General features: G+C 45.1%; 1 protein-coding gene across 3 annotated transcripts; it reads left to right on the top strand.

Annotated features, from left to right (window-relative positions):
• Positions 1-938: 938 nt before the first annotated feature.
• Positions 939-25,131, top strand: GPR50 (G protein-coupled receptor 50). 3 transcript variants are annotated; one of them, XM_085546385.1, is made up of 3 exons: positions 939-1,640; positions 1,949-2,005; positions 20,616-25,131. In XM_085546385.1, the coding sequence occupies exons 1-3, from the start codon at positions 1,069-1,071 to the stop codon at positions 20,701-20,703; spliced, it is 717 nt and encodes a 238-aa protein (XP_085402511.1). In that variant the 5' UTR covers positions 939-1,068; the 3' UTR covers positions 20,704-25,131. The 3 variants fall into 3 exon arrangements, with proteins under 3 accessions (XP_085402511.1, XP_015716295.1, XP_032300313.1); XM_015860809.3 differs by lacking the exon at positions 1,949-2,005 and having other exon boundaries at positions 1,401-1,640; XM_032444422.2 differs by lacking the exons at positions 939-1,640; positions 1,949-2,005 and adding an exon at positions 13,396-13,540 and having other exon boundaries at positions 20,616-22,736.
• The last annotated feature ends 35,817 nt before the right edge of the window (positions 25,132-60,948 follow it).

Below are 60,948 nucleotides of genomic sequence, written 5' to 3'. Positions count from 1 at the left end.
ATCATACTACTAAATATGTATGTATGTCCATATGTATTTATATATAACATAAGTGAGGCCAAAGACTTTGGGCATCTTCGATGCTTCCATGGTTGCTCTTGCCCAGGACATTGCCCAACAAGCAGCCCTGCTCTGCAGCTGTGGGAGCAGTGGGTTTATGACACCCTGCATCAGGTCATTCAGCAACTGTCTGCTCATTGGCACCATAAGGCAGGACCCCATGGGGCACACAGCTTGGCAGCTGCCTTGATGGGGGCTGGGGCAGTGTGAGTGGGTTTGATGCTGGCAGGAGATGGTCAGTGTGGTGTGGGTTTGCTGGTACTCTTGAAAACCTCCCAGCTGGCAGAGATGGCATCACACACATCTGCTGAAAGCGCAGCTTTGCCTTTGATTTCAGCCAGAATTCCTTAGGTTCAGCAGCCAGCAAACCTGAGGCACCTGCATTTCAGCCAAGGTCCTTGGAAATCACAGCCCACATCTGAAAACGTCTTAAAGTGGTGAAAACAGCACAGACCAGACCACTTGGAAGTCAAGAGCTGCTGAAAGGACGTGTGTGGGAGCTACGCCGAACTGCAGGTGAGTCCTGGGCATGGACACAAAAGGCTGTGCAGAAAGAAAGATGTTCAGTATAGACTGAAAATATTTGCAAAATTGTGTGGAATTCTGCAAGTCCATGCAAGGGATGGGATAGGATAGGATAGGATAGGATAGGATAGGATAGGATAGGATAGGATAGGATAGGATAGGATAGGATAGGATAGGATAGGATAGGATAGGATAGGATAGGATAGGACGGGCTAGAGAAGAATAGAATAGTTCGGGAAGAAGGAGCCTTTCATGTGTCCAATTGTCTTTCATTTGCTGCCACACACGTAGGTTAAGTCTTTCCGAGCTCACAAAGTCTCAGCACATCACTGAAGGTTCTATCCAAACGCCTCCTGCACACTGCCCCGTTCGGGCCAGCAGCCCCCTCCTTTGCAAGCCCGTCCGACGGCGCGGGGCAGCCGCGGCTCACCGCATCCCCACTAAAACCCGCCTTCTGGCTTTGCTTTCTAAACCGAGCGGAGAATGGATGCGGCCGCGGGACGCACACGTTCGCAGAGCGAACCCGACGGCGGAGCCTCGCTCTCCCATTCACGGCGGGACGGAGCGAAACCGAGTTTCCAACGCAGAGGGTGCGGGGGCCGCCCCGCAGGACACAGACCGCGGCCGGCGGAGCAGCGAGCGGCGGTGCACGGTGCACCCCTCCGCTCCGGACCTCCGGGCGCATCCCACCGCCGCCGCGCGGTGTCGCCGTCGGACAGCGCTGCCGCCTGCCCCGGCCCCGCTCCGGCCCCCCCGCCCCGCCCCGGGCCGGGCAGCGGCACCGCCCGGGGGAGGGGGCGGCGGGAGCCCCCCGAGCCGCGGCGGGGAGGAGCGGGCGGCGGCGGCCGGGGCGGCCCCGGTAGGGCCGGGCGGAGCGCGCATGGAGCGGCCGGGGAGCAACGGGAGCTGCTCGGGATGCCGGCTGGAGGGGGGTCCGGCGGGGCGGGCGGCCAGCGGCTTGGCGGCGGTGCTGATCGTCACCATCGTAGTGGACGTGCTGGGCAACGCGCTGGTCATCATCTCGGTGCTGAGGAACAAGAAGCTCCGCAACGCCGGTGAGCGCGGGCGGGCGGGGGGCGGCGGGCGGAGCGGCACCGTGCCCGGGGCTCCGCCGCCCGGCAGGACGGGGTCCGGCCCCGCACGGCGGCGCTGCCCCTCTGGGCTCGGGGCGGTGCGGGACGGGCGCTGGGCAGCGGGGCTCCCGCCGCTCCCCGCCGGCCCCGAAGTGCCCCGGGCTGCTCGGACTCACTATCTTTTTTTTGTGTTTTTTTTTTCTTTTTTTGTCTTTTCTCCCCCTCCCAACGTCGCTTTTTTTTTTTTTTTCTTTTTTTCTTTTCCTTTTTGTTCTCCAACTTCTTCGAAGTTTTGTCTCCCAGAGACAGCCGCAAATAAAGGAGCCCGTCCTCCGGTCGCGATCCAGGTAAAGCCCTCATCGGTTTCAAGAAGAGAGCCGGGTAGGAGCAGGGGAAGCAGGCGGAGGTAGCGGGACCTCTCAGGTCCAAGTGGCAGCAGAGAAGAGCAGAGCTGCTTCTTCACGGTGCTCTGAGAGTCTGCTTTGAGGCTTTGTGTGTTGGTTTGTGTAATGAGTTAATCTAGGAAAGTGATAGCGGTGGCGATGGGTTTTGAGGGTGTCCTCCTTTTTGCCTTCGAAGTTGTGTTGTGTGAGGATATCGGTACATAAATGGCTCCGAGGGGAGCCGCACACAGGCTGCACGGTGCTGCTGACCGGGTACTGCGGCACCGTGCCTTGTGCTGAGGGTACACTGACTGCTTTTACAGCCAGAGGACATCGAGTGACCTTTACTTTTATGGCTTGTTAAATGGTTTGGATGAAACGTCTCCAGTGTTTATAACAAGAGAAAGTTAAAAGCATTCTGGAGATGCTGATCTCTCTATCTTCTGTAGATGTGGAGTTACTCAATAGAGTTCTGTACAAGTAGGGGCTGTACCAGTAGCGGATGGGACAGCAGCTGATGATTCCTGGTAGCACAGTGTGGCTGCTGGTTGGGGCAGGGTAAGGGGCAGGAGCTCTGCTGCTGAGTCTCTGTGTTTTCACAGGCATAAGGAAAGTGCCCCATGGTATCCACGGTACCTAAACACACATTACGTTTTCCATTGTCTTCAGCTTTGTTTCAAAACGTGAGCAGTGTGAGCTTGTGGGAGGTGGGAAGGACAAACAGCCCCCAGACTGACGGTGGTTTGTTGTCAGCTTGAGAAGCGAGTGGATTGAGAGCTATTAGATGCTTTCATTGCCTTTCACTCTCTTCACCCCTTGAACTTCTGACATCTCATTTCCCTGGAGTAACACTCAGACACTCATGTGTATGGAGCTGCTCATGTAGCCAGGGAGCTTCAGACAGGCTTTGGTGTGTGTTTAATGTGCAGGACACTGAGAAGGCTGAGGCGAAGGTTGTGCATGAGGCAGAGCTCTGCTCCGCTGGTGGGAGAGGTGTCCATGTGCCTTTATGGAGGCAAATGAGGAGGAGTGAACTTTTCTGGCAGCTGGAAGTCCTCACAGTCTGACCTCTAAAACTGGCCAGGAGAAACCTCTGTGCTCTGCTTTCCCTGTGGGAAGGAGGACGTGTCAGACGGGTGGTGATACTCCCTGTGTTGTTGCTAGATGGAGCTGAGCGTAACTTCAGACCCATGTGGGAAATAGCAAGTGCATTACATGGCGTGTGCAGATGCGCAGCCAACAGGGAGCTCCTGCATATCTGAGAGTGCAGGTTGTCATTTGTGAATCCTTCTAGCTTTACAAATGTGAAAACTGCACTAAGAAACAGTCAACGTTTTAAAAGGATGAGCCTGTTCTTTGGGCAGAGGCTGTGGATGTGCACTTCCGTAGCTCTCCTGAACTTTGTGCAAACAGAGGCACGCAGCCAAAGTGTGCATTCTTTGAAAGCCCAGTGCAGCCTGGAGCTTCCCTGCAGAGAGCTGCTCTGCTGCCTTGCGGCTCCTGTTCCTTGGTAGAGATGTCGTCTGTTCAGGGAGCTGAGTGTGGGTGTAACTCCCTCAAGCCCCCTGGGCACTGCTAGTGTTCCATCCCCTTACAATGCACACACCCAGCGCTTGTGTTTGTGCTGGGGGTTTAGTGGGATGCTGTCATACCAGCCCAAGTCAAGTGCCACGCACAAGTCTGCACGCGTTATGTCAGCACAGTTACCTTTGTCAGCCAAATGTATGCTCTCAGAGAAGCCCTCAGATGGGTCTGACAGGCCCTCCTCCCTCAGAGCTGTGCTGACCAGCACTAATTGCGTTTCCATCTCCTGTGCTGCTTGCTCTGCCCTTTGCCTGACTCTGTGGGCTGCAGCCAGGGTTATCAGCCCGCGCTTCCTGGGTCAACCCTTTGCCGCCTGAGAATGTTGGCACGGCGCGAGCGTTTGTGTTTGAGTGGGCTTTTATTTATTGTTCCAGGACCTCCGGAACTTCTGCACTGCCCTGTGACGTGTTTCTCTGCTTTCTTTTACAAAGGTCCTTGTTAGCGATGTGGGGAGCTCCCGTGCACGGCCTCGTTCCTAGTTTTGCAGACCTGAAAGGTGTGCGGCAGGGTTGAATGTGGCGTTGCTCTTTTTGGATGGAGAAGGGCGGTGCTGAAATCTCTTTAAACATCTCCCAATGAACGCTGCCACATTTGGTTTTATTTAGGTGTATTTGTTCAGTTATTTTGGTGCCTGGTTGGTTGTGGTTTGGGGAAGTCGACCTTTTTGAGGCATCATGTTGGACCACGTTCTGTTTTCACATCTCATGCATATGGGAGCTGTGACTGGTTTCCTCCCAGCTCCTGCAGGATTTCCTTGTCCTAGAAAGCTGCTGACTCCATGTAGGTGGTTTGAGAGTACTTCTTTCTTTTTTTTTTTAGCACCACAAACCTTCCAGCATCTGCTGACATAATTTCTCTCTGTACATTGTGGATATCTACTTTAAGGAGCTGCTCATCTGTTCTGCCAGCTTGTGGTGCAGAATCCCACCGTGAGCACTGATCTCTCCTGGCCCGTTTGGATGTGGGGCTCTGTCAGGGAGGTGATTGCAGCTCCCTGTTGGGCTCAGCCTGGGAGAGATGCTGCTGGTCAGCCCTTTTTCTTGCTTCAGTGTGGCTGTAGCAAACAGCAGGCTGTGGGGCAGTACAGTGTTCCCCAATTTGCTCCGTGGGCTCTGGGAGCTGGGGGTGTTGGCCAACAGCAAGGGGAACATGAGGAGGATGGGGAGAGACCCCATGGCGACCCAGCTCCTCAAAGAGAGGCTCCAGGAGAGCCCTGCTGTGGCTCTCAGGACAGGCTTTGTTTGGAGCAGGACGTGCCCGCAGCACAGCATGCATGCCCCAGACAAGCTGTGCTACTTGGTGCTGCAGGTCTTCACACACTACGCTCGGATTAGTTAAAGTGAAGTTCCTCTCATTAGGAAATCTGCATTAGACTCATCTGCAACCCCTGGGGTCTCTGCAAACTGAGCTTTGCCTTCTAGGCTGGGATGCCATGAAGAAAGCTCATTTCCGTGTGGTGTCAGGAAGAGAGAAGGTGGGCACACACACTCTGTTTACTCTTCTTTTTTTCTTTTTTTTTTTTTTCTTTTTTTTCATTTCCTTTCCATTTTGTTTGCTTTTCTTTCTCCTCTCTGGATGGGTAATGTTTAATCCCATCTATACGCCATGGCAGAGCACAGCAGGAGGATGGGGCCATGCCCTGGGCAGGGGGTGAGGAGGGGAATGCTGTGCAGGGTCCTGCACGGTCCCACAATGGTGGCACTGCTTTGTGCTTTCTGATGTTCATCCGTGCTTGTTCCTGAACATTGGAAGTTTGGGTTTAACCAGCACATCGGTGTCTTCTGAGACCGTCCACTCAGTGTCTTCTGCAGAAGCCTCAGGTCTGGGTGTGTTAAATGACCTTAGCACTGTGTTTGGGCTCAGTTCCCTAGTTGCACCAGCTTGAGGGTGACCGGACACCCTGGAGCTCACTGATGGGTGCTGGGCAGCCAGCCCTAATCACCCATGGCTCAGCAGGGCTGTCAGCATGCTGTGCTTACAAGTCTGGGTGAGCACCAAAAGGCCGAGCAATGCTATCTGCTGCAGCCTGCCCGGTCCTCCTGCAGGACAATCAGATGGGAGCCGGGCACCAGCCTGCAGGAGTGTCAGGTAAGTGGTTTCTGTGCAAGGAAACGAGGGAGTCAAACTGTCTTGCCCTACCTAATTGGGACAATTAGCTAAATAGATAATGAGAGGAGCTTTCCTGGTGTGGCTTTACTCTTGGAAACTGTTAATTAAAATCTTAGTAAATCCCAGCCTAGACAAAGCCTCTGTGATTAGTGTGGGAGCAAGAAGTAACTGGTGGGTGAACACCAGCATTGTGTCCCTCAGCACAGGCACTGCCTTCTCCGCCTTCTCTGTGGAGTCTTTAAAATAATAGATTTGCTTTGGAATAAATTATACAGAAATGGAAGTGGAGCAGCGGGCAAGCAACAAGTAGGTCTTACAAGGAGCGAGACTATTTCTGCCTTCTCACGGTGGCATCTGTCCTTCCTTATTTACATTTGGACTGCAGTTCTCTCCTATCCGCTTCCTTTTTTGAGACATTTCTTTTCCCTGGAGCAGGCTGCAGATCTTCTGGTGGATTGTTAACCTTACAAAGCAGTTGGCAGCTGCTGGGGTGCTCACTTTGCATTGATGGGCCAGTCCATTTTCTTACCTTCTGAAGAGATGCTGGTGTCCATTTGCTCTGAGTGTTGAAAGGTGCCCACTTTTCCTTGCACGTGGGCTGAAATCAGACAAGCAGGCTCTGACACTTCTTTTCGGTTAAATATGTGTCATTTCTTGTCAGCAGTGTATCTGGGAAACTTATAAAGTCTTTTTCTCTTCATCCGTGGTTAATTTTGCTTAGGACCTGCTTTGATATGAAGTCAGTGGAGCCAGGCTTTTTTTACTTTAGAAAGTGGAGGAAATACTGCAGATTAATAGGAGATGTTTTATTAACGTCACCATGGGGGAAGCCTGATTCAAGATTTTATCAGTAGAAATTTCAGGCTGCCTGGCAGACTTCCTCCATATGTGAGTGAGTCTGAGTGGAAAGCTTTGCTTGAATATGGCCTTGAACTTGAGATCGCTTGTAAGCTTTATTGAGATCTGAGTGTGCACATATAGATGCTTAGAGTTTAGAAGGAACCACTAGTAAGATATCACCATAGTTAGTGTTTCAATCTGTATATCTGTTCTGAATAACTTTGCTTCAAAAGCTTCTCTTTACGTTTCAACTGATTGTTTATGGCAACCAGCCTGTAAGGCAAAGCACTGAGCAAAAAGTGCCGAGGGTACCAAACACATGGGATTATTGAGACATGGGTAAATCAGTGCCTCACATCGGCTTGTGCTAATGATAGTGCCCATTTAAAGAAAATGGACCTTGTAATTCAAAGTGTTTCAGAACTAATAGTAATAATTACATTCTTAATCACCAGGAGGCAATGTTTTGTTCCCTTGATGCTGAGGAAACCTTAGTGATGCAGGTTTTACACTTCCCTAAGGTGTAAGCCTCTCATTTCTCCAAAGCAATCATGTTGGATATGTGCTGTTGTGTGGGATTATTCCCCTCTACTGAATGGGGAAAATAAAAGGTCGCAAATTTGGCCCTGTGAGTTGTTTTGGGAAGAGTGTGGTTTGACTTATTTCTGCAGTAGGGTTTTCTGTGCTTCCTGTAGAGCTCTTTGGCAGCAAGCATGGAGCTGATGCTTGCTCTCACGTCTTGTATAATGGATGCACTCGGGCCGTTCTGTATGCAATGGGGGCTTTACTGTAGGCAAGACATGCACCTGACCTGGTTAACCAGGGCATCTGCATGGACCGCCAGGCTTCTCCCACTGGTTTGTCTCTGGTGGAGCCTCAAGCTTCAGTCAGCTGTTACCCAGGCAGCATGGCTATGGCTTTGTTGGAGATCCCTGGACTAACAGCAAGTTAGGCTTATGTGATGCAGGCTTCTCTTGGAAGAGACTCAAAATCAGTCTGTTTTGTAAGGGTGTGCTTTTGTTGAATCAGTTGGGTTTTCTGGCCACTGTTTGTGCCTGTGCTCTGGCAGCATCGTCTCGTGTAGGTGCAGTACCTTCCCTCCCTTCCCAGCCTCAGCTACTGCTTCCTCGCCTTATCTCTTCTTCCAGTTACCTTCATTAACTTGTTAAATGAAAGCTTTATGCGTCAACCACTCTGTAAAATTTTCTTGCGTATTTATCTTTTAAAAATGAGTGCTCTCGTTAGAAAAGCGAGCGCGTTGTATTAATATTACATGTGAGTGTGGAGTGCTTGGCTGCATGTCAGGAGGAGCGCTCCCCAGGGCACGCTGGCTCATCGCAGCCCAGTGTGTGTTCTCTGGGAGGCAGCTGCTGCTACTGGCAGTGGGACAGGGGATGGATGACCCCCTAGCTCTGCTCCTGCTCTTCTGAGGGTGCACGTGAGCCCTATCGTCTCCACAGAGTAATCCAACATGGTAAGTGGCTTTCTGAACACTACTCCATTCTGGTGGTACTCAGTGTCTGAGGCATGGTTTATATACAGAGCTGAAACTGCAGGATGCTTAAGCAAAAGGAGAACAATGACAATACAGAAGATTTCTACAGCTTATCCAAGACGCCGTGTATTGCAGCCCTTTGCCTCGGGGCTCTGTGTCATTTCTGGGATGGGCCGTGATTTATTCCTTTCAGAATACTGTGCATATTCATCCCAATTTAGAGAGCAAATTTAAAATGGGGGAGGATGTAATGCTACCTTACGATCAAGCATTTTATGGAGTTGTGATTTTGTGTGGTGCTTCATGCTCTTTCTCCTCCTAAAACCTGAAAATTGGATGGTTCATGCGCTGGATGTGATGAGGGGTTGGAAGAACAGAAAAGGCCCAGAAACAAGAGCTCAACTTGCGATGCTGCCTGCACACTGTTGTTAAATAGCCGTCTTTTAAGGCTGTGCTCCTGATGTTGCTGCTGCAGAAGCAGTGAGATTGGCTGTGCTCCCTCTGGGAATTGCCCGGCTGGGAAAGTCCCTGTGAGAGGGGGGAATTGCCTGGGGACCTCCTGTGCTGAGGGGGGAAGCGATGCAATTGGCATAGCTGCAGCGGTGTCTGGCTGTTCCCTGTCCTTTGGAATATAGAAGGGTCGAGGAAGAAATGAGAGGAGAGGAACAGTAAGAACTGCGGGATGTGGATTTATGACTCTCATAATAGGACTTGTGTTTGCAAATGTTTTTCTGCTTTTCCCAGTAAGGTGCAGCAGCCCAGTTCTATTCTCCCTGAGAGCAAGATCATTTATGCTCTCAGCATGGATGTTATTTCCAATTTTCCACATCCTTTCAGTGTCTTAACAGTCTCTTGTGAGGATAAAGTGTGTTTATTTTGTTTTCCTGATGAAGTTGTGCGGTGTCCTCCCATTAAGGCCTCTGTGATCATGTATCTCTGGGAAATGAGTGCAGATAGGTCATCATTTGTGTGGTATCGTGTGCCTGAGTCTGAGCCTGTGCAATTACCTAAAGATTGAATACCCCGTGAGCTATAGAACCGCAAAAGTTTGTGACTTCTCATCTGGCCTTTATCCAATATCTAGTTTTGTCTTGGATGTGATGTGGGTAATGAAATATATTTTGCATTATGTCATTCTAGTTTCCAAAATATATCTCTGGAGCATTGGTAAACTCTGAATTCTGTTATCCTGGATAGAAAGATTTCTTGGATGCTTCCATAATGACTATTAATGATAATTATAAGCATATCATTCTTAGGCTCTTGAATTTGTATCTGCTGGATGTTTATGTGACTGTTGCAATAGCCACAAGTGTTGATGTAAACAAAAGACCACATCCATGGAAAACAATCTGTGAATAGGCAGGAGACAGCTGTGCTCTCTGGAGCAGGGCTTTGCTCCCCTGCTTTTACATAATATCACCAGAGCTGTTAGCTTCCCAACACATTCTCGCTTTCACAACATGGGCAGAGTATGCTTTGCCTTCCTTCACAACAGAACCCCCAGCGTGTATAACAATCCCAATATCACTTCTTTATTCATCATGCACTTTTGCTGGAGGTCATGCGAAGGAGGAGGTAATGGCAGGAGGTGGAGGCACGTCTGCGGTGTGGGAGGGTCCCACCACCCTTGGGAAAGTTATGGGGTGGAGCAAAGGCCCTGTGAATGCTGGCTGCAGTGGCTCATGTGAAATGCTTCCTGCCCTTCACAGTGTCCCCAGAGCCAGGGCTGAGCCCTCTGCTATTGAGGAGATGGGTGTTGCCTTGTGCCTGGAAGGTGACAAAGGAGGGTGCGATGACCTGCAGAGACCTCCTGCACAGCCTCAGCTACCTTCAGCTTCACCAAGGAATGAAAAGGGTTTGGCATCGCAGCAGAATACTTTGCCCTGCAGTGCTCACTCAGAAGGCAGCTGGCTGGTCGATGTGCTGGCACTGATGTTCCCAGCAGCTACAATGTCCATACAGTGCTTCCAGAATGCAGGACAGGGTGTGCAGGCTTCACACTGGGGTGGCAGGCAGACAGAGCCTGCGTGGACTCTGCCAGCCCTCCCATTTTCATGTTTCTGAATTGTCAAGTTTCTCTTTTGTCTTGGGTGGAACAACACAGACCCAGCTCCAACAAGCAGTCCACCTTCAATGGCCTGATAAATTGTCCTTAATTTTTTGGAATAGGTTAATTTCATTTAGGTAAGGGGAGGCTAAAAGAACAGGCTTCTCAGGGCACTGCCAAATCAGAAGATGAAGTCAGCATCAGATCCATTAGCAAACCAATTTGTCTGTGCTGGCTAGCACTACTTCAGCCTCCTTGTCTTGCTTTTTCTTTCTCGAGTGGCAATTTAGGTAACCCTCAACCTTTCTGCTGTACTGTGGCATTACGCAGTGGTTGTTCCACTTAAATCTGGGTTTGCTGCCCTCCTAACATATGTATTTTTTACAGGTTTAGCTTATTTCTTTATACTATGGAAACCATTTCTTCTGCAAAGGGAGTTTTTCTCCAAGAACTCATGGGACTGAATTCCCACGCAGTTTTCTTCCTTTAGGCTGAAGGATTAAAGATGGGTCAGTTCAACCTGAAACTGGAAGCGATTTCTCACCAGCATTGTTATTACCTCTGATTTTTTCTGGTTTTGAGCATCATTCATACTATAGTTGAGCTAATCCCCGGGCTCCAAAATGAAGCCAGTTTTCCCACAGGCCAGTTCTACATTGTGTATGTATGAATTTGTTCCATGGTCCATAGCTTTGTGAAAGCTGAATGTCCTGCTTTCCTGGAAAACTTGGGTCACCCTATACCTTTTAGATGAGTGTGATCACAAACAATATCCCCGCTCTGCTGGAAACCATTGTTTCCATTGTGTGGAAGCCTGGGTTTTTGTTGGTTTTTTGTTTTAAATGAGTCATCCACCCTGCTATAAAATGGGAATGAAGCTGGCCTTCAGAAACAAAAATGACTGGGTAAAGTGGCTGTATTCAGTGCATCCAGCTTAGAGCATGAATGGTTCCCAAGTGGGAGCAGCAGGTCAGCTCTGGGTACAGCAATCCAAGTTGGAGTTCATTAGGAGCTCCTCTGGTCTGCACGACTGCCATCATCATCCTCTAGTGCTGGCAGAGCAGGGACCTGAAATGCCAAGCAGTGGTTTGCTCAAGACTGCGTGAAGAAGATTGATGCTCCAGACCCATCAGCATCCCTTTCTCCCAGCTGAATGCTCGCAGGTTTTTAAGTGATATTATAACACCAAGTGAATAATGGTGAAATTCATTCTGGCAAGATTTATGACTTTAATATTGGAGGGTTTTAGTTTAGTACCAGATGAATGTATTCCTAGGGTTTTAGCCACCGCCTGGGAGTTAACAGTTATCTTTCAATCTGAAATCTTTGCCAGGGTCTTGTGTCACATCTGCACTAATGACACGTTTCTTTATAAAAGGTTGGATTTCTTCATGTGGTGTTTTGAAACTAAATATGAAAGGGGGAAGGTGGCCCTTAATTTTAATAAGTCCTCATTAGGTTTAGCAGCTGCTGTGAGCTCTGTCTCCCCTTTTCAGCTGCATTTGCCACTTTGACGGTGTGTTTCGGGCTGTCAGGGTCTTAAAGGGTTCTAATAAAGTGCGACACTTTTTTTTCTGTTCCCCACAGCTGTTATTTGTCATTTGATATAAATCTGCCTTGTTACAGTTTCATTCCCGAACAAATGATAAAAGGACAGTATCAGAAGGCAGCGCTGGCATGAGAGCTCCCACTTTGTTCCTAAGGCAGAGGAAGCCATAGTTCTCCTTTTAAAGGCTTTGTTATGTAGCTGAATCTGGGAAAGACTCTGAACTGCTGGGGGAGACCAAAGAAGACTTCTTGCCCTGTTCTGCCCTTTGCTCCTGCCTCATCCCAATTAGCGACAGCACTCCATGCCCTGCACTCTTGATGCTGAGACACTGGCTTCTGGTGCAGACTGTGTGTTTCGTGGTGTGCAGCCGATGTTCTCCCTGTGCTTATCTGCCTGGGCAGTGGCCGTGGTGGCCGGGGCATCCTGCCCTGTGCCTGGCTGCAACCTGCTGCCTGTGCTGAGGCTCTGTCCTTCTGTTACTGATGCTGCACACCCTGATACCTTTGAGCTCTGATGTTGTGCATCATCCTTGCATTCCTTAAAATGCACGCAGATGTTTGACTGAGCTATTTCAGGCTGTTGAGAGCTTCACATGGAGCGCAAGGACAGTCCTGCAGGACTGAAGATGACCTCCTGGCTCTCAGGTGTCAGTTGAGCTGCATAGGTAAGGGCACAGCCGCTGTGGGTGCGTTCACATCCCCACCAGGAACATGCACTCACATCAGCCATGCTGCCAGCTCTGCTCACAAAGCGCAGGGTGTTTGCTGGACTCTGCTCATTTTCTCATTAATGTGCAAAGCTCTCACACGTTTCCGGCAATGTGCCAAGCAAATTTTCTGGCAGAATTTCTGCAAAGCTCTCTGCAGCACGCGCTAAACTCGTCTTAGATCTGCCCGTACTGTCTGTGTTCCTAACAGCTTGATATGGGGGCTCCCTTTGGATAAGGAGGTGGACAGCATGCTGTGAGTTTTTGTTCCCTGCCTTGGGGTTGTGTGTTACACTCCTGCTGGGGACTAGAAATTCCCAACCTTTCTAACCCTGTCCAAACAGCCCCCTCTCAGCAAGGTATTTTTAGTGATATGTGATACTGCAAAAGCCCTCAACACTTCAAAATGAATATATGAAACCTGTGTTTGTATTTGGGTACAAAGATCTCTCGTAGACACCTCTGTATTAAGCCCAGCTTTTGTTTCATACTGATGTAGCTCCTTAGATACTTCATCACTTTGGAGCTTGTTGATAAAGATGCCTCACCGGGGACAGCTAACAACGTGGGATTTCAGCAATGAAAGGCAAAAATATCAGTGAATGCTGCTAAGCGGAGGAAATGGAGGGTTACAAATGATTCTGAAGAGACAGGGAGACAGGAATTTGTATTTTATGCTTGACAAATGACAGCACTTTAAAAATGCTGTTTTTAGACAAGGAAAGCTTAGCAGTAAGGAAGAGGACTTTTCAGAGGTGGCTGAGTGAGTTTTTTCTTTCAAAAAAAATGGGAATCTTGACCATTTTTGTTGCCTTTGGAGAGAATGGCAGATGAAAGAGTGTCCTCTAAAGCTGACAGGAGTTGCGGCACTTAGATGGCAGAAGACAGTGTGAAATGCCAGTGCTCTTCTCTGCTTTATCCTGCCTGGGGGAATTGGCACACTGGCTAGCAGTGCTGCTGCATTCTTCCTTGTTTCTAGGCTTGCTCAACTAGCTCACAATTAAAACCTCTACTTGCAGCATGTGGGATAGGAGGCTGCTTGGATTTGAGTGAGGGCAACGGCCTTCGTCTTCAGTACTCCATCTTGTGGATAATCTTTAGGATGAGAAGCTGTGCCTGCAGGGATGATCAACTGACCTCTGGGGTGGCTTTCAGCTGTATTTCAGGTGGGTTTCTTGACCATACCCCAGCCCTGTGGGCACTGGAGGGGGAGGCAGTCTCCCCAGCATTCAGTGACTGGCTTAAATGTGGGGCAGGCATTTGAAGGGCTGCACATAGTCCTGTCTCTAAGCCTGTGATGGGAGTCATAAGGCGAAAGTTTCAGGGTACCACTTTGAAGTCTTCTGGTTGGGATGTTAAATAGTTTCAGAGAGAAGAAATCCCTGTGATTTATTTCTTGCTGAGAAAACTTCAATAGAGATAAAAAGAGAGAGGGCAGGAGAGTTTAAGGAGGCACTTAAAAGCCCCATGGCTTGATGGTGATTATGCAACTCTAAAGTAGGTCTGCCCCCATCATTACAGACAGGAAAGTAGGACTCAGGGTATTTCTTCATTAGGCAAACTCAGAGTTTCTCTGGTTCATACAAATGGCATTTTTTCCCCCCAGAATCTATTATTCTTTCTAGTGTTTGTTGGTTGGTTTTTGCTGAGGTCAAGATGTTGCTTGTGAAAGAGCAGAATCCAGCAGTGCTCTTGTGCTGGAAGCTGTTGGTAGCAGAGGTGTCTGCTCAGCTCCATTGGCTGTGCGCCATGAATGCAAGATCTTCCATTTACCATGTGTATTTCTGCTGGCACATGTGCCTACTCATTGAAAGACGTTGTTCCAGTAATTTAAGTGTCATAGTCCCATAAAATCTTATCCTTATTTATCAAATTGAATATTAGCCACTGTTAGACTTTCTATTGTGGTGGGTGTTGGAGCACATCCATTTAAGCCACGTCCACGTGTGCTTATGTTAGAACAGGTTTAGTGTGGACTGCCTTTCTCTTTTAGTAACTGAACACACTGCACCTCAGAGATGACTAAATGTCACAAGGCATTGGGGAAAAAAAAAATAGAAGATGTCCTCTTGTAATTCACTGGGGACTCCCCATTCCCAGGAGTTTCTCACATCATCAGTAGCTCTTTGTTGCCCATCCTGGACCCAGACTCAACTCCAGACATAGTCCTGTAAGCCCTGTGGAATATCTAAAGCAAAGAATGCTGATGATCTGGGAAACATTGTTTTTGGACTTGTTTCTGGGAAAAGTAAAAAGGTTCTCTAGGGCTTGCTTTGGTTTTGTTGTTGTTTTTTTTAATTATTATTATTATTATTAATTTGATGTAATTTTTTCCAGTATCCTTATTATTATTAAATCATCTTGAATTGTTTGCAGTGGATTTTGGCCAGTGCAATTGTATCAGAGTCCCTAAAGTGTTCCCAGGTGGAAATAACTCTATTTGCAATGGGATTAGTAGCTAGTTGTGAATGAACAGAAGGTCTAGGAAAGATTTTCTTTCACTTCCTGGTCTCCTCCTTATGTGCACTGCTTCTCTCACAGTTCTCTAGCCGTGGCCAGGTCAGCAAATGATGGGTTTGTCTTTCTCCATCTGTGATGCAGGCAGTGTTACTCCTCTCAGCAGACTGTGAAGGATGGTTGAACAGTAATTGAGGTAGCACAGACTTTTGCTGTGCTGGGAAAGGAAGCAGTTTTCTTTAGAATGACTGAAAATGAGATACGCAAGTCACGCACACAAGCTTTCTTCAGACGTTTAAGCCCATTTTGGCATCTCTGAGCTGAGGATGCTCAGAGCACAGATGCTCTGTTTTATCATATGTACACAGTGTAACTCTGTTCTGTTATCTCGAGGTTTTCATTATTATTCCTCTAATTATTGATCTAGACTTAGTCTTTTTATAAATTAATTTCCTTTTCTCTAGAAATGGCCTTGTTTTTTGTATGACCACTGACTTATTGTCAAGTCAGAGTCTCTGAAACAGTATTTGGGTGTATCTTGGAAAGGTCATCTGGATTTAGTACTACAGCATCTCCTGAGGGCTGAAAGTAACTGGCACCAGAGAGCTGACCCCTTTTTAAAATTCTAGAAGAGGAGGGAATTCAACTCATTTTATTCAGCTGAGACTCATCGTCTGCCTTTCATCTGCAACATACCAAGGGCAAATGCGCTGGTGTTTGCACCGCTTCCAGTGTAATGGTAAGCAGTGTAGGGAAAGATAGGAAATCCTGCAAGCAGGGCTGGTCTTCCATTTCCAGCCCATTTCCACAGACTGATGAGCTCAGATCTTGCTTTGAAGCTGTCTGGCCTTAGCCAAATGAAAGTTGTGAGTCTCTGGAGTGTAAACATTGCAAATGATTGCCCTTCACTGCACTCAATTAGAGCAGCTGAAGGCATGGCTCAGATATGTTTTTGACAGCAATACAGTTAAAGTTCATGACCTAAAAGTGTCTAAAATCCAGTCCTCCGCCTAGCAGTGTAAGCAGTTCCTTTCTCTAGCTAGCAGACAAAATAATACATGGAGCAGAAAAAAATGAATGTGATGGAAGTGTGTGGGAGCTGGTCCTTTTTAGTTCTGTGATTACAGCGGAGTTTTCCCATCCTCCAGGAGCAAAGCTTCTGACCAAGCCCCGGGGCAAGGAGCTTCCTTGCATCCATAGCCATGTGCTGGCAAGGTGGGCTCTGAGGCTTCCAGTCATGGTGCTGAAGGGATGCTGGGCTGCCGTACCCTCTCTCCTCCAAGATATGGTCATGCTGCGAGACATGGCAACACTGAGTGCTCACACCTTTCCTTCTGGGCATGGTAACAGCAAAACACGCGATGGTGAATGCAGAGCTCACTGCTGCTCTCTGATGTCAAAGTTGTGTGGAGAGAGCTCAAAGAACTTTTGCCAGGAAAAAGTTAAATTATCCTGCAGTGTTTTACCTTTGTCTAAGACCTTCGCTGTGTCCTTACATAGGATATTTCCACAGTCTCTAACCTTACATCACAAGCATGCTGCATGCCCCTGGCTGTTCATTACCCTCAGTATCGCTTTATGCAGCACAGTCAGAATTTGAGAGTGGCTGGCAGCCCCACCGCCTTGTCTGCCCGGCTGCAGGAGACCAGGCTTTGTGCCCTCTTCTGGATCCCAGGGGAGCAGTGATGTGGGTAATTGATTAGATGCTTTTTTTTTCTTTCACTTCTTTATTCTTGTCTTGGAACAGGCTTCCTAAGTACCCAAATGAAATTCTCAATTAGAACGTATGGATTAATGAATTAAGCAGCAAGGTTTTTTTCCTGTTGCCTGGACCTCAGGGAGGGTTTCTCAGATTTTCGCTTGGGCTCCCCTGTCAAATACTTTCCATGTCAAAATGTCAGTCTGGACTTTATTTGCCATTTTGTTGCTGTGTGTGTGATGCTCTCAGGGCAAGTTCCCCAAGCAGCCCAGAGCTTGTGTGGAGCAGCAGCACTGAGCACAGGCCCCGCAGGAAGCTGAGCTGATGCTCTCTGAGAGGGCACTCCGTGCCCTGCAGTCATCCTTCACAGCTCCTGATGCTGGAGATGCTCATCAGTGAGGGCTGAAGGTCCAGAAGCCACAATCATCACAGTATTATGATCAGACCGAAATCCAAAACAGTGATATGTGACATGACTGAGAACACTCGCTTCCATCTTCATGTTGCAGAAATAACCAAGTTGTTCTGGAAGGGGTTTCTGTGAACCGCTGCTTTGTGCAGAATCCAACCCCACTCCGTGTCTTCAGAGTGGCGGTCTGTGTAGTGCAAGCAAATGCATGGCAAGTGGCAGGTGAAAACAAACACAGAAAGGAGGCTGTCACAGCTAATAGTCTTATTGTGTGCTGAATAAAGCTTTTAAGACTTTATCTGTCTTGCTTGGGGCAAATGGTGCATTTTGCTTCTGTTTAGCAGTGAGGGTAAGCTTTCAAAGGTTAAATAGAGTAAGTGGTCATCAGAGGCTTGCTTTACAGTTCTAGCCCGCTAAAGTGTTTATGGAACCCTATTATATGTGTATATATATACCTCTGAAGATGATGTGGGTCTCAGTTCCACTTTTTTTCCTTCTGGACATGAGTCATAGAATCCATTCACATTGGAAAAGCCCACTAAGATCAACCAGTCCAACCCCACCATGCACACTACCCGTGACCCTCAGTGCATGATTCATGAACCCCTCTGGTGCCTGTGTCTCCCTCACTTCCCTGGGTAGCCTGCTTTCTGTAAAAGCTGGGAAGAGAAGTATAAAGGTTTAGATGCTTCTTATTGCAAGCAGCAAATAGAGAAGTGTCGCCACAAACACACACACTGCTCGCCCTAGCAAACTTCTAACATTTTGTGTACCTTAGCACAGTTTCTCAACATATGCTCTTGCACCTGCTGCTCTCCTGCTGTCAGTCACTGCCTACAGCTGGGCAGAAGCATGGCACCTGCTCTGCCTGCGGGGCAGAGCCCTATGGCACCTGCATGTGGCCTGCTCCTGGGTCATCTCCTCCCTACAGGGCTGTGACCCCTCTGTTTGCACAGCGATGCTCAGTTAATCTCTGTAGAAGAGTGATGTGTGTTTGTCTGGCAGTCAGGTGGTGGCTGGGCAGCCTGCCATCGGAAACCTTTCTTTGTGCTTGATTGGTCTGCAGAACTTGTTGCAGGACTTCCACGTGTATGAAAGCTAGTGCCAGGCCCTGACAGTAAGTCCTCAGATAACCCGCGTGGTCAGATAGCGTCCATAACAGCTGCACATTAGATGGCTTTGCATTCAGTGCTGAAGTTCACAATGTTTTTAAATAATGAGCAGCTAATTTCCACACGTTGAAGGGGGCCTGTTCTGCTTGGAGGCATGCAGTGTGCCCCCTCATTGGAGTACTCAGTCATTAACAATATACTGGTTGCCAGGATTGGGAAAAATTTCCTGAGGGGAGGTTCTGGTGCTGAGGACCCCCTTTGCCTTTTGCTGAGGAGATGTTAGTGACTGCAGGAATGTGAATTTTGCTGCAGAGTAGTGCTCCTTCTCTGGGTGCCTACGTGAGCTCTAAGCCCAATTACAAGCAGTTCTGAACTTGACATAAGCAGAACTAATTATGTGGGGATCAGGTTCAGTGATTGCATTTTAAAAAGCTCTAAGCGAGGTATGAAATCAGCAAAAAGCACAGTGCTCAGGCAGGGCAGCCCCACAAGTGGTGTGCTGTGTTAGGGCTGTGCATGTGAAATCTGTCCTGCTGAGATTTCAGCCTTTCACCTGACCTGTGCTAATATTTGCTTTAATGTGATGCTTCATGTCAGCTGCCTCAGCTCTGTGCCACTGTTGGGCTGTTCTCAAGTCTGGACTGTTTTCCAGCCGGTGTGAAGTGTGCTCTGCAGCCTGATGGGAGCTGTTGACTGGCACTGATGGTTTTTGTTTGGAACAAACATAGCAATGAGCCAACTGCATTGACAACACGGCTGTGGTTTCCAACAGCCCTTGGGTATGGTTTCCAAATACCAAAACCAGTGACCTAGCTGAACTGAGCTCTCAGAGATTCTCTTCACATATACTATATGAAAAACAAAAAAACACTTTTTTTTTTATTCTTATATTTATTGGTTGAGATAATCTGGTAGAGAGCAGGCTATGAGGGTTTGAAGAGAGGGTGCTGGTGTGATTCGTGGGCTGGGGTGTTGCTAGCAGTATGTACAGGCATAGGTGTTAGCACCTTATATGCGTTAAACGTACTCTCTACCCACACTCTAGTAATGTTTTTCTTCCTGCCACTGCAGACATACCCTGCAGGTAATGATGTTTGGAAAATGGCTTTCCCTAGTGTGCTGTCCTCTCAGCATCGTTGAGTTCCTCTGGAAATGGTGATTTGTCTAGTCATCAGAAAGCTGCACTTTGGCAGATAATCCCTTCCAGCATTACGGCTACTCCTGTCATTCTGCCAGTTCTCTAAAGACCTCACACTTCCTTTCTTAATGTGCTCCTCTGGTCTGACTGGCAAAATCAACAGAAAAGCTTTTTCCCTCCTAAAAATACACCAGATTCAGAAAACAAGCTGTACCTCTGCAGCCATGGGGCAAAACAGCTCTTGGCCGCTTCTACATCTCCTTGGCTTCCTCATGCTGGCTTCTGCTCAGCAGTGCCTGGGCTTGGCAAGCTGCAGGGCCCTGTTGCAGAGGTGATGGTGTGACTTGCACAAGTGCCTTGGCATGGTCTCTGCTCTTGTTTGCATCTGCTCAGCATGGATCCACGGGAGCCTGGCTTCTGGTCCCTTCGGAAGGATTATTTAATTTAGTTTCAGGAACAGTTTCCAAAAGCAGAAGAGTGAATTCCAAACCTCTTGGTGGTGTTAAGGTGTACCTTACTTCTGCAGCCCTTCCCAGCCTTTGGAAGCCACTATGGGAAGTCACGGGTTGCACGGGCCGTTGGCTCTCCATGCAGTGCTGTTGGCAGATGTCTTCCTATGTGGCGTGTTAGTTTCAGTCCAGCAAGGGTTAAATTACTTAATGTCTGCACAGATTCTCTACTCTCCTGGTTTTAAAAGCCTAAGTGGGCAACCTGCAGCACATACACTGCAGAGGTAGTTGACAGCAGCTTATTAATCATATTCCCTGCATAGGCCCAGACCGTGCAGGAGTGATTGACCTTTCCTATTGCTCTGAACAATTTTAAATATTAAAGAAACGGGCAGAAGAACGAGATAAGATAGACACATAAAGGCCGACTGCACTGTCTCCTGGAACACATGCTTCTCAGTATGAGCACTGCGAAGTTGTGTTGAAAACTTAGCTTTTCATTTGCAAATGACCAGAAAAAACCTTTCCCGTGCTACTGCTGTCAGTATAATGAACAAACTGCTGAAAAGTTAACCTGCCTGCCCCAGTTCTTTAGCCCGTAATGAACAGAGCTTCTGTGGATTTGGGGGTTGGACCAGACGGTCTCTAGAGGTCCCTTCCAACCTAATTCATTCTGTGATTCTGTGAAGTGTCACTGTGTGATAATACATGAAGTGTCGCGTTCAATGTAGTATTTAAAGTAATGAAGCTCTCTGCAGGACAGTGCTTGTGTAGCTGTCTGGTGGCTGCTGCCGTGCTGGCCTATTAACAAGGAGAGCAAAGTCTTACGAAACTTAGAGGAACTTTTATATGGTTTCAGACTCCAAACGGTAGGTGGAGTGAAGGCTGTGAGCAGTGAGGCTGAAGAGGAGCTCTGAGCTGGAAGCTGACTGTCAGATCTGTGCTAACTTCTCATGGTCTCTTCTCCTTTTTCGTAGGCAACATCTTTGTCGTCAGCTTGTCTGTCGCAGACTTGGTAGTCGCGGTGTATCCGTATCCTCTAATCTTGAGTGCCATTTTCCATAATGGATGGACTATGGGAAACGTTCACTGCCAGATAAGTGGGTTCCTGATGGGCTTAAGCGTCATTGGGTCGATTTTCAACATCACTGCAATTGCAATCAACCGCTACTGTTACATCTGCCACAGCCTTCGGTATGATAAGCTATTCAACCTGAAGAACACCTGCTGCTATATCTGTCTGACCTGGACGCTCACGGTGGTGGCCATTGTGCCAAACTTCTTTGTTGGCTCCTTGCAGTATGACCCCCGGATTTACTCTTGCACCTTTGCCCAGACGGTGAGTACATCGTACACTATCACAGTGGTGGTCGTCCACTTCATTGTCCCGCTGTCCATCGTAACTTTTTGCTACCTTCGGATCTGGATTTTGGTGATTCAAGTCAAACACCGGGTGAGACAAGACTGCAAGCAGAAGATCAGAGCTGCTGACATCAGGAATTTCTTGACTATGTTCGTGGTTTTTGTCCTTTTTGCTGTGTGCTGGGGACCATTAAACTTTATCGGCCTTGCTGTTTCAATTAATCCTTCCAAAGTGCAGCCACACATTCCAGAGTGGCTTTTTGTCCTAAGCTATTTTATGGCCTATTTTAACAGCTGCCTCAATGCTGTGATCTATGGGCTGCTTAACCAGAATTTCCGAAAGGAGTACAAAAGGATATTGCTGATGCTTCGGACTCCCAGGCTGCTCTTCGTTGATGTGTCCAAGGGTGGGACAGAAGGGCTGAAAAGCAAGCCATCCCCAGCCGTAACAAACAACAACCAAGCTGAAATACACCTATGAGTCAGAAAAGCACTATTTATTCTGGGTTACACTTGTATATATAATATATAAGAGCCTTTCTGCCTGTGTATTTCACAGCTGATGTTGCTGGATCCCAAACAGCTACCCCTTCTCATGCAAGGAAGGAGCCTGCAACCTTTTGTGCCCAACTTATCACCGTGACAGCACGACCTTGAGTAACAGTTTCCAGAAGAGTAACAACTGACCTTTACCTTTTATTTTCCTATACCATCTTTCACTGTGTGCCTAATTAATTGCTTTGGTTGCTTTTGTCACAAGCATGCCAATACCCTTGAAAAGGGAAGCACTCAGAGAGCATGGAAAAATGCATTTGTATTTGAAATGCAACTTGCAAAATTGCCATATATTTCGAACCAGCATTTCCTTCCTCCCTCCGAATTCTGTTCTGTAGCTTAACATAACCCAGGCTACAGCAATCAAAGTGTAAACTGCATGACCTTCTCAGTTAGGTTAGTAACAGTATTCACCAGCCGGCAGACTTAGGAACACATTGACTTCCACTGTGTGTGCTCATTTTCCTTCTTCTTTTGTTTTACAATGTAGTAACTAGGCTGGGCTAGAGATGAGGCAAGCAGAAGCCAGACCTCCTGAGTGTCAGATGTGCTCATTTTAATTGAATCTCTGCAGATATTAAGTACCCTTGTACTCTCCTTCCAGGCCATGAATAAGAGTATAGCACATGACATAATCTAATTGCAGGAAGATACTTGGATCTTGCTTCTAATTTGGGCAGTATCCTGTCATGGCCAGCATCCATTCCAAGTATCTCTCAGAAGTCCCTTCTGCATTAACATCATACAAATGATAAACACAGCAGAGTCCTATCCATTTAATGCATGTGCAGGCTTTTAATAGAAGAAGAAAATGAGGTTCCAGTAATATTTACACTTGCAGATGAAAGCAAAAGGGTAAGAAAGTGTTGGTTTCAGACTCTCCTTTTGCCCACCATATGGCATGAACTTGATGGGGAAAAAAGTGGGGTATTTTCTTCCATTTTATTCATGTACAAAGTAGTGATTAATACACAGGAGTTCAAAGGGGAAAACTTGTTAAGCGTGTTCATGCATCTGTTTTCAGTTAAAGCCTGAACTCTGTTGTCTTTGTTGCTTTAACGATGTTCCGAGTGCTAAGGCCAGCATCACATTAGCAAGAAGCACAGGGGCAGAGATAAGGCTGTTTCTTTAACGGAGTGTGTGTAGGGAGGCTGGTTGCTGTCTTTAAATACGACTTTGTTTTTCCTTAGCTTTACTGCATATTCATCTCCCTGTGGTTTTAAATGGGGGAATCCTGCTTTGAGACATTAAATCAATATAGAACTGCCCTGATGCAACTGTGTCCTCAGGATGGCAGACCTGTCCTGGTGCTGGTCTACTGTGGCACAGCAGGAGCTGTGCAGTGGGTGGGAGCAGGTCTGAACCCCGTGTGTGCAGCAAGGAGAGGGAGAATCCCTGCTCTTCGCCAAGGAGAGTCTTGTTAAGGCACTGACCGTAGACCAAAGCGGGACTGGTTCCCGGGGCTGAGCCTTGAAACACTGAGAGCCAGACTCTGTAGCAGCAGGCTGGTGCCTAGAAATGGAGGTAGGTAGGATTTACAGAAGACCCTGGGCAAACCAAGTGCCTAATCCTTAGCAAAGTTAAGCCATTTGTGCATCACTTGCTGAAAGCGTCTTGTTGCTTGAACATCCCTACTGCTGAATTCTTTGAGGGAAGAAGAGTTTAAAGAAACTAAGCCTCTTTGTAGATCAGGCCAAGAAACACTGTAGAGTGCATTGCTTCAGTGAGGTCTGCTGCAGTGTGAGTGGGTGTCCACGATTTCATGGTGCCTTGGCACTTTGTGACATTTTCAGACTTGAACATCTTCACAGCTTCAGATAATTATTGTTTTAAAATGCACTGCAGCCAGCATCCCATAATAGGAATCAAGCTGAGTTCTGTTTTGGCCTCTTAATCTGCCTGTGCATGGCCAAATAAAGGTATATTGACCCTCAGAAATAATGCGGTCTGGTTGCTTTACAGCAAAGCCAGTCTGGATGAATTCACACCATTCTGTGCAAACAAAGTCGTTTCAAGTCAAACTTGGATAGGAAAAGCACCAAGGCGCCTGGAGCTGCAGGGAGTTTCTCCTGGCGCCCAGGGAGATGTTCGTGTGCTGTGACCAGTCCTCAGCCCAGCATGCAATTGGCCAGCAGTGTTAGTCAGAATCACGTTATCAAGTTATCTAACTGCTCAGTACCGACCCAAACCTAAGGCACTCCTTTAAGGCAGTCATTTGTTTTTACTTTACAGGTTTGCCAAATGTCTCATAGTCCCCCACAACTGGGGCTTCATATTGTGGTTCGTTGTCTTTGCAGCTGAATGTTCAATGCAGGCCACGTGATGTTTTTTCTTTAAGTTTGGATTTGCACTATTTCTTATTCAGGCTCCAAGGTAACAGCCAGCGAGCATTGAACCAAATAGAGTAAGCCAAAGAGCTCCCAGCAGGCAGGTGATGGATCCTCTGCTGGCTCCTCGTAGGATGAGGAGCACCATGGGCATCTTCTGGGGACTCACAGGGTCACTGCTGAAGTGAACTATGCAAAGCGATGGGGCCTCAGCTTCTCTCCTGCCGTAGGTCTGAGCCCTGTGCAGGGCTTGCAGGGACGGGCTGAGTGAGGTGGGTCCCTGCTGCCCCCAGCATGGGGATGGGTGCTGCAATGGGCTCCAGAGCTTTGACAGCACCAGGAGCTCACCCCAGCACAACCCAGTCAGGACACCGAGCTGTCCCAGCAGGAAGGTTCCACCGCCACGGATGGGTTCCTGAGCAAAGTCCTGCCAGAGGTGGTGGTCCTCACTGCCCAGCGGATAAAGCAGGGATTGTGGCTTCAAACAGAAAACACTGTGCCAGTTGCTAGCACTTTGATACAGAGACAGTACTTAGGATAGGATAGAGTAGATTTTTATACTGAGTTATTTTAAGACTGCCCAAGCAGCTCCTTATTTTCATGCTATAAAATGGTTAACAGGGTAGAGAGAGTTTATTTTGTTAACATTTGTTTACAGAAAAACTGAAGTGTTTCTTATACTGGGAAGGAATCCTGAGCAGAGTCTGTTTCCTTCTAAGAATCTAGCTTGAATCCAATTTGAGCGTTCAAGGAGATCCCACATCTTAACCTGTGCTCTGCCAGTTCCACCTGTCGTATACCTGACCTTGAGTTTCAAAAATAAGGCTGACCTCTCCTAGGAAAAGGATTTACACCACTTGCTCTGGATCTGGTGTGGTGGTGTTGAGTAGAGCCTGGCCCCAGGTCCTGAAATTGTCACAGTGGGCATGAACTGCTGGAGAGACAGTATTGTTGTGAAGGAAGACGAATCTCCTGCTACAAAGAAATACTTCGGCATGTTGGTAACAGATGTTGTTTAATCTATTTAAGAGGAATATAACTGGTATATTTATATATGAATATATATTGCATATGCTGTTTCCACTTTATCATTTGATTAAGAAATTTTCAGTATACTTCCTACTGCAATTATTTGTTCATAAAGTAGATTTGTTCCCTTTACCTGTTAAAGCTGTAATAAATTTCCCACTGGACTGTTGTTTTTTTTTTCCCCTTGGCAGTTATTTTTTAATAAATATTTGAAACAACACTTTGGGGTTTGTTGACTACCAGAAAGCAGATTGAGTTGACAAATATAATTGGTTCAAGTAGAGATTGAGTTCAGCCATATGTCATATCCAAGGGTTTTCTTCCACCCACCTCGAGCAGGCAACTCAGTGCACTGCGGTTGTCCTCATCCGAAGGAAACTCTTTGAATTTGTCCTTTAAGGCAAGGATTGGATTGGACTTACTGAAAAGGCTTACAGGTTAGTTCCTGGTGAAAGGAAGCAAGTTTTGGCTGTGGGTTTTGCTGTACTCATACAGTTCTCCAGCCGCTACATCCCATCCACAGGTTGCAGCAGTGATATTTCCATTCTGTCTTGGCTGGAGGTGTTTTGTCAGAGGTCTCAGTGCCTCCCATAACAGGGGTGATGGGAATACAGTCACAGCTGCAGTTGGAGGTCTCTGATTTATTACACAGACAGTGCCTTGCTGCCGTTTCCTGACCAAACACTGTGTGTAATCACCCAGTGGATACTTATGGACAGTATTTACTTAGCTCCAAATGTCAGTTTGACCTCATGGGTATCAGTTACCACTGTTCAAATAGATACATAGGTGTATTTTTTACTTAATCTCCAAGTTTACATATTCAATGTGACTATGAGTGTATTTCAAAGCAGGCCAAACTTCTGATGAAAATAGGTTAGAGAGTTTAAATTCTGCTAATCCATATACTTGTACAGCTCCACTGAGAAGCAAATTTGATCATGAAATGAGTCTACTGAGCTCCATGGAATAGCACTAAGGCTCTTCTCTGAAGTAAAACCACCTGCAGTTACATGGAGACTGAAGCTGGTGCTGTAGCTGCGATTTATGGGGCAATTGCCTGAACTGCCCACAAGCCACAGCGAAACAAGATCAGGTGCAGCTGCAGTGCAGGGGTAGGAAGGGCTGAGATTTTCCATTAAAACAAACCCGCTGAGCAACCATGAAACAGACTTGTTGAAAGAAGAAGTGCTGCTTGTTCCAAGACATCCCAGGGCAGTACTACTGCTTCTTTCGCTGATCTTTTCCAAGAGACATGGCAGTTCATCTACTGCTTCCCCAGTAAGGCTTGCAACACTTGGTGCAACATGCTGGAAGCATTCTATATAAATTGCAGAACCCAAAATGTTTGTCCATGTAGTTACCCTAGAGCATCCTTGTACTGACTCCTGAACCTGCTGTTTCCACCATGAATGAATTAAACTGTCAGAAGTGAGGTGGTGTTATTCGTTTATGTACTTGCCACAAAGTATTAGTAGCTAGGAGATAAGATGCAGCTATAAAAGACAAGAGGTGCCATAACTCAGCACCAGGATAAGATCTCATTCATGGTGACTGTTTAGAAGTCAATATTTGTCCTCATATATTTACTCCCAAGCTTATAATTTATAACATGAAGCCAGGCAATAAAGAGCTGCTGCATATGTATTTAGACTTTTATCAGCAAAATGCAAATTACTGGGCCTAATGCAATATTTCCTACCATAAAAGCCCTGAGATAAGAAAAGCAGAATGGGTTCTTGTAAGAACTGTGTGATGAGGTATGCAAATATTTTCCTTGGTGGTAAGAGCAATAAAATGTGTACCTCTCAAGAACTACGTTTGTGAATGGAAGCTCTGCAATATTGTTAATGGAATTTTCATTTTGTGATGCTTGTTTATGATATCCATTATTCATAGGCTGTAAGTAATGCAGTGCACAGCAGAGATAGAATTTACAGTATGGGGTCAGGTTCCAAAGCAAAAAGGGTTGGTTTGAGTCATTAATTGAAGTATGTTTCTATGTGGTCTCCCAAGCACAGTCTCTAGATAAGGTTTTTAACTCACATAATAACTTCTAGGAAGCCAGGGAAACGTTAATGTCTTTGAAATTACAGGTAATGGATGCACAGCCACCGCTTTCTTAGACTGCCTCTTAAATAGACTGAGCCTTCAAACCGTATTATAAGTCTTTCCAGTTGAAACATCATTCATTCTGTATAGATAATATTTTATAGGCAACACATTTAATAAATTGTGGTTTATTGCAGTTGTAAATTTATTTATGACTTGTAATCGTACGATCTGTTGTAATTGTAAATATTGCCTGCATTGTGCTCTTCTGCTGTGAACAAAACTTCAACATTTCTCTAGAAGTAGGCTGCAAAATTGATCATTTCAACTGTAAGCAGATTCCTTTGCCTTGAGGTTGGGTTTCCACTGTTTTTAGCAAGTGTGCAGGATGGAGGTATTAACCTGGCATTAAAATACGGCTGCCTCTTGGGTGAAAAGTGGCAGCTCTTTTCCTATTAATTAAAAAAACAAGCAAGCAAGCAACAAACAAACAAACAGACAAAAACCAGAGCAGTTTGCAGGAAAGAAATTAAAAGTGGTATCTCTGGTTGGAATGAGAGAGAAATGTGTGTGTGAAGGGACTATGCTTGCTCAGCCTGGGACCTGATCAAGATGGGGAAGCTAATGAGGATGCTAGAAGAAGAAATGATCCTGGGATTAACATGGCGTGGGGCCATGTAGCTGTCCTGGAGCCCACTTGGAGCATACCTGGCAGCAGGCTCCACTGCTCAGGAGGGCCCCGACAGCCATGGCTGGTTCGCCAGGGAGGCCTTGCCCAGGTTTGTCTTTATGAGGATGACTGTGGGCTGTGTCTGGCACTCTGCTTCTACTTCTCCACCTTCCAAGCAATGGCAAGGGCTCATCTGCAGGAGCCCTGGTCAGTGGGCCCCCACCAGCAAGCCAGTCCTGAAGCCCGTGGCATCCAGAAGAGGATCTACTTCTCATTGCATGGAAACATATATAGAGATATACACACCCCTTACATTTTCCAAAAGGAATCAATTTTAATCATAAGTTAGAAAGCATTGATTCTGATTTTTCTTCAGAGCAAATGGAAAATGCAACAGAGGCTGACAATGCATTTCTGCCCTTGGGGAAACACATCACAGTCACTTGTGTATCTCATTTACTTTGACATTCTACTGTTTTAAAATGCTCTGACATAAAAGCACGTGCAGAGTGGTCAGAGGTGAGGTCTTACAGATTCCCTCATACTCCAACAACAGGAAAATCAGTGAACTGTAAGTAACAGAAAAGTCCTTTTTGTGCACGGGGAGGAGAGTTGGCATTTTTATTTTTACTGATGAAACATTGGGTAGTGACACTGGGGAAAGCAGGGCTTTGCACTTTGTGTGATGGTGACTGGGGTACATAGAATGAACTTTCCTTAGCTGCAACATGGTTGTTATTCCTTTACTTATTTTATCATAGAATCATTAAGGTTGAAAGAGATGTCCAAGATCAACTAGTCCAACCACCCCACCCTCCCCTGGCCATATCCTCTGTTCATATCTCTCCCTCAGTGCCACATCTCCGTGTTTCTGGAGCACCTCCAGGTGACTCCATTGCCACCCTGCCAGCTTGTGCCAGTGTCTGACCGCTCTTTCTGAGAAAAATTTTTCCTGATTGTTTGAAGAATTAGTTATGTGCTGGTGGCCTCTTTAAAGAGGCACTGAGCTGGGCTGGAATGACACAGCCAGTGGTATCAGCTGGGATGGTAATTGTATGATCTCTTAATCTTCACATCTCATAGGGTATGGTAATAGGCCTTTCAGTAAGGAATGAATGATACCTCTCTGAAACCCTGCTATAATCTGTGTCAGCAGCATACATTGCTGCAGCAGAAATGCTAAGTCATGGCTTAAACCAGTGATTGAGCACCTGGTGGGAAGGCAGGTCCAGCCCAGGAGAGCTCAGGTGCATGCAATGGAGCTGAGTGACCAGAAGGGGTGGATTCTGGGTCCACCCCTTCCCAGACATCATTTAAGGGTTTGCAGTAGAGCTTGAAAGTATTTTGCTGAGGTTCCTTGTATAGTTGAGGCCTTCTGAAGGTAAGCAGCTTATTTCCTTTATTTCTGTGTCCACAGCTCTTACATTTGAGTAAACTATCACTTGCTGTAGCTGAAGATCTTGCTGCTCTGCTGTTGTTGTGCTTTCTGTTGTGTTAAGTGGTCTAAAGCAGGCTGAGATGGATATGGCATGACCACCTTGTAACAATTTCTGTAGGTCACTCCAGCCTGAATGTGATTTGGTCATACTTCAGATTCCTTATTACACAGCTGTATTGGAAATTCTGTTTGGTTTGAGTCTTTCCATTGAAATGAATACTACGCACAGAATCCTGAGTTCAGAGCTTTCATCTGGGAGAGATTTATTTCTGAGTTAAACAGAAATTAATATTAGCTGTTAAACATTTTGGCTGCTAATTAAATAGACTATTTGTTATACATAAATCATTCATGTTTTCACTTTGCAATCAGATGAAATTTCATTAGGACACTTAAGCAACAGTAAAGGGATAGCAGCAGCTAGTATTTTGGGATATTTACGGGTTTGTGTATTGTGTTATATTATGTTGCTATCTTGTTCTGATTGCTAAATAGTTTAATGATGTGTCTGGTAGAATTTACTTTTGTTTTGGCAGGGACATTAGAATGACAAATAGCCCAGTGAAGAAAAGTAAATTACAGCTGAGCTCAGAGATGGGGTTTGGATATTTGAGCACATAGCTGCTGTAGTCATTACAGGGATATGTAGAAGAAACTAGGTAACCTTATATGCAAGTCCATTTGTCAAACTTATTGCATACCAAGCACACAGATATAAGTTGTGGTTCATTTATATGATCAGTGCTGCAAACCTCCCTTTTCCTGGCCTTTTTTTCTTATCGCTTTTTACTTGTGAGCGATGATGTCTTGTGTGGTTTTTTTTTTTGTTGTTGTTTGTTGGTTTTCTGTGTTTTGTATAAACTTGAAGAGTGGATGCTGCCTAGTAGGTGGGGCAGAGAGGACACTTTGCTGCTTTCACATCTGTTTTGTGACCTTGAAATGAAGTGTGCAGTAGTTTTTTCCCTTTGGTACAGAGGTACAATTAATTACACTGCGAAGGACCAAGGATGAGACAACTAACGTTTCTCTGAGGGAATTGCATGTTGATTAAGCCTTCATTTGCTATATGATTTCTTTCTTTCTCATTAGCCCTGCTGAAGCAGGAACTTTGAAATGAAAATCAAATGTGAGCATCATTCCTGGAAACGCAGAGGGCTGAGTAAATCAGTTGAGACAAGGCTCTGCAGACACTGTCTATTAGTGGCATTGCCAAACCATAGGAGTAGGCATACAGCTTGCTGCACTGCCTGCTCCCCTGGCTTTTCTGCTGATATGCTTTGGGAAGGCGAGGTGCAGTGAAATAATGGGCTCAAAAAAAGAAATCTCATATAGACCACAAATAAATAAACCCTAAATGCCATGCAGCAGAAAACACTGACATGAAATAAAGCCTGATAAAGTTTTGAGATCTAATCTGTCAGCTCATGATTTTCCCCTGAACGTGGCATATGGAAAGTGGAGGTATGTGTACTTGACTACTCTTTGCTACTGATGTTTTATGTTTAACTTGGATGAAGGTTTGATGGAGAGGATAGTTTGTCAACAGCAGCTGTGATGAGGAAGTTATCCTAGCAGGATGCTTGGCTGGGGGTCGGCAGCCAGAAACATCCACGAGTACCCAGATGAGGTCTGTGATCTGCTTTGCCTTGAGAAGAGCAGGTTCCTTTCGTTTCTGGCACTGCAAGGGCTGAGATCAACCAAAAGTCTGGGAAAGTCAGACCAATCTGCATACCGTGCTTAATTTGATTAAATGTTAATTGTTGGTAATGCGTTTGATTTCAGCCAAGCCATTTATAATTTTCCTTATGTTTTGTTGAGTTATTTTAATGCAGCCAGGACTAGACTTTATTCTGGTTTAAGTTGCATTCATACTAATATATACTGTTTACTTCTGGAAATGAGAAATGATTTAATGATGCCAGTAAGACTAGTTAAAAACAACTGATCTGAGATTGTTACAGGAATTGATTTGCAGGTAAAATGAATAATAGCTATAGTGTTTCCTGGGGAAAATGAGTTCAGCTGTCATGGGGCTGGAGCTGGCCTTCAGGAGCAGCAGCCCTTTTTAAGAAGCAATGCTGAGATGCAGTCTCAGACTCTGGAGGTTAGTCTGACAGTACCAATTCTTTCTGGTATTAAAAATTCATTTCTGTGCTTTACAACACTACATCATGTTTGAATTGGGTATCCTGAGATCTAATAGGTGATGCATTGTACCTGATGTTTGTGAACAAACAGCTTGAGCAGCAGCTTCCCTTGCTCTTTGCTGTGTGTGTCTCTCTCCATTACCCTGTCACTGGGACGCAGATCTGTGCTCAGGTGTGGTCCTAGAACACTATTATCCTGAGAAATGTGAGCCTGAGCTGGGAAATGTCTCACCTCAGCACTGTGCTGATTATGGGAATCTTTGTTAGTGCTGATATGACCAATGCCGGGCTACCTTTGACTCTAGCTGAAGTACTGCAATGTTACTGCTATGCAGGCAAAGAATAAAATGAAAATGCTTATTTCTTTTAACAGTAAGTGTAATAATTTCTTCATTTAATTTATTTCTAATTATCAGCTGATTAATCCAGCTATTAAGCCAGGGGAAATAAAGGTGTTCTGTTTTACACTCTCTATTCTGTTAACCATGGAGGATATAAATTAAAAGGGAGAAGTTGCACCAAGAAGTCTGTAAAGCTGCAGGTGAGCAGTGAGGTGTCTCTGGTCATGGGATCCCTGTGCTTGGTCAGTTTAGAGTTCTGCAGTCACTTGTGCCCACAGCACCATTGGGACTGATGGTCTGCTCTGTGAGGTTCACTTCTGCCACAAAGTCCTGTGCGGTCCGGAGCACTGCTTGGGAAAGTCTGAAGAAGATGCTGGTAGCCAGCCAAACCCAGGGCAGTGCTCATCTGATGTTTATTTTTAGGAGCAAAATATGCTTGAGAGCTGAGCCTAGTGATAGGAAATAGGGACTGAGGAGTCTGAAGGCAGGAATGAAGTGTGCTGGGATTCCTGTCCCAGTCTTCTCTTGTTTCCCCTTTTGCCTTGTTGACTGTATCTGGCCAGTTCTGGATTGAGAGGGCGTCTAGAGCCCCAGTGACTCAGTAGATTACTATTGTGGGAGCAGCGCTAAACAATGAGAAGTCCAATTTCCAGATTAAGATTTATTCACCCTAAAATGTAAAGGAGAGCCAAAAAAACTCTTTTTATTACAACATTAAGACTTAGCGTGGGCAAACTGCCATAACAGCAATTACTGTACTTAAGGCTCTCTATTAGTGTCCTTAAGGCTCTCTATTAGACAGAACAAAGGGGTAAAGCCATTTGTTATTTCCTCTACTATCCAAATAATATTGAATGTTACAGGACTTATAAATGGTAAGTCTAGATTCTTCAAAGAGATCAGAAAATCTCAATTATTCATGCTCTCTATTAACATTAATATCTCATGGTGAAAAAGAAACTTTTGTGAGCCTGAGATTTTTCTAAGCCTCCTTCATTTTGTCTCAGTGTAGGGAGAGGAGTTAACTCTGGAAACAGGTGTGTAGACTGACAGAGTGGACTTGCTTTATGTGAAGTTGTTCTGCACAGTTAGAGCTTTGAAAGAGATGATGGGGTGCCATAAACAAATGTAGATAAAGGGGAAAGTCTTTTCACTGAAGGCAGGATGAAATGTGTTAACTTCTACAGTGCAAGTCCACGTGGGTAGGCAAGAAGCTTTCACTGAAGGGATCATGTTCTTCTTGCCCCACAGTGTCACTGAGTATGGCCCTAACTGGGGTTTTGAACAGAGGGCTGGTGGGAAGAGAAACATGCACCAAAACTCTGCCATCCACTGAAACACTGCAGCATTGCTATTAAGCTGAATACTTCTGTTTGTTAACTTCCTTGTTTGTGCTCTTCTCTATGTTGTAGTAAAGAGAAAAAAGAGATAGATACATTTTTGCTAATCCGATTCTAGTCAGGTCTTCAAAAACTGAAGCAAAAAAAAATACCATTGATCCCCTGTCAGAAATTTCCCCCCTCATGCTCTGGTTCAACTTAGATTTTGATGTTATAGAGTTATTAGAGCTGCAGTGCTCACTCTGCTGTAATCAAAGGCCAATTGCTACTTCCATTACAAACCTCAGTTCCTAAGAGTCTTTTAACTTGCTTGTAAAAACAAGTAGATAATTGTTGTCACACTGAACTGAGCAATGCATTAAAGAGAATTAGAACTTCTCAGTCTTTCTCTCTCTGCCTTCCCCTTACCCCAAGGTGGGGAAAGAAAGCACTCCAAAAACTGATGATATTTTGAGCAAGGAAGCTGCCGATGCTAGCAGGAAGAACATGTAAGGGACCACTCTGCTTGTGGAGAATCTTTGTTGTGTGTCTCCCATAACTGCAGCTGGTGAGGTCATGTGCTCTATCATGAGCAGAACAAACTGCATCTTAAAACAGACATGGTGGTGTTTCTTTTCCTACTCCTAGATGACTTTTAATGTCTTTGCTGGTTTCCAATCAAAATGGAAAGCTGCCTGTGTATGACGATATCTTTTATTGCAGTGTTAATCTTAAATAGCTTTTCCCTCTTTCCAATGTGTTTTTCCCACCATTTCAGCACAGCTGCTAAGAACTGAGGTTCTTTTCCAAGGGTTGGAGACATCGTGTGGAAAAACCTCAGTGTTTTATACGGTGACACTTTGAAATGTTGCTTCTCGGTGTTAGAGAAGACACTAAACAAATTTGTGTTTGCATGTAGGCTGCTGCACACTGTCTGATAGTCTATGTTAAACAGGTTAAATGAACTGATGTCAGTTTGCTTCAGCCAATTGAACTATCTAATATGTCTATAATTCTTTAAAAAGATGCTTGTATTTCCATTGATGTCCCTGGAGGTTTACCTGTTTGTAATACTGATTGACTGCAGCAGGAGATATAAACCAAATTTGCTCCAGAGAGTCTGTACTTGTGTTGGTTTTCCATTCATTATCTGCAGATGATAATGCTTCCTTTGCATTTTTATTTTGAGTTGCTACATTTCTTCTATTTGCAAGAGCACAGCAAGGATCAATCCTTCTTGCAAATACATTTAGTATTATTAGTCTTGAATTTAGCTGCAGGTCTTGGGCTCTCTTCCATTGCTAGTACTAATTGATGTCACTTTTCATTTATGAATCCCTTACAGTTTGGATGTGTTTGTATATATCCACTTGTACATAATGCCTGTCTAAAACATCATGTCACTGGTATCTGTGGGAAGCACTGTGATCTCCTGTGAAGCATCTTAATTAGTTTTGCCTTTCATGTTGACATCTTCAATTCTAGGCATGAGTTATTTACTAGACTTGCCTCCTTGTTTGTCAAAACAGAGCAGTTTCTTCAGAGCAGAACATAATGCAATTGCTAATTAAAGCTGACAAGTCAAATTGACACCCATTTCAATTACAGGAGGAAAAAAAAAAATACTAAGAAGTCCATTTTCCTCTTACTGAAATTGACTGAAATTTGGTTATGGGAATCTGAGGAGGCAGACAGAAGACCCTGTTTTGCTATTTCCAGAGGCATGTTTCCATGGGACAAGGGCAGCAATCTCACTACCACAGCCTGACTTCAAAGCTGCTGTGATGCACCTGGCAAGAGATGCCTTGGAGGTGGTGCTGGCTTGGCTGGATGGAATCCCATGAACTGACCTGTCCAGATGTTGGGCAAGTGTTGAGAATGGTAATCATCAGTGCTCTGTAGGAGCTCCTTGGTTTAAGCCATGTAGTTCTTAATCTGCATGAGCCTTGCCTATGCTGATACAGGCAGGCTGGTAATGCAGCCTCTTTCACTGCCTGTTTAGCAGGGGAATAAAACAGGCACTGCCCACAGAATACTGGCTGCTGTCATAGCTGACAGTAGTGTGGGAGCCCTCTTTGTGTAGCAAGGAGTTTGGCTGGTTGATAATTACTACCTTCCCTCCCTTTCTGAGAGGCAGGAGGTGGTGCAGGCACCTAATTATCATATAAACTTAAGGATTTTTACAGTTTTCATCAAGGTTCTGCATCCTTTGCAGTTCATTCTGGTGTTGTGCTGATGGTGTTAATAGGTCAGTAAATACTTAGCATATATTTGGTGGGGTGTATGTGGGTCTGTTGAACTGGGCATATTTATTTGGTGGTAAGACACGTAGATCTTAAAACTTGATGTGGATTGACATCTTATGTTGTGTAATTCTAATGTGTCTGCCCTTATAAATATGAGGCTATGTTAGACTTTAATCATGTCTTAAAAAAAAAGCATTTGTGTCTGGTTATTAGTATCCTGCAACCTTTTTCAGTCTGTATCCACTACTAATGATAGCTTTTAATCTATTTTTTATCATCTCTTGGGAAGACTCCCACTTCCCTTCAAAAGCCCGGTTCTTTCTCATGGCCCATCACTCTTTAAGCCACCTCTGGGACCCATTGCTGTGTCAGCTTCAGTGCCAGCGAGATGCTGGGTGCCAGGGCAGTTCCCTAGTGAACACTCTTCTTGCTCTCCTTCCCATCCTTTTTGCCTGGTGAGTGAAGGCAGCTAGGAGAGAAAGCCATTGCCTCCTGCTTCCTGCAGATCCAACTCTGTCTTACTGGCACGACAGAATATTCCTTGGGAAATACTCATTGCTGTTCTTTAACTACTCGCTCTTGTTATGGCTCAGTTGCCTAAGCTACCTAATGGGATGTATTCAGCAACGTGTTTGAAAGAGGTAGGGTCTGACTGCTCTAAGCTTAGGGGAGCTTCTCAAATGTCTGTCCTATGGAGTTAGAGAGATGAGAAGGCAGGTTTCAGTTGGGATTAATCTAAATGCTGCTGGCTTGGATGAAGTAGATCATGTCCATGGCATCCTCAGCCTGTAGGACTGTGTCAAAGACTCGCAGCTTTCAGTGAACTGTCATTTTTAACTCTATCATAACTAAAAGCCCTGGACCAGTCTGCCTCTCTGAAAGGATGGGGTCAGGGATGTCATCAAATCATGATCAGGGCTCATCTTTAGACATCAAATTTGGATGTTAAGCACTTAACACATATCTCTTCAGGTAGTGATACAGATCTTGGGCCAGGAAAAAGCAGGACTGAAGAAGGTCTTCCTCTCTAAGTGAGGTATGTGAAGCTAGTCAGCAGAATCCACACCTTCCCTTTACAACAGTAACATTCAGAAAGAGATGGCTGGGTGCTTAGCAATGTACCTCAGAGCACAACTGCAGTCCTACATCTGAGCCTCATTGAATAAGGTAAAATACCTTGGATAGAGGCACTGGAGTGCAGAAGAGCAAATGACTCTGAGCTCCAGAGTGTGTATTGATAGCTCTGTAAGGACCTTCCCCATGGCCTACATTCTTACCAAACTGCTGCTGCAGCAGATGGAGATCAGACTAGTGAATAGAGAGCTAAGAAGAAGCAGTCAGCAAGTCGTGTTGTAAAAGTAGCCTTTTTCAACCCTTTGGGAGATAACTCCGCCCTAAGGAACATCATGAGTGACTTGGACCTGTTTACAGAGGAGTGCAATAGTATCACAAGTGTACTGAGAACACTGGAGGGAAGCACACCTTGGCTGATTCTGTGTCCATCCCTGCAGGATCTTTCTGGCCTCCAACCCAGAGGTTGGAGGGCTGGGAGATGGGTATATGCAGAGACAACCAGATCTAAAATGCAGGCAAAACTCGAGAGACTTGCAAAAGAGGCAAAAAGATATGGCATTAAAAGGTTTGATCCTCTGAGGGAAACTGCTACACAATTGTGAATTATGGTTCATGTAGGGAAAAGTAGATTTAATTGGGAAACAGGAACTGAAATCTTATCTCTGTCCTTCCAGATATATCATAGTCTAACACCAATCCTTGATTCACTTATAGCCTGGCTGGGACAACTGCTGTTACTGTATAGTGACACATGGCGCAATAGTTCATGCGAGGAGCACCAGCTACCAAGTGCCTACAGTATCTATCACCCTATGTATTCCTATGATAACCAGAGGTTGTCTAAACTCTTCTGTCCTTCAGGTTTTGCTGCTCATATTTTAACTTCTTTCACTTGAAGTAACTTTGCTATGAAACAGGTATTTGAATGCTGAAATTAAACATCTTGTGGTTCAGCAGTATAGGATGCCTGTGGCTAGTGGGGAAGCTGCTTTATTTATGCTACTGCAGAGCTGGCCTTTAAGAAATGGCTAGAAAGGCTAAATCCAGCAGAGAAAGCAGTAGAAGATGGATTTTCTTTAGCAGTCTCCTGCCTGACTAATGCAGTCTTCCAGCACAACGGAGTACAGCTGGTAACATGGCTAATGTCTTGCATACAGCTCCCGTGAGCATTAATGAAATAGACATACAGAAAAAGCCTCTGGAGACTCAGTAAATATATACCGACAGGCAGGAATATCTGTCTGTAATCGCAGGTAAAGATCTAATCCTCACTTGATGGAAGGCCTTCATTCTAGAAGGGTGTGCTGCCAGGGGCCTTAGTGACCCACTGGCCCTGGAATGGCTGGGTTTGCTGGATATATTGCTTTGTTCTAAGGCAAAGCCATTCTCTTTTCCTAGTCTCTTACCTTATAGTGGTACTGCAATTCAGTTGAAAAGCTGAGCTAAGATGCAGGCAGACATGCCTGAAGCTGTGTTTGCTGACTGTTTTATTCTGAATGAAAGCTGGCAAGCATCCCATGGGCTCTAACATGAACGGCTTGTGGCATGTCTGATATGCATCTTGACTTGTTAGCTTAAACAGCCTCAGTAAAGTAACTGAACAGTGCTTCTCAGGGGGAGCTATCTTTTTCCCCTGGGCTTTTAGATGAGAGCATTGTTTATTAGGGCCCAATTTCATAATCTGAAATTCTGAATTATTGTCATCTGTGAAAACAATCTACAATCGGCGAAGCTCCCCTTTCTGCTGAGAGGAGCTTAGCCCTTCCTTTGGCTAGAGAGGTGCTAGTACCCTGGGTAGGGTCTTGGTTCACATCTGGGTGAAGTCAGGAATCTGCCTACCAGATGCAGGAAAGGTCTGTTCTGACATCTGTCCAGCACTAGCTGTCAGTAAGACCAAGCAGATGGAAATCACAGAGCTTATTTTGCAAATGCATGGAGTAAAACGGTGATAATAACAGACACTAAGGTTATGGTCACTGATGTCATTTTGAGGTGTGGAGGTATTGTTGTGGGGAGGCATAGGCTCAAGGCAGATGCTGGAAGACACAAGTAGAGACCAGCAGAACTTGAACCTGAAACCTGGTAGCAGCTTAATTTACAGCCCTGGTGACAGTAATATGTCCTGTTCAATGAACATAGTTTTTCTTTCTCTTTAGAAGTGACAGAATTATCTGCAAATATAGAGCTTAAACCTTCAAGGCTGGCTCAAATGTAAGTTTTTTTGAGGTGGAATTTATTTAAGATTTTGGTTTTATTTACTGACTACACAAGTGAATCCTACAGTGCTGTATTTGATTGCTCCAGCAGCTCTTGCAGTGTGTGCTGGGGCTCTCTGGCACACAAGTAGAGCCAGCTGTGGGGTGAAGAGCTGTGTTTCTCTTTTGAGCTGCTCAGCACCCAGGCACTCCTTCCATTGCCCCTCCAGCTAGTTCAGCATCCTCTTGGCTTGGCATCAGCTGGATTTTAAAGGTTTCTGGACTGAGATCAAGGGTAGGCTTTGTTTTGCCCTCTGAATGCCTGAATTACGTCAGTGGCTTGGATTCAGCTGAAAATTTAGGAAAGAAATAGGGCAGTGGCAAGGGGGAAGGCAGCTGAAAAATAGATATGACTATGGCTCAGTGGGAAGTAGAAATAGACAACACAATATTTTTTTAGCGATGTTATTATTACTGGAAAGCAGTGTCGAAGTTGAGGCCACTTTGACCTCTTGTACTTAACCCTGAATCAGTCAGTGAAGTAGGACGATGCACCATCACTTGTGCTGCAAGAATTATTCAGAGATGCTTGATGTAGAAGTGGTGGTTCAAAGGCTGTTGTGGGCTACTACTGGGATCAGCAGGGCCCTACTATAGCAAGAGCAAGTTGGTGTAAGTCAGAATTGACATATTTGTTTCCACTAGTTTCTTCTTCAAAGAGTGTAAATATTAAGGAGTAGGTTGTAGTGGGTTTTGTTTGTTTTTTTCTTAAGGAAACTTTCAGCAGGTGTTCCTATTTCAGAGGAAGGGAGAAGATGGAGTGAATCATAGAATCATAAGGTTGGGAAGGACCTACAAGATCAGTTAGTCCAACTGCCCTCCCTTTACCATACCTACTGAAAACCACTAAGAGTGATATTTCAGGCAACCCTGCATTGGAATGTCACAAATGTGATACCTTCCTCCAGTTCCTGGCATTTTGCAGGGTCTCTTGAAGAGTATGCTGAGGGCTGCAGAGTGCCAGCAGGAGGACACCCACCCACAGAGCTTGTCCAAAACAAACTCACTTTTCAAAGATGAACATCAGTGGTTACAAATGGAGCTGTCACAGCTTTCAGAAGGAAGTTCCTGCGATTCCCAGTTGCATTTCACTGCATAGAGGTCCCCTCCTCAGCAGGTGCTGTCTGGGTTGTCTGTGTTCCTTGCTGCTGCTCACAGTTCCTGAGCACTGCTTGCTGCCAGTCCCAGTGCACCTTGCAGCAGGGGCTTGGCCTTGCTCATCATGCTGCATGCTGCTGACTGCAGGGCCACAGCAGCACATCCCTATGTGATGCCATGGGCTTGTCATGAGGTCAGGCTCTTGCAAGGACCACATCCAGGACGTCAAAGAGCAGGGGTTGACAGCACAGGTAACTTGCTTTGGGCATGTCTCTTTAGGAAGAAATGACTGCCCAAAACCCCAGGATAATATGTATGGGAACTATATGTGCAGAGGGTATCCCTCAAGTTGTTCTCTTGTGCTTGATCCCACATAGAATTAAGTCTATCAGTAGATTGTATTGTAGTGCTAGCAGGTGGATTTTTTCAGCACCTATATCCTCAGACAGAAACCCTGGGTTTGTGACAGTCAGGAATGTAGCTCTCTGCCATGCTGATCATGCAACTAACTGTGCAGAGCTAATTAAAATGCAAATAGCAATGCAAACTATAAAGGTGTAAGGAGATGCTGTTGTGTTCCACAAGAGGAAGTGGACATATGGTAATTTCCTTGCTTTTCTTTCCTCTTTACTTTCTGTGTTTCCAATAGCAATCAACCATAAATAAAGTATTCAAAAGGCATTATTTATTTCTTTTGCAGCCTTTTCTGTGTCAGTTCCCAGCGTTTACTCTCCAGGATATATATAAACTTTTAAGAAGAAAAAAGTAATTTACTCTCTGAGGAATGGAGACTAATTCAGATTCCTAGTTTTAAGAGTCAACTGAATGCACAAACCCAGGTGTATTTGTTACTGCTGAGAAAACTCTTGATCTTCAGAAGGCAGCATGTTCAGTAATTGCTGCTTGATGCAAAAGTACTCCCCCTTCTTCATTAGAGCTCACCTTTCCCATTTGCAGAAGCCTGCAGCTGTAAGCCCACCTCTCATTTGCCCTTGTTATTTGGAGACTAAATCTGATGATGCAGGGGAGGGGATGGCCTGGTGCTGCCACTCACCTGGGTGGGCACATGGGTGAGAGGAGTGCAGTGTATGCAGTGTGTGGGAGCAGGTGGGCATGGGGCACAACACAAAATTAAGAAAAACAGCAGAATGATTGTAGAAAGTTGCAGTCAAACAAAGCATCAGGACATATCTGGTGTCTGGGGCTGCAAATCCTTCCCCCTTGTATGCACAGAGAGGCTTGGTGGGAGAGTTAGCATGGGGAATGGGGGGAGCTGGTAGTTCTGCACTAAGACCTATAGGATGAGGGTTTCCCTGTAATGCTGGAAATGGAACTTTGCTGGAATAGACAGTTGTGGCATGCAAATTAGATTCTCACTCCCTTCTCTACTCTGCAGATGAAGAAATGATTCATGGAAGCCTGTATTGTAGCTGAGGTGAGAGCCTATGTGATTACATCTGATGTTTCTTAATATATTTTTTGGCTGGTTTTCTGTAGTCGTGATAAATGTTTTGTTTTGGTGGGAGATCTTGTTTGCCCTCTAACACTTCTCACTGTGTAGCAAATGCCATCTTTTCCTGGGAGAGGAATCCTGCCATCAGGTTCTTGTGTGAATCGCTGGAGCTTTGTAGAAGGAGAATTGCTTTGAGAGCCTCCCATTTGGAAGGCAGCTTGATCAGGGCAGAGTAGTGTGAGTTGCTTAACTTCTTTGGGTTTTGCCCATTTGGAGTCTTAGAGTGGCTGGCTGTAATTTGCAGCAGACCTGATGTGAAAGCAGCATAAAGCGGGCCTGATGTGCTTTAGTTCATACAGACTGTTGCAATAAGCTACTTCTCCAGCCTGATCTCTCAGAGCAGTGCACTTAGAATCATAGAATCACAAGGTCGGAAAGGACCTACAAGATCATCTAGTCCAACCATTTTCCCCTTACCATACCTACAGAAAACCACTTCCAGCAAGTGGATGGAAGCTCTGTTTGGGAAGCAGCACTGTTTGAGTTTCCTCAAGCCCTCTTTGATGACAAAATGCCCTAAAGTGTTTAGTGTGTACCAGTTTGTCACTGCAGGTAATCTATGAGATATGAAGAAATGCATACTACAGCAATTATTCTGCCATTAGGGTGATCAGAGCAAAGTAATGAAAAAGCTGACGATCGTGCAGCCATAAATTTACTTAATCCATAGTCAATATTTTAAATATTTAGAAGTGCAAAATTTCTCATGATACTCATATTAACAGTATCCTAAATGTCATGGTTTTGTGGTCCTGTATCTCCCATCTCAGCAGCAAGTCATTATGTTTTATTATTTAGGATAGAAGGGACTAATAAAGTAAAACATTCTCTTTCATAAGTAGCTGGGTTGAATCATAATGCAATCAGCAGGGACTGACTTTATGGCTAACCTTACAGAAAGTTGCTGTTTCAAATGATGGCATGAATGATAAGAAGCACCAGAACAAAGTGTGCTGAGGATGGAAAAATATCGTAGCACAAAACGCTTCTTGGAATTAATTTATTGACATTGTCTTCTCTCGGTGAAATAAAAATTAGATGTCTAAATCAAAACTAATTAAGCAAGGCATGCAGGTGATCATGAAATCTTAATCTTGCATTGTGATGCTCGTTTGTTATACAGCTTAATGGGTCTGGGGAGTTTAACTAGGGCAGTTTATGGTGATGAACTTTATGGAAGTACCAGCCTTTGCTGCTCTAATGCTGAGGTTTCCCCCATGAGTAGTAGCTGAATTTACCACCTCAAATTAGCTTTCCACCTGAATCATCATTTGCAGATAACATTTAGAATCTTCTGTGTGCTGGGAAGGCTTTTTTCACACCTATGTTTTGCACATAAACTTATTTAATAGGTGATGCATGGAAATGATTCCAGTGACTTCAACCTTTCCTCTGTGAATCTCTTCTCTCACACAGGATCAGTGCTCAGGGCAGGGTGGGCCTCCCTGGCTGGGCCATGTGCTTTCTGGGCTTTTCCATGCTGACAATCAGACTCAGGGATCTGAGCACAAGCCTGATTTTTGTCCCTGTGACTTCACACCTCTCATCTTTGACTCAGAACTGATCACTCTGGGAGGTGTTTCTCTATGCGATAGCATTGCACATGCTGTCACCTCCTCACCCTGGTGTCTGTCACTGCCTGAGCACGTGTACAGAAGAGCAGCCAGTCTCCTTGCTGCACACAGCCTCCATGTCCGCACAGCCTTCTGCTCTCTGTTCCCAAGGGATGTGCTGTAGAGAGTGAATCTGTAAGGTGTGGAGCCTCCTGCACCACCTGGCACTGCACTGAATGGCATGCGCTCAGCCCTGAGCTGTGGGATCTCCTCTAATTGGTGTGCACACACCCCAGGCTTAATGGAAGTGTTTTACATGAACTGCGCTGGTTTTGGTGCGGGCATCTCCTCAGGGTTTGCAAATTACCTTTCTCCAATGGATTCCAACATGTTGTACCACATCCAGACTGACATTTTGATTATGTATTATTCACTTTGTTGAAGGAATTAACATTTGAAGCAGTCGAAGCTTTTGAGGATATTTTTTCCCCAAATAACAATTTTGTCTTTTGAGCGCCAGCCAGATTCTCCATATGGCTAAAATGTACTAGAACAGAAACACAATTAGCATGGCTTAATAAACTTCATGCATGGTTTGCTATTGCAGTATCAGAAAGAAAACAAATATAGCCGGTAGTTCTCCTTGGAATTACTCTGTTAAAATTACTGTTGTTTGAAATGAGCTTTTTTGATAGCTTACAGCTGATGTAATTTGCATTGTTATAGGTAAAGCGCCCTTCTGTATGCTTAATGCCTCTGGATTTGACACAGGCCTGATTGGGTCTTGCATAAATCTTCTCTCCCACTGAGAGGAGAAAGGCAATACGTTGATTTTTAGTGTGGAACAACAAGCAGAGGCTCTCAAGGTTGCTAGGGCTCTAAGGTTGCAGTATGAAGCACAAGGTTTCTTTGAGGCTACTTTGCCTGCTTTGTCTGTTTATTTCAGTCTAGCTGAGTTAAATTGGTTTTGTGTATCTGTGTATGACAGTTCAAAATGAAAACTTGTTTAATCTTTAGCCATATGTGATTTATACAGGCGTGTTGGTGTGCACGTGGCTTGCAGCACGCAGTCTGCCGTGCTGCCTGAATGTCTTTGCATGGGCTTTTTCCCAGCTGTCAGCCTCAGCCCAGTTTGGTTTTTGTTGCATTTCTGTCTGTCCAAAGCAGTAACAGATCCATTGGTTCCTGAACTGCTGGACTGAGACTGGCCAAAATCTAGAGAGGGAAATATCCAGAAACTCTCATTTCAATCTCTTGTTCCAGGTCAAACATTGCCTCGTTTAACATATTTATTGCCTTGTTACTGATGCTGTCTGTTTTGCAAGTTTTTGTGAATGAGTGCCTACAGAAACTATGCTTTTACAGGGCACTGATTTGGAAGCAGGTGATGTTTTAATTAACTTCTAGAGGCTCTGGTCTGAGCTGTTTGCACAGCTATTCAACCTTGCTCTGGTTCTGTGGTTTCAGAGCACATCCATCCTAATGCCTTCAAAGTGTATGAGTGAATTTAGATATTACAGATGGTCCCAGGATGAATGTCTCTGTTTCCCCCATCATCATTATCACCATTTTATTCCTCGCAAGTGGAGCGACAGGGTGGATATAATCAGTATTGATTGTGCACAACCGGAGGCATAGCAGAGTAGATGTTATGCAGGGTCAGGCTGCAAGTCCCTGTCCACATCCCTTCCATGACTACTGCTGGCAGTCTGTGGGTGCAGTGTTCTCTATTAGTTCCTTGGATTGTTTAGCAACAAAATGCTGCTGAAAATCAGCCTGCCCTGGGAATGTTTGTTGCCAGCCTTCTGAGTTAGGTTCTAGGGCTGAGTCCTAGAAGGATGTGGGTCCCTGTGCTTCCCTCTGCACCAGAGCATGTGGCACTGCTGCAGGCAGCAGATGGTTTGCATACTTAGAAGGAGCATCTCTGTGCTGATCCGTTCTATCAAGAAAAATACCGTAGGTAGAATGAAGCTCAGCAACACTACAGATAAGCCTATGGGGTTTCTTACATCACTCTGATGGATCCCTCCCTCAGGCTGATTTCCATGGGTAGCTCCACGTCTTGCCAGTGCTATCCATGTTCCTTACCCTTGAGAGGGCTGGTCTGTGTTCTCTGCAGTATTTGTATTCTACTGTTTTCCTCTCGATTTTGTTGATTCATCACCTCTGCTGGAGTCGATTAACAAAATTGACAGTAGTGAAGAATTTTCTTGTGGCTTTCAGACATAGGGCTTGCTCCCAGTACTGTCAGTATCTGCTTTTCCTTGCTACCTTCTTGCAGCTGGCCCAGCTCTCTTGAAAATGCTGCTCTGGCACCCAAAGCAAGTCTGTTCAGAGCATGTCTGTGCCACACAGACAATCCTGCAGGGTCCTGAGCTCTGTCTCCTGGTTCTTGTTCTTGAAGAGTCTCTTAGGGATGTCAGGGAAAGGTCCAACTTGATGCAAAGGTGGTGGGGAAGTGGAGCTGTAGGTATGAGATGCCTGGCCCGCAAAGCTTGTGGTGCAGGCAGTTTGCTGCTATGGTCTTCATGGTAATACTGGGCTGAAATCTGCTTTGTCATGCTTCAGCAGAGCCATTGCATCAGCACTGGTGCAGAACTGAGAGCAAAGCATGGCTGTGTTTGTTGACTGTCTCTATAAGCCACAAAGCTGCCTGGTTTGAAGCATCTGAGATGAATGATGTGCCTAAACACACAGCAGAAATAATTAAATGGGAAGCACGGTGGTCCCATGCTGGTGTGTATAAATATTCATGTTATTCCATGGTTCTGTCATTATATACAAGTGTTTCATCTTTCCGGACTTGGCTTCTGCCAAAAGGTTTCACTCATGGAAGTGTTCAGTGAAGGCAATCAGATGATCAACAAGACCAAAGGGGGGCTGCAGGAGTTCTTGTAACAGCCAGACTTACAGTGGTAGTTTATTCATCACTGCTGCACACAAGGGGAAAAAAGGGAAAAAATAAAACAAATTGCCTCAGCTGCTTTGGAGACACTTTCCTGCTGTATGTTTCCTCCTTCCTGATGGCTGAATGAAACCACAGAGCTTTCCCCAGCTGCTAATCGTTTTATTTCCCTATTTAGTTATGTATTGTTTTACTTAACAAAAAATAGTCTTACTGAAGCCTTAACAATGATGCCTACAGTTTCTGCTCAGCTAAGAGCTGCAGTGAAATAGCTGCATATTGCAGTGAAAAGGGTCTTCTTGATGTGGCTGATGGGCCCAGAGGCTATGGTCATTCTGTCATTCCCCCCTAAGCCTAGTGAAGGGAAAAGGACCAGATATTTTGGTCTCCTGCAAAGGACTGCCATTTCTTGCTGGCATCAGTGCTTCAGTAGGCATCTACCTGTGACCCTGGATGTGGTGCTTTGAGGAGGACCTCATGTAGCCATACTCCAAGTGGCAGCTTTGGTGTAAGTGGATGCTGCTGCCCATTGCTGAGATGTAGCCGCTGACCATCTGGGTGCGCCTAGTAGGCTGCACCCTGAGTTTGCATAAACGAGTTGTGAACAGACACTGCAATAAATACAGGCTGATACTAGAGAGAAGGAATCGGCGCTTTCCCATATGGCTTTCACAGTCATGTAGCTCATCTGTGCTGTTTCTACGCCTTCTCACACTTAAATACCAGTGTTGAGTGTAAAAGAGCGTAGATCAATATGAACAGAAAAGATGGTGCCACTCTCTCCCATTGGAGAGAGTGTTGGCAATTTTCCTGTAAGTATCTTTCCCTCCATTTCTGTGTTTGTGTGGGGTTGCTAATTTCCCCATGATGAGTCACTGAAAGAAGTCACAGAGGTAAGACAGGAGTTTCATGCCCTAAATATATCCCCACATCAGCCCACACAGCCCAGCCGTGGGAGCTAGTGCTGAGCTAGTGAATACAGCTCAGAGTTGGTCAGATCCTACTGGCTGGGTGTTTGAGAGGGAAACACAGAGCTACATAGGAGGAAAAAGCTGGCATGTGTGTCCCAGGGCCACGAGGCCTGGGGTTGCACACAGAATGATGCATCACAAGTGCCAAAGGATGCAGGCTGAAGAAGAGCATGGTGATGATGGGGCAGAGAAGGGCAGACTTCCCTCCACTTTATGTGAGGCACCATGGGCAGGGCTGGGTAGGATGGCTGTTCAACAATGCTCACCCATTGAGGGGTTCCAAGTCGTTCTTTCCTTGGTGGGTATCCAGTTGAATCATTACTTAAAGGTAGAAATAGATATGGAGAAGCTTTAACTGAAACAAATAAACAGAAACAACAAATATTAACTTAAACAACAAAACCAGCAAGTAAAATCAACCTACGAATGTGGAATGTGAAGCTGATGCTGCTCATACAGCAGCTGAACAAGAGGCACTTTCTCCTCGATTGATATGCAGATGTAGCTTGGTTAATTGGCTTTCTCAGCTGTCTGCAAAGAGTCCATGTATAATTTATAAAGGATGGGATAGTCTGCCCTGAGAACATAATAGCTATTAACTTTGAATATTCATGAATTCCACCAACTAATAGGGAGGCAAACCCATAAGTAGTTTTGACACATTGGAGTGAACCACCACAATCTGGTTTTGTTTGACTAAAATATTCTACAGCCCTTTGGGTCTTCAGAAAACGTTCAGTTCTCTTCTAATCTGGAATGCTTAAAGACTTCGTAGATACAAGCTTGAAGTGGCCTGTAGTGATTGAATGGCATACTGTGGGTGTGCAGTGGGTGCCCTAGACACAGATAGATCTTGCCAAGGCATAAAACATTACAGATTTTCCTGGCAGAGCTGGGTAATGTCTTTATAATCCCCCATCAGGTTTGCAGCTCTGTTTTATTGAAGCATAGTAGAAAATAGATGTCTGGGGAGAAACAAACAAACTGGGTTACTGAAATGGTTTCAATTATAGAGAATAACATTTACTTAAAGTGGAAATCTTAAGTTCTAGTATACAAGAAGTATAATAGACACTGCAAAGATAAAGGATATAGAAAAGTGAGGCAGTTAGAAAGAAATGGGCTCAGTGTTTTTAGGCTATGGATCTGGAAAACATGGATGTTTAAATATATGTGATTCGTTATACTTGTATTTAAAGCTACAACCCAGAAGCTGGAGGGAATGATGTCACCTGCTCTGTAACTACACCGAGGGCTGTAACACTGATCAGACTTTGATGTTTCAGAGCGTCTGCAGTCTCAGGAGCATCACAGGCTGCTACGTAACTCAGAGATGAGGTTTTTGACCAGCAGCTCTTTCTGCTGAAGTCAATAGGAGGGCATTCAGTGCACTCCATGAGAAGATACATCCAATGAAGCCCATCAGTGGAGTGGACATTAAGGAAGGGAAAGATTTGAGAATGCCATCAAGACTATTTTTATGACCAGAAAATAAGCAATATTTCAGAGGGTGCTATCTGATGCGACTGATGCTTAGGTGAATTCTGTAGATCAAAATAGCCTCAGCCATCTTTACCTCCACTTTCTTTGGCTTTTATTTTAATTCTGCTCAAAGTAGACTTTTACCAGCTGAGATGAAGCAAGGTTCAAGGTTATGGGCATGGTATTTCTGCTGGTGGATCTCATCTTCATCTGACAGATTTCTTATCTTTCTGCAGTAAAAGAATGAGCATAGTATACCCCAAGTGCTGTCCATTCAGTTTCTCAGGGGACAATGAATATGACAAGGGATGTTGGTTGTTTTTCTGTGTGTTTTTGCCTTGTGACCAGTGTCTCTGCATGATGTGATGATTTAATGCAGGTGGCTGCATGAGCTGGCTGTGGAACAGGAGGTTGAAGCTGTCCTGGTTCCACGTGAGGAGTCTTTAAGCACTGCAGAAATCTGACCTGTGCTTGACACATGCCCAGATTTCAAATCAAGGACATCAGAACCAATGCCAGGCCCTCAGCAACAGGGGCATGAAGTCTCCTGGGATTTAATATGCAGTGTGTACTTTGCTTGATGTGATCAGACGGCAAAGAGCAGGCTAGTGTGAAATAGGAACTGGATCTGATATCAGTATCGCTAGCTGTCCAATTTTCTTTAAAGGGGAGAAAAATGCTCCGTATGTGTAGAACACAAGCCAGTCGCAGCCTTTTCTTTGCTCTTTAATGGAAAATTGCTTGTTTTCACTTACAGGCATATGATATAGCAATAAATCCCAGAAGAAGGAACAAAATGGAAGAAATTCAGGGAGGAAAAAGATATTTGTGGAGTTGAATCAGTCAGTGTCATCAACTACAAGGAAAGCTTTACTGTGATAGAGAGAACTGCTCCACAACTTGGTTAGATGTAAAAAGTCTGAGGACTGGTTTCTTCTACAGGGGCTGGCAAACAGAAGTGATAATGTGCTGTATCTGAGCATCTATTCCCTGCCTCTCCATGCTAACAGCAATAGGAATCTTTGTCACTGCCTGGTCACTTAGTTATTGCCTTCAGAGTGTTCATTTCATGATCATACTAGCTGTTTGGATGCCAAGCATCCACCTGCCTGTTTTCTACCAGTGCCCACAACGTGTGCAAGGGGTGGTGGTGTCTTTGGGCAGAGCTCTGATGCCCCTGGTGTAGTCTGGTATTTATCTGTTATCTGACTTAACCATCTCCCTGGGGAGCCAATTCCAGTGCTTAACAACCCTTCGTTGTATGTCCCAGAGTGCTATAACACTGCATATCTGGTGGAATTGCCAGAGAATTTGAAGGCATGGTCAGTTCACAAACAGTGTTTGGTACCTATAAACAGGCTGCTGTGCTGTAGGGCAGGAGGCACTTGGGTAAGCCTGGAAGGGATCAGATCAAAGGAGCTGGATTCAGGCCTGGTGCAAAGCCTGGCTCATGCACTGACTGCATTGTGCTCTGTAGCTACTACATGGCTCCTGTCTCTTCTGGTTGCTGGAGACATTACTCTAAATTTGGTGGAGCCATTATTCAGTAACAGATATAATTTTATTTTTGTTTTGTTTTGGGGGGGTGGACTGTGAAACCTTTTTATTGTGTGGATTTGAGTCCTGAAGATGAATGTGGCTGCAGATTCTCTGGTGTCTAACAGGATTTATGTAGCGCAGAGATTACAAACAGGCTGATCCGTACAGTTCAGAAGATGACATTTATTTTAAGTTCACTTTTTGTGTCTTTGCTTTCCAGTAGATTAATGTTTTTGTTTTGAACAATAGCAAGTCAGGGCCGTGCCAGAAATATCTTCAGTGAGAAATGGCCAGAGGGCATTAGAGCATTAGGGTGAGCTGTATCTCTGATAAGATCACTGAAATGCTCCTTTAGGTTTAGTGGAGTTACAGTGAAGTGCAGGAATGAAGCAGGGGATATCAGCCAAGCCTGTGTAATAGTTTTTGCTGTGACTTGGACTGGCCTGTTAAACTCTAGAGCTGTCTGGTAGATCTCTTAGATCTCCGTGTTGCACCAGGTAGCTGCTATGTGCCTGAGAAGCATGAGCACAAGGCACAGACAGCCCAGCACCTGGAGAATCTTCCTGACTTCCTTATGTTTCCATTTTGCAGAGCTTGACCTGTCAGTCCTTGCTTGCAGGTAGCCCTAATGCACCTGGATATCCGTTAATCACAGAGCGGAGGCAGCATCTTGTTTGTATGGGGAATACAGATCTGTATTTGTGTAGCGCTCAGGACTTGTGTTCTAACCGGGGCGCTGTAGGCTGCAACCAGACCTGATGTCTCAGAACGTGGCTGGCACAACTTGGAGTTAGCGAAACAGCCCTGTTGTGTATCCATTAAAGCTTCCTAGAGCTGGTGGCATTTGTCATGAGCAGTGCTGTAGTTACGACCTGTTTTGTGGGTGATTTAAAAACTAGGAAATAATGACCTCTTCATCTGACTTCCCAGTTTTCAGTACTTCTGTGCACTGAGTTTTCTGTGATCTTTCTCAGTGACTTCTGTCTGTCTCAAAGTTAATGTAAAAGGTTGTTTGTTGATTTTTCCCTGAAATGATGAAGGATTATTATGAGAGACTTTCGGAACCATCAAGGAAACTTTCCCTCATTAGTTACTGACAGGCTATCACTTACCTTGTTTGTTTCTATGACTTCTACATCCATTTAGGCAAAAGAAAAACAAATACAACCGCTGTCCTGACTTTGTGAACCAGGACTGAGCTTTGGAACTGCAAAAACAATGTGGCCTCTGGGAAAGCGCAGAATGTGTAAAAATAACAACCATTTAAGTTCAGCCAAAAAGAAAGTAATTATTAATTTGATATTGTTTGTTGGTAGAGGACTTGTGCCTCCTTCTTTTTCACACTTAAATAAACTGGCAAAGGCCAGGGAATTTGGATTCAGGAAAGACAAACTCTCTGAGATGGGGGATCAGTCAGGTCTGTGTGGAACCAGGTCAGTCTAAGCGTCCTCATGATTGGGAATTTGGGGTAGAAATACATAAGGTTGTGTGGAATAAGAAATTGTCTGTGGGACTGGAAAGACAGGCAAATGGTTCAACTTGTTCTTTGGACAGTGGCAATACACTGATGTGGGCAAATTCCTTCCATCACTGGCAGACCTTCACCATCCAGAGGCCATAGGTGTGTGCTCACTTAAAGGGTGGATGGTTTGTACAGCTCTTTATTTGACCAAGGCTGGTTTACCAAAGAGATTACCTTTCTTTGCTAAGCTGTTCTCAGTTCCTTCTTCAAACACCTGTCAGTTTCCACAAGTCCCCATCTTTTTTGTCACTAGCTGTTACCTATGGTTTACTTCAATGCAAGGAGCAAGGGGGTCCCTCACCAGTTAATGCAGTGCCTGCTTGAATATCACTTTTAGCAATGTAAAGCTTCTGATGGGTGTTTGTATTTGCAGTGTCTTGTACAGCTTTGAATAGGCAGCATGTAGACAGGATTTCTTCCTTAAATGAAAATCAAAGAAACTACCATGAAACTGGAGCTGTACCCAGCTTGCTCCATGTGAAGTGTCTTAACTGAACCAGCTGAAGCCACGTGCATCTCCAATACCACTGTGTTGTGTGTATCATTGGTGGCCCTCTGTTCATCAGCCAAGCAATATTGGTGACCATATCTTTATTACTGGATTTGGCTGAAATATTGCTTCTTTATTTGCAGCAGTAGATGAATTGAACCCGCTATCAAACAAATTGCAAAAGAAGAACGATGTCCAGGCAGCCTAATTCCACCAGTTTTAGGTTCTTAATGTCTTTTAAAGCTTTATGATAGTCACACCTTGTTTCTCTGATGTAAGTTGGAGGGCATGTGAGGTCCTGATGGGATAGGAGTGCTGGAACTGGAATGCTGGAACTTCTCTGGGTGTGTGAAGCACTCGGTACTGCCACAATGCTTCCTACAAAGTAGGTGATGAGTAAAACATACAGCCGGCCTAGAACTGGAGTTGAATTAGTAGGGGCTGATTCACCTGGCATGGCTAAGGCAAAGCTGAGGTTATGTCTGGAAAATGAAGTAGTATTTCAAGGCTGTAGAATGAAGGTGTGCGGCCTGCATAGGGAGATTCTCCTGGGCTTAAAGATCAACTTGCTTCAAGCTCAGCTGGGTGAAGTATTCACTCAGGTCCAGTGAGAACAGGAGAACACTGAATGTGAAATACCCTGTTTGAAGCTATGGAGATAAAATTTGGGTAGTCATGGATCCACATTAATTTGGACTTTCAGTTTTAAACAATCGCCAATATTTGATATTCTTGCTCTTAAAATAAATAAATAAAATATCACAGGATGACAAAATGCATAACTTATACTCCATGGGCTACCAGTCATTTGGAAGTGAGATGTCAGTGCTATGATGGCTGTCTTCCAGTGGTGAGAATTACCTGAGACTTAGTTACTGCTGTAGCTGTTAGATTTTGAGCAAATAACCCGAAATTGGAAGCAGCTTATGTTCATTTCTTGCTTTGCATTTTGCAAATGTTATGCAAGTGAGTTTGTGGGTAGAACACGAAAGGAAATCCCGTGCTAGCTCTTGCTGCTCACGCAGTAATTCTGTAAGTAAATGCGTGTGGCTATGTGTTGGAGCTGCCCTGCTGGCTGCCAGCACACAACACAGACAGAGCACATCCACAAGGAGCATCATCTCTGAGAGGATTAAAGAGGTCTGTGGTGGATTTGCTGTGCACTTTGAGTCTTCCAGCATGTCAGGGCTGCACATGCAACCTTTGGTCCAGTGCTAATACATTCGCTTGCTACTCAGGAAACCTCACAGAGCCCCACTTGTTCTCAACAAGCTGACATCAGCATGCGAGTGTAGTAGCCAACACTGACCTCTGCCCGGGGCTGTGGGGAGAACCTCTGGAGAACTGCAGAACAGTCTGCAGGAAGCGCCAAATTTACAACAAAATGAATATCTCTGTCCTTTTGTCAAACAAATGAGCACAGATTTGAATGATGCTCTTGCCTGTGGTTGTTTTTATTTTAAGGGTGACTTAGAGAAAGACCAAGTTATTCTCTGAATTCAAGAAAGCTGCCAGGTTATCTTGTTTTTTCTTAACACGTTCTGATTTCCGCTTAGGTTTTCCAAGTGTCATTTGGGCTGTACGATTAAGAAACAAGTGATGAATGCACAGGTCATGGGGTTATCATCCTTCCACAAGAGGACTCTTCACACCAGTGCGCTTTGCTCTGTTGCATGCAACCATGCCAGGCACCGTCTCGCTCTTAGCACGCAATAGTTGTACCTTCCAGGAAATGAGTTTCTCTGCTGTCATAAAGCTCGTGACCCAGCTGTGCAGGGGCAGGGACTGTGCTCTGCTTCTTGGTGGGGCTGGGAGAGCTGGAGCATCCCTTCAGCCCACTGCACCCAGCCCCTGGCATGGCTCTGCCTGGCGCCAACCCATCATCTGGGGGTGGCTGTGAAAGGGGGTACTGCAGGAAAATGATTTCACAGCCTGCGAGTCAATACCAGTTCTTGACTTCAAATTTTCCACTTTGAGTCCTGAGTGAAATCCACATGTCTGGGACGTGTACAGATAGTGTTGTTAAGGTGTTACTACTTTTCTTTTTAAGTTAAACTGCTAAAAGGTGGTGACCTAACTGCCTCAACCCACATCCTTTGAAGTTACTTGAAGAATTTTTTGGCAGCAGCACTTCCTATAGATAATATTTCTTTTCCTCCAAGTATTCTGCTTTAATTGCACTCGCAAAGTGTCTGTAGCAAGACAAAACAAACACTGTCTGCAGTCCCAGGCCTAATTAGCCCAAGTTAATCAAATGGATGGTTGGGATGTTTTTGTGCTGATTTCTGCAATAGTTTTAGAGGTACAGCATGGATTGGGCAGCAGGAAAACTGCTGGTGCTCCCCGCTCAGCCAGTGGGTGCCCGCTTTGCTGCTGGGTGCTGCTACGTGCCAGGCTGGTCCCTGAAGGACCCCAGGACTGGGAAACATACTTTCATCAGAAAGGGAAGCAAAGACTCTGCTTTCCCAACACTGGAATATATTTAGGAACAGATCATTTCAATTATTTTTGCCCTCTAGTTCCTTGGTAAATATATCATTGTGTTTATTATTGGATTTATGCTCTGCTCTGTGAGGGAGACAGAGTATTTAGCAGCAGATCTCAATTTTAATGCAGGAGAGTCAATTCAGCTTAAAAGAATTTCCCTCTGCCAAATGAGACTGATGTTGGCTGTCTCCTGAGGAATTTGCTCAAGTAATTTCATTAGTAAAAGATTTCAGGGATAGCTAAGCTCAGAAAAATTATTTAAGAAAAAAAAGGGGGGGAGTAATTTGCTGCTGCCTCAGCTTAGCACAGTTTTTGTTTATTTTCTTAGTTGCAGTTTCATTTCTGAGGCCAATTTTTAAAGACGAGGACTGAGTTTCTGGGAGATGTTAAGCTGATGTGCCTGCTTGACAAAAGGTGCTAGCATTGCCCAGGCCCAGCACCCCATAATGGGACAGGGCTTCTTCAGGCATTGCTTGGTGCTTTGGAGCATCATCACAATACCCCTCTAACCACGTGGGTCTTGATATGGAGCTGGCTGAGCAGCAGGTGCTCAGCTCCTGGCAGTGGTGTGAAGGAGAATCTGCAGGCTCTGGGTTGTCTCCTTTCTGGGTCTCTGGGAGCAGTGATGTGGGGTTGGGGTAACAGCAGCATCCTGAGGCTCGGTGCGGTGAGGGATTCGGTAGGAGCACCCCAGCACAGGGTGTTGAAATCTGTTATCGGTACTCAATGCAGAGCTGATTAAAAACATGAAGGAGCTGTTTCTTCATCAACCCTGCAACCAGAAAGGTTTTGCAGTCTCTCTTTAATTCCCCATATTTGGTGGTGAATTAAAAATGGAAATGGAAAGAATTTGATTTGCCAGGGTTGTCTCAAGAAGATAGATGATAGCTTGATGTGGTACGTCTCCTCTCACAGTCATGCTCTTCTCATCATTGTTCTGTGGTGCTGGAGCTCAGTGGGGGGAATCCTCTGCCAGAGGGGAGTCCATTGGCTGCAGGGTCAGCCTGGTGCTGGGGATGAGGACAAATAAATGGGGGCTTCTGCATGTGTATCTCTGCAACTTGCTGTTGCCTTTACAGTAGGTGATTTTCATGGCTCTCTGTTTTCCCTATGCAAAGATATTTTGGGAATAAAGGTCATGAAATGTTCTTTTTTTCCTTGTTAATTGATAGATAAATATCTCAGGCATCTTAGCAAATAACTTCTCCCCTCCTGCTTCCCCTGTTCCACAGTTGCCCAGGGGATTCTTGCTGTTGCATTAATCTGTATGCAAGCAATCAGGTTGGTAATCTGTGCCAATAAAAGGATTTATCATTTCACAGTGCACGCAGAGTATGTTTAATCTTGCTGTCAGTGCTTAGGCATGTCCCATTTAGATGCTGGAGTAGATGGCAGTTCTTTTTGCTTGCTGACTTTGACCTCTGCAACCTGAAGGGCTGAAGCATGAGGTGAGCTGGGACAGTTAGAGGCTGATCTGCACAGCAACTGCTTCACGTTTCAGAAGAAATCTCTAAAACCAGCACCAAGCCAATAACCATCAAAGTCCAGTGATCCCCTGCATCCCCAAATGAATCCTAAGTCAGACAGGGGTGTGCACTCACTGTGCCCTCAGGTGTGGGAGCACACGGAGGAGCTGGGTTGGACAGTTATGCCTGGGTGCAGGTCTCCATTACTGGACATGGTGGTTTTATGGCACTACAGTTTGGGCATCTCATCAAGAGACTTAACTGGCAATGTGTTAGAAGGACTCCCTGCTTGGTGGTCCCTGCCCCTGTCCTGCAGAAAGGTCTGTCACTGGGTCACAGTGCTTTCTTTGGGCACCGTGTGTCAGAGGGGAGAAGCAGGTGGGTGCTGATTATCCCCATCCTTAAGATACCAGCAGGAGTTGCTCTTTCCTGGTCTTGAACAACACAGTGCTTGCTGAAATCATGCCTGAGTGAAAGTGCTTCCTCACCAGGAGCAGCAAATCAAGAACCTGCCATTGCTCATCTGGCTTTACACCACCACTGAAATGCTCGTTTTCTGAATGAGGCACAAAACATGACTGAGAGGCAGACTCAGCCTGAGGCTACAATGCAGCAGCATTTCCCTTTCCATAAAGGCTGTGAGGAAGCCTGGGTCACAGGTCCATGGAGAGCTGCTGTCCAGAGGGCCAAGGGAAGATGCTGAGCAGGACAAGTCTCATGTGCAGCCAGACTGTGCTGCTGGGAGTATCCAAGAGGGAGCAGCTCTTAGAGTGGACTTGCTTACATTTGCTTCATCCATCTCTGGGTGACTCTGTGTCCAGCTTCGGGCTTCTATGGGTGTCACTTTGTGGGACTTAATTATTCCTCAGGATTCCACTGAGGGAACTCAACTGCTCAGTCTGAATGCTGAGGGGTTCCTTGTAGCCCTGAAGTGTTTGCAGCAGAATTGAGTCACCAGTGAATCCAGATCACATTCACCTACAGGTTACGGGTGGAAGACTCTCTTTGTGCTGTTACAGAAGAGATGTCTGCTGCTTTGACTGCCCTAGAAATGGAATTTTATCGGGAGTAAAAGCTCAAGCCCAAGCGATTTGATTTCCCTTTGTGCACTAAGTAAGTATTTACAGCAGTTTTTTCCTACAGCTGCTCCAGGGTCTCTTGTAGCACTAAGAACAAGATCTCCAGAGTTTTGCCCACAGTGCTCTGCCCTGTGCAGCCTGTGAAGGAGTGCTATTCTTGAGAGCTTCACCGGTGGTTTGAAATGCACAATCACTCTTTGCTCAGTTTGACCTTCTTATTAAAATTACCAGGGTGCCCTGAGGCTCTGGGTGGAATGGAGCCCTCCTGTGTATACAAACTATGTAAGAAAAATGAGATAAGAAGGTTAGAAAGAGGTGTACAGAGCCTTTGCTAAGCAGGTGGCCATGTCAGATTTCCAGTTGCAGAAGGGGTGGTAGCTTGTGGTGTTAGGAACAGAAATGAAAGACTGTCGTCCTGAAGATGACTGCAAAAGGCTGGGAACTCACAGCACTTAGGCGGAGGGGTTTATCCTCCAGAACCTGCTGGTAACGTATAAACCCAGCACAGAACAGCACTACCTCAGGCAACAGCTGTGCCAGCGGAATGGGGGCAAGCACTGAAATGAAAATATGCAGCTCCATAGAGGCAGAGTACTGGCAAATGGTCCAAAACTAAAACAGCAATTAACGCAGCATTCATTTTACTCGCATTTTGTTTCATTCCTTTTTTTTATTATTATTATTTTCTTGGAGGAAAGAGGTCAGAATGAGGCACAGTTTTTCAGTACCGTGCTTAGAAGAACAGATACATAAATCCCATTAGCAGTAATGGAAATGGGTTGCCTAACCCAAGTAATTGAAATTGTGTGCTGACTTTGCTCTCTTCCACGGCTGTAGATTTGAATCCAGCCTAAGAATAAAGTTGCTCCTTTTCTTTTTGTTTTCTTTTTTGTCTTCCCTTTAACTATATTTAACAAGTCACCTTTTTCTTTTGGGCAAAACTCTTTCTTCCTTAAGAGCTATTTGAATTTACTCTCTGTTCCCACTGATTTTAATTGGGACAAGATGTACCCTAGGAAATGAGGGTAGCAGTGAGGTATCACCAGAGCCTTTACTGACCCAAGTGTTTTATCACAGTAAAGTCATGTGTCTCCGAAGTTGAATCTATTACTGACAGGCCTGTCTCTGCAGTCTGCTTCGTGCTTCTTCCAGCTACCCTGCATCATCCTGGGGGAAGGGACATTAGCAATTAGTAGTTCATATCATTATCATGCTGTAATATTTTGCAGAGGCATGTAGGGTAAGAAGGTTTGCATGGGGTTAATGCATGTTTTTCAAGCTAGGAGGAAGGCAATGCCAGTATGTCAGTGATCCATCCATGAAACAGCCATCTGAATGATGACTTTGAATAGGCAGAGATAGAGGAAAGCCTGTGCGTTAAGGGAGATTGTGCTGAAAGTTTGCAGAACTCAGACTCAGTCTGAATATGGGAACCAGAAAAAAAGCATGAAATTATGGCTGGTTATGAGGTTGACAGTTCCATTGTTCCTTTGTTTCTTCAGGGAAAATAAAAGTTTGCATCTGAGTAGTCTCGACAAGGAAGGACTGTGGACAGAACTTTTCCTAACGCATCTCTAGGAAGAGAAATGCCAGGAAGAGAGCCAGGCAGGGCTCTAGGAAAGCTCCTTCCTTGGCAGCACAACTGGCAGCAAGAAAAAAATGAGTGCCCACTGCTGTGAAGAAGGGCTGCGTTAAGTACCAAGGCATGTAGACATATCCTCATTTCAGATCACACATGGTCTTGCAAACTTGTCCTGAGGATCCCAGACCGGGCAAGGTTACTGCCACTTGCCAACCGGCTGGTGGTCCATCCTCATGTAGTTTCCTTATCTCTGTGGGAAATCAAGAGTGATTAGCCTGAGCTTAGCTTGCAGAGGTTTTATGATGAATGATGTTACCATTGCTTCATGTGATTTATCAGTTAATGGACTTTTAATCTGCTTTGATCTGCATTGATTTTTCTATGGTGCTGACTTTTGATGGTAACATCCTGCTAGAGCAGGAGTCATAAAGGGCTGGTAAGTGAAAAACAGTGGGGAAGTGTGTTGGAACAACACGTTGATCTTTATTAGCCAGAGACAATAATTTAACAACAAAAGAGAAGAGTTATCTAGATAAGCATTTAGTTGTCTTCTTTTAATTCTTCCATGTTTGTGCCTTTGTGATTTTGCTTGGGGTTCACACAAGATTACGGCTTTTTGGCCATCTGTTTCTTCTGGAAGAGGATGTTCCTCTCCATCCCCCTGGAACATGCACAGAATTCCAGTTTTCTCAGCATTCAGCATGTACTATTCTGCTCTTAGGCCTGGAAATGATCAGGCACAGAGAACAACATTGTTGGCAAAGTCTTGTTCTATAAACCCTGGTGCAAGACAGATCCTCTGACGCCCATGAACTTCAGAACTGACCCTTGACTAGGGGTGTTAATGATCAGTGCCAGTATCTGCTTTCTTAGCCAGTTTTTCTAAGCTTTTCTTTGCTCGACAACTCTAGCTTAACAATTTTATAAGGGTGTTTATATTTCCAAGTTTGACACTTATTTTTCATGAAAGAATCTCTGAATATCAGTGTTGTTGTTTGTTTGTTTTATCCCAGAGGCCTGTAGCTGAATTTGGAAGGCCTACTATGCCTTTCAGGCAAGACCTTGACTCAAGTGATGGCTGTGAAGATGATCACTGCCATTTGATTGCCCACGACATTCCTTAGGCTGAGATAGGTGTAAGATTTGACTATTACGAGGGGTAACTGCGGTGTTAAAAGCCATGCTCTGTAGAGGAGCTACCATGAGGGTACCACATCCCCTGTTCAGGTTAATAGCTGCTTTGGACATACTGGTCAAGCTGAAAAACCCAAGGCTAGCCTTGTACATGTGGCTATCAACGTCACTGGACACTAGAAATGGATGTGTCTGATGGAGAGATAAGTTGCAGCTTGGGGTTCATCCCAAGTAGACAAGACCTTTTATGCCCTTAGTGTTGTTTCAATGTAGCTGCATTGAGAATAGAGAATGTGCAGTGTTTGAGAATGGCTGAGCCCAAAGGACTCTCTGTACCTTGCTAAAAATAGTAATTAAACAAGAAAAACACCAACAAATATACCACAAAACTTTGCAGTTCTGCTAAGGGGCTGACAGGATAACTTGTCTGTATATTTAAAATATGAGTTTTGGATGGCACTGGAGAGACAGAAGAGATGCTGTTTCCAGCTACCATGTATTAAAACAAACACTTAGCATAAGTAACGTGAGATGTCTCTGCACCCTGGGTGCACATTCAACCTTCAGAGTGTTTACTGCTGATTGCAGCCCTTCTTCTGATAGCACCTTGGCAGAGTGCTGCAGGATATGTGTGGAACCTGGCACGAGTGCCGAGAAATGAGCATAACCATGGCAAGGCCCAAAGCCTGCTGGCAATATTCCTGCTAAAGGTACATGGAGGATTTGGCTGTGGTCTTCCAAGTAAGTCTGCAGCTATTTGGTCTGGGTGGTTTCAGCTGAATCACTGCTTGTTTCTAGGAAAACGGACTTACTTCAGAGAATCCAGTCTGGTAGAATTTGACAGGTTATAGGAAGCTGAAGGCAGTGGGGCAAAGAGATGACCTTTTGGACAGGCAGATCAGGATAGGTATTACGCTGTAGGAAAGGCAGTGTAAGAACACTGATCACCTGGGGTTACAAATAAAACTAGGAGTCATTTCTCCAGCAAGTGAATGCAGAGGACAACAGCTTGTGCAATTACTTAATGAGAAACAGAGCTGGAGAGTGACTGTGATTGGTATGTGATTTATAACTGAGTGTGTGGGGGCAGAAAATAGCATTAGATATTAAAAGCCAAGAAATCTAGCACCAAAATACAGAGCTAAGATCAAACTGAATTATTCCTTTCAGTACTTGGAACATCTTGGAGAGGCTTATCTGTATTTCCACGTTTGTTTAATTTGCATAGTGCAGCATGAGCTAGAGGTGTTTCTGAAGCCCTCAAATTTAGTGAATTATAAAACAGTGCCAATTTGTCTCAGTTAAACTGAGATGAATTCTTGGTGCATAAGACCAAAGGGAAGCAGTTCAGAGCTGCTGGCAGTATTCTGTAATGTCCTGAGCTGAAGCCTCTCACCTGGCTGAAACACAATCCCAAATGTTTCACAGATCTGTAGGAGGATGTTGTGCTTCCAGCCCCATTTAGGTCTACAGCTTTCTATCTTAAGTTTGAATTTTAAAATACGGGTAATATGTCTGCACTGCTAGGGAAACTGCCCTTGTAAATTCTTAAGCATTAGGAAGAAGCTAATTGCATTTCCACTTGCTTTCTTTCATCTTTCTCAAGGGACAGACGTAGTTTGTTGTGGTTCGTGCCTCAGAGTAGGTCAGGATTTTTATGAACAGGATATCTCC

The sequence above is a fragment of the Coturnix japonica genome, chromosome 4 (genome assembly GCF_054131305.1).
Source record: "Coturnix japonica strain WE chromosome 4, WE-NBRP24, whole genome shotgun sequence".
Lineage (NCBI taxonomy): Eukaryota > Metazoa > Chordata > Aves > Galliformes > Phasianidae > Coturnix > Coturnix japonica.
Note: the sequence above shows the minus strand (reverse complement) of the source record. Positions and strands in the feature narration are given on the sequence as shown.

Excerpts from the sequence above, each read along its gene's own strand:
- GPR50 (XM_015860809.3), top strand. The coding sequence starts at position 1,466 with ATGGAGCGGCCGGGGAGCAACGGGAGCTGCTCGGGATGCCGGCTGGAG. Across the intron at positions 1,641-20,615 it reads CAAGAAGCTCCGCAACGCCG|GCAACATCTTTGTCGTCAGC; the intron begins GTGAGCGCGGGC and ends CCTTTTTCGTAG.